The sequence below is a fragment of the Dermacentor andersoni genome, chromosome 7 (genome assembly GCF_023375885.2).
Source record: "Dermacentor andersoni chromosome 7, qqDerAnde1_hic_scaffold, whole genome shotgun sequence".
In the NCBI taxonomy this organism is placed as follows: domain Eukaryota; kingdom Metazoa; phylum Arthropoda; class Arachnida; order Ixodida; family Ixodidae; genus Dermacentor; species Dermacentor andersoni.
This window is the reverse complement of record NC_092820.1, coordinates 2,286,170-2,358,258: the sequence shown is the minus strand read 5'-3', so window position 1 is coordinate 2,358,258 and position 72,089 is coordinate 2,286,170. Positions and strand designations below refer to the sequence as shown.

The following is a 72,089-nucleotide window of genomic DNA, read 5'->3' as shown; positions in this document are numbered from 1 at the left end:
ATATGTCTCTTAATATAATAAAGTTATGGTATAGTTTATCTCGTTCTCTAATTCAATTGTAAAGATCTCTGTTAATCCGAGGTTTCCTGGATTTGCTGTGCCTTTTGTAGCATTGCAGTGGGGAGGCAGCATCATAGCAGTTCTTTACATGTTGTAGGAACAGATCATATGATACGTTAGGGTTTGGTCACTGTACACATCACTCCAGTCGATACTTTCAATACTAGCATGAAATGTCGACAAGGCATTGCCATTCAAGGAGCGATATGCAACAGGATCATGTAACGTTATATTATAAAGAATAAAGTACTTTTTTGTGCAGCAGGTGAACAGTTTTCCAGCTGAAGGTATAAAGCAAATTTACCCGCTTTGTTAGCGCATCAACAGCTAGGTTGGATAAACTAAGTGCGGATTAGTATGAATGCAGTCATTGCTCATATACACTATTGCCGAAAAAAAGTTTTCGACCTGCATATCGAAACTGTTCTACTATAGGTCAGTAGAGTTGTCGGTGTCAGTTGCATTCGATTTTCCACATATATATATATATATATATATATATATATATATATATATATATATATATATATATATATATATATATATATATATATATATTGTGACGCTCTTAGGTACATAGTGGGTTCACGAATGTGACGAGCTTAGGTGCATAGTGGGTTCACGCCTCAACAAACAGTATGTGGGGGCACCGAAGGGTAGTGAAGGAGGACGACGACGTGTGGCTGGCTGGCTGAGTCTCGACAGGCGCTCAGTTGACCAAGGCCATCGCTTCTAACTCTACCCGGCTTCAAAGTAACGCCTTTTGTGGGCGTAACAGAGTGGTGGAGGTGCTGGGTACGACAGAACGTACCACGGAGTCGCAACATCTAGAACTTCGCCGGAGCCGTCGTCTTGCCGGTCTCTTGCCAACGACCTTCCCTATGGCTCAGGACGGAGGTGGACAAATGCCAGCTATAGTTTCACCTTCTCAAAGGTCAGCGCCAGTTGGACCTTTGAGGCACTACATGGAACCACGCTCGTTCGCGGGAAAAGTGGGCGACGACGTCGACGAGTGGCTGATGCACTACGCAAGGGTGAGCCGCTACAACCGTTGGGATTCTGTCACTCAGCTTGAATATGTTGCACTCTTTCTGAGTGAGACAGCGCTGATGTGGTATGAAAACCACGAAGACTCCCTAACAACGTGGGAGCACTTTGTTGAGGAAATTAAGAAGTGTTTTGGCGACACCCACGCCAAACAGAAACGCGCCGAGAGAACACTTGCTCAAAGAGCTCAAGCTCCTGGAGAAACATGCACTATATACATAGAGGAAATCCTCAAGCTGTGCAAAATCGTAAATCCGCAGATGTCCGAGGAAGACCGAGTCGGACATCTCCTCAAAGGAATTGCAGAAGATGTGTACAATTTCCTCATAAGTCGGGAACACGTTGATTCCGTCTCAGATGTCGTGCGTCATTGCCGTACGTTTGAGACGTTGAAAACACGTCGCATTGTGCCAAAGTTTGGACGCCTGGCGAATGTGACAACCATTGCCAGCGTCGATGAGAGCCCGTCTGCCGATCTTTCGTCTACTATACGGCAGATCGTGCGTGAAGAACTGCTGCGGCACCAGGAACTTGCGCGCGACGTCATACGACAACCTGACGCTTATTACCCGCAACACATGGTGCCTGCCGCACCCTGCGCTTCCTGGCAACCGGCGGTATGTGTCACAGACGTCAACCACAGAGGTGCTCCATGGCCACGTGAGGACACATTTACGCCCGAACACCGACCAGCAGAACACCCTCGCCCCAGCAGGTTTGCACGCAGACCGACCGTTCCTCCTGTGCAGCAGGCTCAGCCGCTCCGCTCTGCTACACGACCCCCCACGGCTGAGCGCTTCGAAGGGCAGTTCATCGATCGTCGTTTACCTGTGTGCTATAGCTGTGGCGACTTGGGTCACATTGCCAGGTACTGCAATCGCCGCCAACCACCGAGGTTCGACCGATCGACGATGTCTAGGCGGTACCGCGCTCCTCTGGGCGAAACATATTCGCTCTCGCACACATATTTAGGAAGCTTGCCTCACCAGCACCCGGAGCCACTACGGAACCGTTCTCCAGCATCCGATCGCAGCTTGACGCCACCACCCGCTCCTCGTGTAAGCCGGTCGCCCTCTCCGCGGCGTCGATACCCGTCGCCACCACCGGAAAACTAGCCAGCGCGGCCGTTGGAGGTGAGGTCGCTGGACAATCTTCGATATCGACAGAGATACCTCCAACCATTTGTATGTTTAAGAATAAGGTGTTTGTATTAATTGACGGGGTTTCATCCATGGCCTTAGTGGACACGGGAGCAACCGTTTCAGTGATGAGTCTTGCGTTTAAAAGCCTCCTGGGACGAAAGGTGATGTTTCGCTGGGACCGTGCCGATACGTTTCGCGGAGTGAGTGGGGAGTTGTTGTATCCTGTGGGCGTGTGTAATGTAGACGTTACCTTGGGTGGTCAAATATTTAACGCGGAGTTCGCTGTTCTACCTCATTCTACGCATGACGTAATCTTGGGTCTTGACTTTTTGAAACTGTGTGGTGCCACCGTCGACTGCAAAACGGGTGAAATCAGTGTAGGTACGAGCTTTGCTGCGGCGTTTATGGAAGCCCCACCGTGTCGTGAAAGTGTGCTTTGTGTATCCCGGGATACAGTTGTGCCTCCGTTATCCGCAACGTGTGTTTCAGTCGCCTGTTTCCCCACCACCGACGGAACGTTTGACGCTACCGTGGAGCCCGTTCACCTGAGTTGCATCAAGAGGAATGTACTGATACCGTATTGCACGCTGTCAGTTGTTCAGGGACGCACCAACTTATGGGCCGTAAACTGTTCGGGTGAACCTGCAATACTACCACAGGGTCTGAAACTTGCCGCCTACCATGAAGATCACGTGCTATCACTCGCCATTCTTACAGAGGCCCTTGATTCTGCGGATGAGCGCCATTTCGCTAATGTCTGCCCTGCGGCGCACTCCTCATTTCTGACTATGGTAAACAAGTCGCTCAGCACTAAGCAGCGTCACGAAGTGGCGAATATTCTGCGAAAACATGCCCGACTGTTTGACTTCTTCCAGCAAGAGGGACCACCATTGTTTCCTCCTTCTCGTATACACCATCGCATCGATACGGGATCTGCCCAACCGCTGCGACAGAAACCATACAGAGTCTCACCGTCGGAACGCAAGGTGATCAATGACCAAGTCCACGAAATGCTAAATAAGAATGTAATCCAAGAATCCTGTAGTCCGTGGGCAGCGCCAGTGATCCTGGTTAGAAAGAAAGATGGTACATGGCGATTTTGTGTTGACTACCGCCGCCTCAACACCATCACTAAAAAGGACGTATATCCTCTTCCGCGTATTGATGATGCTATCGACTGCCTCTCATCAGCGTCTTACTTTTCGTCTGTTGACTTGAGGTCGGGGTACTGGCAGATTCCTATGCACGAGGCAGACAAGGAGAAAACGGCATTTGTAACACCAGATGGACTTTTTGAATTTAATGTGATGCCGTTCGGGCTCTGTAATGCACCTGCAACTTTCGAGCGCTTCATGGACAACATCCTGCGTGGTTTGAAGTGGGAAGTATGCATGTGCTATCTAGATGATGTAGTGATTTTCGGGCGCACGTTCAGTGAGCACAACGCACGTCTCGATCTTGTGCTAGACTGCTTGGACAAAGCGGGTTTGGTGCTCAACTCGAAGAAGTGTCATTTTGGAGAGCGCCAAACACTCGTTCTGGGACACCTAGTGGATAAGGACGGTATACGGCCTGATCCAGCGAAGACTGCTACGGTGGAAGCCTTCAAGCAACCTCGCCATGTAAAAGAGCTACGCAGTTTCCTAGGGCTTTGCTCGTACTTCCGCCGGTTTATTCGTGGATTTGCCAACATCGCGTATCCGCTGACATGCCTCCTCCAGAAGGGCGTTCCCTTTGAGTGGACTCCTGAATGTGAAGCTAGTTTTCGTGAGCTGAAGTCTCGTCTGACGTCTCATCCCATTCTCCGACACTTCGACCATGCGGCTCCCACAGAAGTTCATACGGACGCTAGCGGTATTGGCATCGGCGCCGTCCTTATTCAACACGTCGACACCAAAGAACACGTCGTCGCCTATGCGAGTCGTTCTTTAAGTAAGTCCGAGCGTAACTACACCGTTACAGAGCAAGAATGTCTTGCAGTTATTTTCGCAGTACAGCGCTTCCGGTCGTACCTGTACGGGCGCCCCTTCACTGTGGTGACAGACCATCATTCTCTCTGCTGGCTGGTTAATCTCCGTGATCCGTCGGGCCGGCTTGCGCGTTGGACACTCCGTTTACAGGAATATAACTTTACCGTTTCTTATAAAAGCGGCCGCCGACACGCCGACGCTGACTGCCTTTCGCGCATGCCGCTTCCAACGACGGACTGCGACGCGGACAACTTCGACTGCTATATCGCATCACTGGAGCCGGGATTTCCTGATATAAATACCTTCAAGGTCGAGCAACAAAAAGACAGAACTTTAGAACCACTGCTGATTGCTGCAAGGCAATCAGCACCATCCACTCGTTTCTGTGTTCGTGATGGGGTTCTTTACAAAAAGAACTATTCTACTACAGGCCCACGATATCTTCTGGTGGTCCCGGAGAGTCTCCGTGTCTCGGTCTTGCGCGCTATGCATGACGATCCAACATCTGGACATTTGGGTTCTGCGCGAACTCTCTACCGCCTCCAAGAAAGGTTCTACTGGCCTAAAATGCGCCAGACGACCGCCCAGTATGTGTCCAGCTGCAGCGAGTGTCAACGTTATAAGCGTCCGACGAGTGCTCCTCCTGGTCAACTCCATCCAGTGCCACCCCCCAGCTCTCCCTTTGAGCAAGTTGGCATCGACCTCCTCGGTCCTTTCCCGCGTTCATCCGATGGGAATCGCTGGATTATCGTGTGTGCCGATCACTTGACACGCTACTGTGAGACAGCTGCAATACCATCGGCTACTGCAACCGAAGTGTGTATTTTTCTGCTGCGTTTTGTCATTCTCCGACATGGACCTCCCAGAGTCATCATCAGCGATCGTGGGCGGCAGTTCACTGCAGACGTGGTCGAAGAGATGCTTCGTCTATGTGCTTCAAGGTTTCGACATTCCACCCCGTATCATCCCCAAACAAATGGCCTTACGGAACGCACGAACAGAACTCTTACTAACATGCTGTCCATGTATGTCGAGTCAGATCATAAGAACTGGGACAGCGTGCTACCTTTCATTACGTACGCATTTAACACCTCAAAGCATGAAGTTACGGGCTACAGTCCCTTCTTTCTTCTCTACGCTCGTCCGCCTCGTTATACACTAGACACTATCTTCCCGTTTTCCAGCCACGATAATCTTTGTATATCAGAGACAGTCTGTCTTGCTGAAGAAGCCCGACGACTTGCTTCGTTACGCACTCTTGTTTCACAAGACCGCTCGAAGGCACGCTGCGACCGCCGACGCCGACACGTGATATATGACCCTGGTGATTTAGTGTTGCTCTGGAAACCAACCAGGAAACGTGGACTATGTGAAAAACTGCTGGCCCACTATGTTGGACCCTATGTTATTACGGAGCGCATCAGCGAATTAACCTACCGCATAGCACGTCTCACATCAAATGGCCGACGGTCAGCAAAGACTGAACTTTCGCATGTCGCCCGTTTAAAGCCCTTTATTTCTCGACAGCCTGTTTGACTCGCCCGGCGGGCTTCGTCTGCGCGGAGGGAAATGTGACGCTCTTAGGTACATAGTGGGTTCACGAATGTGACGAGCTTAGGTGCATAGTGGGTTCACGCCTCAACAAACAGTATGTGGGGGCACCGAAGGGTAGTGAAGGAGGACGACGACGTGTGGCTGGCTGGCTGAGTCTCGACAGGCGCTCAGTTGACCAAGGCCATCGCTTCTAACTCTACCCGGCTTCAAAGTAACGCCTTTTGTGGGCGTAACAATATATATATATATGTATATATATATCTAATCATATCATAAGAAGCCAACAAACACTGACACCAAGGACGACATAGGGGAAATTACTTGTGCCTAATAAATGAAATACAGAACCGACAAATTAATGGAAATTTAAGTGGATGAAAAAACAACTTGCCGCAGGTGGGAACCGAACCCACAACCTTCGCATATATATATATATATATATATATATATATATATATATATTGACGCGTGTACTTATCTTTATCGGGCAACCACGTTTCGCCGCCTAACAAATGTAATCGCACAGCGTGGGACGCGGCTGCATGCATCCGAAGTTTCTGCAAAGTTATCGATGCTTCTATCCGGCTGTCTGTTGTCGCCGAACCTTGTGTTATCAGATTTCATCGCGTGACACCAATGGTGTAGAACTTTGTGGAAGGCACACGGGTCCGAACGATTAGTCTGCAACATTCGATGACTGTTCTTTAAAAGCCGACGCGCTTGACCTGCTGATCAGATTTTTCGACGATCGCCGACTGTGTTCGCCGCTCTCCTTGTGCTATAAGTGTAGCCTGTTTTGTGGGCACAGGTTCGCCCAATAAAATTTAGCTTTGCCTTTCACAGTATTGCTACTGTGTTCTTAACGTCACCACCACGTGACAATATAAACTGTTGCGAAGAACAGCATTATGCAGTAGAAATGTTTTTATTTGCGAAACCCAATGGACGTTTCAAATGTGTACAAACATAAAATAATAGACACACAAATTGAATGTTTTCAAATAGTTTTAGCATAATGAACCGCGTGACAGCATATATTCAAGCTCAAGAAACACAACCAACCAAGAAAGAAACACAACCACAATCATCACAATGTGTAGAATATTTGCCCGCAGTCTGGGATTGTTAGTACTGACAAACCAACGCTCTACGGTCCATGAAAGTAGAGGAAGAAGAAAGTAGATAAAAGGCTGCATGCCTAACACACCATAAACACATCAGAAACTAACAAACTGGCAACAAAACAATAACTAGAAAAAACAATTTCATTCAGAGGCAAGATTTGCAAAGACTGTAGTTGTCATGAATAAACAAGAGTTTATCTACCGTGAGTGGGTGCAAATTGGCTCTTCGAGATCAGAGGAACAGACCAGCCACCGAGAACACTCGCTAGCTCGGGGTGCTCGTGGCTGGGATGCATAGAATTTTTTTAGCCAGACATGAAAGCCATGGTAGCTCGTTCTGGGCCCTTTTGCAAATTTTTAACACGTCGTTCACTTGCGCGCAAGGTTTACTTAAAAGTGCGTGGCACTCCGCATTGATTTCATTCGTCCATTGCTGTGGCGCACTAGAATGGCGTCGTGCTAAGGACGTCAAAGCGTCGTTAGGGCGCGTGTCACATTCAGTCAGCTTTGCCACGTCGCATTCCTAGATATAGCAACGCACCTGCTTTGCTAGAAACTCAAGTTTGGATGTACCCATTTCTGTCACATACTCTTCAACAGCTTTTAGATTTTGAAATCTAGGATCGAGAAGCGATGCCGTGACCATGAGATCTGTCAGAGGAAACCTGTGTTCAAATCTCTTCAGCATCTCTTTTTTGATTTCTTGAACAACTACGCTGCTTCCGCACATGTCTTGCAGTGAGGCGAGAAGCTGGCTTCGAATAACGATGAGCACATTAAACGTGCTCCATTTTAACGCGACAGCGTTAAGGAGCTCGTGTCGCAGAAAAGCCGGCGTCGTTGGCGTCGCCGTCAGCGGCGTTGGCCGTGGGCGATAAATCCCAGAAGGCACTTCATAAATAAAAAACATCTTGCAAGATGGGCTGGTGGGAATCGAACCAGGGTCTCCGGAGTGTGAGACGGAGATGCTACCACTCAGCCACGAGTTCGTTCCTTCAAAACGGGACAAAATCGCCTCTAGTGAACGCGGTGTTGCCTTAGAAACGTGCCGTAGAAAGTTATACTGCGGTGTATATCGGTAATTATGACCATGTAACTTACAGAAGTCGCAGTTTCACGAGTAGCGAAGTACGTTTCCGCTAAATTTCTTCTGCGCTCTGCGCACACGCAGAGCCATCTTGCGGCAAACACAGAAGACCCCCTCCTCGCAATGTACGGCGCTGCCCCGACACGTGGCGCGCCACTCGCCCCATTACCGCGTCCGCCTTCATGGCGCGTCGGGGCCCGGCTATCTCTGCCGATCGCGACGTTTGGCTGGTGTAGCGCGTTTGAGTAGGCGGTGCGAACGGGGTGCGATAACGCTTTCGCGTTCCACTCTTGAAGGCGAAGCTTAAGCGTCCTCCAATTTTTTGCTGGGAGAGCAGCTCCACTGCGCATTTAAACTGGCTTAGGAATTGCACAATCTCTTCAATCAGGCACCAGTCTTCGACACGAGGGAACGGGCGCCCTATCCGAGCCAACAACTTCCTGAGCGCAGTCTTATTCGCGACGAGGCTCTCAAACATAGCTAATATGCTATGCCACCTGGTTTGTGTGTCCAGTTAAACTGTGACTGCTCCTCCCCGTGCTACTGGAGCGGCGTTGTATGCGTGGTCGCTGTTTTGACAGTCTTCATAAAGTACAGGATCATCTTCGTCATGTTCAAGCGCTTCGGCTGTGTTGACCAACGATTGCACTGCCGCATTCAGTTCCGAGTCCGCGATCTCCTCCAGGTCGAAGGCCTTGTAGTGCACAGTTTTCACAATGTCATGGCAGTTGAATAGCAAACTGTCGAGTTTTCGAACACTTCCAAATCCGTCCTTGATGACGAGGTTGTGTAGGCCGTGGCCAACACACAGGTAGTGTTCCGTGCGCGCGAGACGCTGCGCGCCTCTTGTTCGAGCCGGCGTCAGTGACTGCACACACTTCCTTTCCCACCATGTCGAATTCTTCCAGGTACTTTTGAAACTCATTCATGTGGCAGCGCCTGTATGTCTTTCGGTCATGTAGCTTGTGCTCAGAGTCAATGGCACGAGCTCGAAGTTCTCTGAAATAAAAACAGCAACCATTACAATCTGAAAAAACGTGGTACACCGCTTCCCTCACCAACAAAATACTTCTTCTTGGTGATTTATAGTAAAAAAAAAAGGAAAAGATGTGTGCCAGCCGCGGCATCTGTTATCGAACTATGAAGCACATGAGGTGCGGCCAGCTTAAATAAAGGATCAGGGAGTGGATAGGAAATAAAAAAGGGGAGCCATAGGGAGAGAAGACAGGGGTATAGGTATAGTTATAAAACACTGTACAAAGAACGCGACGCCCGCCCGCGATTGTCCGAGCACACAGATAGCTTAGCACTGCAGGCGGGCGTCCCCTGACTGCATAGCGCCCGCGCGCGCATGTCCGAGATTTCACGGCGCGCGGCCACAAACACACACACTGTTACGAGCGCGGGATCGGCAATACATGATATTCACGAGCCGCGCGAGCGGCGCACACGGAGTCCGCTTGCAGGTGGTGGGCGCCGAAGCACGCACGCGATGCCGTCAATCGGCGCGTCGCGCGCACGCATACGCAGCCACGCATCGCACAAAACAAGCCGCGCGGGCGGCATGTCCTATCTAGAAAAATAAGCAACGCGCGCGGTATACTATACTGTAACGGCTGCCCGATCCGCCGTGAATAGAGTGGCCGTTGCACTGTACGGCCACTGTACGACAGCCAGAGTGGGGGCACCCGGCTGTATGCAATCGTCCGAGGCAGCACGCGCAGAGCGTCCTGTCACTGCGTGCAACCAGCTGAAGAGGAACACAGAATTGAACACACTTCAAGTGTGTTCGCTACACTCGCCCAGTATTAATGCAATCATTTAATGCTTTCGTGATATAATAAATATATTTTTACACATAGAAGCAGAAACGAAGCTTTTTCCTTTGCCTGGTCTGAAAGCTCAGTTTAAGGTAAATGAAAACTTCAGAAAAGCACTTTGGAAGCACGCGCCGAAATTTAATGCATGGGTTGAGGCACGCGCTTATTGGTATCAGGAGTCCGAAAACATGCTGAACATACCATCAATATGATGACAAGTGAACGTGATGTAGGCTCGCCGCCTGTAACTGTCGGTCCACTGATCGTACGTGACGGCACAGAACCTTGACCCCTCAGTCACCATTTTCTTCACCTGTCCCTGCATGGCACGGTACACATGATCCAGCGCTGCCCTCAACAACGTTGTTCGGTCAGGGAGTTCTTGGAGCACTCTGATGACTTCATATTTTATGAAGAAGTCCTACAGAAAAGAAATAGTCACTATTCGTTCACACTTACTGTAATATTATAAAAGAAAAGCGTATAAACTGCGTTATAGCTGTCACCCACCTGTAATCCTTCGCCATTCACAATGTTAAACGGCAGCAGGTCTCTGGCGATCAAGAGGACCAAGTCTCTGGCGAGCAAGCTCTTCCTTGACGACGTTGTCGTCTTGCGCCTGGGAATCGTCTGGAAAAAATGCTTCACCGTCGCGGCAGCCCTAGCTGCCCCCTTCTTGCAGTCGTCTTATAGTTTGTGGGCGTCCATCAAGTGTCCTTGCAAGTTCGACGTGCTTACTGTGCTCGCGTAGCGTTTAATCTTGCAGCTGCGGAGGAAAGAGGAAAATATATAAATTCTCAGAATGAAATGATAAAACAGCTACGACCAAATTTAATAGTTTAGCTCCGTAATGAACCACAGGTGCTCTACTCACGATTCGAACGGCTTTGAGTTGTGTTCTTTTGATGATTTGGTCAAGCAGCTCTCGCAGTAGTAGGCACTTCCAACTGTCTTCTGCTTTCCCCCAGTGAGGTACGCCAAATGTCCAAAGTGTCTCCAAAGAAAACTTGACTTCACCTTCGAATGCAACGGAATAATTTGAAAACTTCCAACCGGCATCTTAAACATGTCGGGGCTACAAAACTCCATCTCGCTAGTTACACGTACTCTCGCGCTGATGCCGTCTTCGGACATGTCGCCGATTCCAGCCACAGCTGCAGAGCCCACGACCGTCAAGTCGTGATTCCCACGTTCCGAGACTACTCGTTGCGCCATGTTGCGTTTTGCAGAAGTTTCGGAATTGCACGTTGCGCTGCCGCGCGGAGAGCGGGTTTGCTTTTGTTTGTTTTGTTTTGCTTCATTGCTCAACTTCTTGACACGATTATCTGCCTCAGACAGAGAAAAGAATTAAAAAACGCAAAACAAAATTTGAAACGCAGGCAGGTTTGCGGGGAAAAATATATTTATTCTTATTTAGAGGGCGCGCCGATCACGCCGAGTGAAAACGTCGGCGGCGGCGCGCCGATATATGGTACCGATGCCTCGGCGCACACCTCTACACACGATAGTACCACAGAACACCTATACAAACTGGTACCACCTGCTTCCTGAAACGAATGTCATGGCGGCTTCCTGTTTGGCTTCTTTAGCTCGAAGCACAGAGGAAGGAAACTCAGGAGAGGTCCTGACGTCACTCGTTGTGAAGCTAAAGTGAAGCCGGAAGTTGGCGTTGCTCATGGCGTTTCTCCACCTATCGGGCCAGCTCTCCTCTCATGTTTACATTTCTCACGAAACCAGGCCGCGCTGCGCGCAACCGGGCTGCTCGGATGCGCGCGCTCCGCAGGAATACTAAACAATCGCGATGCCTCATTGCCGTTGACGAAGTCATGGTAAAAGAAGTTCATAATAAACTTCGCAAATTGGGCCATGAGGTTGAATAGGCTGCATTTACCGGATTTTATGAAAATAAACATGCCTTATAAGGCCAGCGAACTGAACTGTTCTTATCAGCCGCAGGTACCGGCCGCTGCCAAGTTCTAGCGTGTTTTTTTTAAAAAAAAAGGTCACCTATCGCTGCCTTCTACTTGCTTTTCTCTGCTTAGGCATCCTAGGGCACTCAGACGGACTTGCAAGCTAGACGTTCGGCGATACGAAAAAAATGTATGCATTCTCACTGCACTGCAAGAACGCACTGTACGACGTACCGACCCATTTGCGATCCACTTGGAGTGTATAAGCACAAACACATTCTCGCTTGAGGAATCATCGTGCTTTATTGAACAAAATTCGGGTGGCTGCGCATCACTATGACAGCGCGCCGGCGAGGAGGCAGAATTTCATTTCTGCTGACTCCGCGTTTAGATTCATTGACTGCGGCCTGAGGTGCCTTCTTACTACGGTAAGTGAAGCATCACGGAACCAAAGTTTTGCGATATCCGCCTCACGTTGCAATACAGTACGCGCGTAGAACCGGCCAACGTGCGATCATGGAACAGCCGTTTGATGTGTTCGCAGGCGTACGTTCTGTGTAGCATTGCCGACTCTTGCAGCGCATCCGCTAACCTTCACTTCCCTGCGCTTCTCGCGCGCACAGATAAGATACGCCTGCAGTAGGGAGTATTCGTTCCTTAAGTCAAAGCAGGCGCTTCTTTCCCATCTTCCATGACGAAGCGTCGGCTGGCAAGCGCACGGTGCCGAGGGCAGCAAAATGCACATATTCTGCGTAACTCTCTATCAGCGCGTGTATTGAGGTACACCTGTGCAGGTGTGCATGAACCTCGAACGCGCTCTGCTTAAAAGACTTCCTGCTGTCGCGAGTACTGCGAGGAACAAGCAACATGAGTTTTAATGTGCACAAAAGCAATTTGTTACTGAACACGAATTATGCATTCATAACGTACGTTCTACGTGCCGCAAACGCACCATATGCGCTGTCAAAAGCAGGAATCACTGACCTGCAAGGCGTTCATTGTACAGATTGTCATTGCAGGCTGAAACGCATCGGTTTCAGCCTGCAATGCACGTTAGCATGATTCTGCCAAAGAGGTCAAAATTTCCCACAGTTCCTCCTGTTCCACCTGGCCACAGCAACATCCAGGAGAGCACGGTCCAGATAACACAGTGCAACAGAACACGGAGACCAACGCAAACCTGCCCGCACAGCGCCTTTGCCACGGTACGAAGCCTGCGGAGCAACACGTGCGAACGCACGAAACCATAACACAGCCGCCACTGTGGCCCAAGAGGCGTAGCCGCTACAGCAAAGTAATAAAAAACAGCAAAAAATAACCTACAACGTCATTTCCTCCATACTTTTCTCCTAGCGCGCGGAGGGGGTAGGGCCTCTACCCAGTTTCCTTCCTCCATGGGTCGAAGCAACTCAAGTACCAAGCTTTCTTACGTTATATCTGCATGACACTGTGCTCATAAATATACGTCTGCGTTACAAGTACACTTAATACCATCTGGAAAATCAAGCATGGATACTTGCGACGCTTTGGGTATCCCTCCTAAAGGCAAGCAAATCGCCACTGCGTCCTTGCGCGAACTTGCCGCGGCATGCCTATTGAGGTGAATGTTTATTGCTTTTAACTTTACATGCTTTATTGAGCTGTATACAGCCACCGTTGTCCTTGCTTCTGGGCTTGATGAAGAAATTGAGACCGCTGCTAGGTATCGTAACCATGACCTGCGCCATTATTTCCTGCAGTTTTGGTTGGATATCGAAACAGTGCCGCATTTGTTGCTCTGCATTGTTAAATAACACAACACTTACCATATTGCATTTGCCTGGTTCGTTCAGAAAAAGAATATATTTTATAGTGCGCCATTGGAGAAGCCCGCGTTGGCCTGCATTTGTTTCGCTGTCCGTTAGCAACACAAGTTCCGGAGGAACTTCGCCGATGACGGCGCCAAGTGTTTTACTGACTAATGCGGAGCAGAGAAGTGCAATGTCGCTGCGAAACTTTAATCAAAACAGAAGGGTGGTACGCGTAAAATAGAACAGGTGCACAGGTTACGGGCACTGCGGATGTTGTGACATTAGTACGCGTGTGGTAACGTTCTTGCAGTTTCTACTGGTTTTGAATTCTGGTTACTACTTGCAAGATTTTGCGGGCTTGGTTGCTGTACGCTGCAGTCTGCCCAGTTGTCATACGTCCCAGTCATGTGGCAAATATGGGTAGGTTGCCTGTTGCAGTCAAGAAAAAGTCATCTTTCAGAGTCAAATAATATTTGCGGACATTCACCTCGTGCAAGGTCATTGCCACACAGTTTCAGAAAGCTGGCTCTGACATTCGTAACATTTCAGCAGAGAGATGCGAGGTACTAGCCGACACACTGTTAAAAGGGCTTTCAGGTATGACTGTGTCGAGCTCCATCAGCTTACACATCATGAGCTTACACATTATCCACTAAAATGAAAGAACTAAAGTGTGGCACACACCGGGGCAAACTTGCCCTCTGTGAAACAATCAACTGCCCTTAAAAGTGATGTCATGAGCACAAAGTATAACTGCAGTTATCCAGAACACAATTCATAAATTCTTTTGTTTTTTCCTTTCACCACTGCAGCTGTATAGAAAGCAAACCATGCTACCTTTTTGGATATTGCACTTTGCAAAACTGGAAGAATTTGGTCTTAAACAGTAACTCCTGTGTTACCATTTTATGCACTTGGGGACCCCTCTTCTTCCCATGTCATGTTCTGCTGGCGTACGTATGTAGACTTTTGATATTACGATTAAGCGGTCCTACTAAAATAAACATTTTGCATTCCTAGTGTTTTGAACAAGGTGAAAGCTTTCTGAACCACTCTTCTTTTCTAGTAAAACTGCCACATTTGCTGGTTCGTGGTAATACACCAGCCGCAATACAATTGTCCCAGTCTAACACCCCTGTTCAAAGTGATCAGTGTTGCACAATTTTTAATAATATCTTTGCTTCCTTTTTTCATGACGCTGCACCTATGCTTTTGCCGCCTCCAACGACAGTTTATGATACCCCTATGGATTCAATTCTTATAGACTGGGTGGGCATTAGAAAACTAATCGGTAATTTGAAAATATCTTCATCGGCGGGTTCAGATGAAATTAATTCAAAAATACTAAAGTGTACTGAACTGTATTCATCAATTATTCTTTCTAGGATATTCCAACAATCATTACACTGCTCATCACTACCAAGCGACTGGAAGGTGGGGAAGGTGGTTCCTGTTCACAAATCAGGTAACACACATTGTCCCGAAAACTACCGTCCCATATCACTAACCAGCATTCCCTGTAAGATTCTGGAGCACATAATATATTCCCACATAGTTGATTTTCTTGAGACGAACTCCTTTTTTAACAACAGTCAGCATGGCTTTAGGAAATCCTTCTCCTGCGAAACGCAACTAGCTTGCTTTACTAACGACCTCTTTTCTAACACCGACTTAGGATTTGACACCGATTGCATCTTTATCGATTTTGCTAAAGCCTTCGATACCGTATCCCATAACCTACTAATCTATAAACTTAGTCTTCTTAACATTGACCCGCTAGTACTGGACTGGATTAAAAACTTTCTTGCTGATAGAACACAATACGTAATCGCTAACAATTCGTCGTCTGCGCCCCTCGCGGTAACGTCAGGCGTGCCGCAAGGGTCGGTTCTCGGTCCTCTACTTTTTCTAATCTATATTAATGATCTTGCTTCCTGTGTGAAATTTTCTACTATTAGACTTTTTGCTGATGACTGCGTTATATATCATAAAATTACTGACCTCAATGATTCTCGTAAACTCCAAGACGACATTAATAACGTTCTGCTATGGTGTAATAAGTGGTCTATGAAGCTTAACTTAAGCAAATGTAAATGCATGCGGGTATCACAGCGTACTAATACTACTAATCTGCATACATATTTCCTGAATAATAGCCCTCTCTCAGTTGTCTCGTCGTACAAATACCTTGGACTAAACATCACCAGCAACCTTTCCTGGCACATGCATGTCGACATTATATGTAGCAATGCCAATCGCATGTTGGGCTATTTGCGCCGAAACTTCTCATTCGCACCATCGTCACTCAAACTAACTCTCTACAAAACATTAGTTCGCTCCAAACTAGAATACGCATGCGCCATTTGGGACCCGGCTAACATTACACTCATAAACAGCATAGAAGCCATTCAAAATCGTGCAGCGCGTTTCATCTTATCAAACTACTCCCGACATGCTAGCGTTACCTCAATGAAGACAACACTTAACTTGCCAGAACTTTCTTTCCGTCGTAGATGCTTCCGCCTTTCGCTATTCCATAAAATCTACCACCACAACCCTTTGTTGAAAGAACAGCTTATCACCCAACCGTCATACATATCATCTCGCTCTGACCATAGTTTCAAAGTTGGTGTGCCGTCTTCACGTACTAAACTTTGTAGTAATGCATTCATCCCTAGCACAAGCAAAGATTGGAACCACCTTCCCGCCACCGTTGCAGCCATCCTGGATACCGACACCTTCAAAACCAGCATTCATGAAACGCCACGTTGAATCTGTCTTTGTATATTGCACAAATGTTTTGTTATGTTCACCCACTCCTTTCTGTAATGCCTTCGGGCCCTGAAAGTATCTTAAATAAATAAATAAATAAATAAATAAATAAACATGATCATGCACAGAAAAAATGTGCATTCATAGCCTATCAAGGCAAGTGTCAAAAGAAATATATCCAGTCTATTGTTCCAAAACTGAAACAGGGGCTTGAATAGTTAGTCTCAGGAGAAGAAAATATGCAGTTTTAAGGAAATTACAATGTATACTGAATTCTTAACTTTAATGTGCAGTGAATTGGTGTTTGGTCAAAGTTCAACACATTGCACCTGTTCATGTGGCCTTGTTTCTAAACAGGTTGTCTAACCAAACCAAAGATAAACCATTATTTTCAGTTGAACCGAACCAAAATGTGTCTGAGGAACTGTTTCCAACTTGCTTGACCAACAGGGTCGGCCCAGGATCATTGTCGCAGAAATCATATTGCTGCATTATCTTTGTCGTGTCGAAAGCCTCCATTGACCCTCCCAACGAACCAGAACTTACTTGATGCTCATGTCGACGGTGTCCCTTTGACGGCGTTAATAGATACTGGAGCCCAGGCGTCCACAATGAGTTGTAACCTCCGTTGTCGACTGAGGAAGGTTCTCACGCCTCCTACTACTCGAGCCGCGCGCATGACTGATAGCAGCACTCTTGACGTCACCGGAATGTGTACTTCCCGTAGTATCGTCGACCGCCACGTTCCTGTTCTTTTTACAGTGCTGACCAATTGTCCCCATTGAAGAGGTAGTAATTGGAATCTGCTTAAAAGCCTCCTAAACGACAAACAGTCCCGGAAAGCGCAAAATCTCGCTGTCGATATGCTCATACATAAGCAGGTCACCTCGGGTCTCACAAACGATGTAATAGTCAGCGACCTGGCGCGAACTTACCTACCCGTCAAGGAAGGAGATTCGCAAGGCATAAGCGCGAAAGCGGTTTACACGGGGCTAGACAGGCCAGAATTAGACGAACCTTTTACGATTTCAGAAATCAGAGACGTACTTTTCAACCTAAATGGAAGATCGGCCCCGGGGCCAGACGGGGTCACCAACAAGCTCCTCCGGAACCTGGACGACAAGGCCATCGAAATCCTAACGGCAGAAATAAACGAGGTGTGGAGCACGGGGCAGGTCCCGTCGGAATGGCGCACCGCCAAGGTTGTGCTCATCCCCAAACCGGGGAAACTTCCGCACATAAATAACCTGCGTTCCATCTCTTTAACATCGTGCATTTGCAAAGTAGCAGAACATGCAGTACACAATCGAATCGTCGAACACATAGAAAACCACGAACTATTCAGGCAGAATATAATAGGATTTAGAAAGGGACTCTCCACACAGGACGCCTTGCTCCTCCTGAAAAGATCTATGTTCGATAACGAGACGCGGGATGTACGAGGTATCATTGCACTCGACCTCGCTAAGGCCTTTGATAAGGTGGCTCACGAACAGATCTTAAACAAAATTTCCAATCTCAACCTAGGGCGGAAATTCTTTAATTTCACTCTCTCGTACCTATGGAAAAGGAAAGCGTTCCTTCTACTGGGCACGATCTCGGGCGGTCCTTACGAACTGGGCAACTGCAGAACCCCTCAGGGCTCGGTCCTATCCCCGCTGCTATTTAATATCGCCATGCATAAACTCTCCGAAAGGCTGGCCGCACTCCCAAAAATAGGCTACGCAATCTATGCAGATGATATCACAATTTGGTCCCCGGGGGGATCTCTGGCCGATCTAGAGCAATCTCTCCAGGCGGCCATAGATGTAACGGAACAATTTCTTACATGCACGGGCCTCAAGCTGTCACCGACCAAATCCGAACTCCTCCTCTTCAGACAGTCGAGGCAGGGCGTTAGGCACTTCGAGCCTCTGGAAACGCTGCTAGTCGGAAATGCAACACGAGAAGGGCACCACATTCCGAGGGTGAACTGCATCAAAATCTAGGACTTTTAATCAACGCCAAAGGCTGTAATGCAGAAGCTCTAAACAAGCTGGGTGCGCAGGCGAAAAACCCCCATATTAAGACTCATAACTAGAATCGCAAGCAAAAGGGGGGGGGGGGGAGGGACTCAAGGAGGACAACCTACTCAGGGTCTTCCAAGCTTTCTTCGTCAGTCACATTACTTACACGGCACCGCACCTCAAATGGAGCAAAATAGAAAAGAACAAATTCGACACGCTCATCAAGTCCGGCATCAAAAGAATACTCGGTATTCCACAATCCGCTAGCACAGTAAAACTACTTGAACTCGGAATTCACAATACCACAGACGAATTAATTGCACAGTTTATTGCACAGATCTCCAGGCTTTCGTCAACTAAGCCGGGAATCAAAATTCTTGATGAAGCCGGTCAACTCCCTATACAGGCTCCGCTCGACAGACACTCCCTATCTAAATTAGCCCGTGAAGGTATAAAGGTTGAGCCCGTGCTCAGGAACATCCACCCAATATATAACGAAGGTCGCAGAAGAGCGCGGGCTAGAACCATCCTGGTTCTAGCCCGCGCAGTCTAGCCCAAACCTGTCTTCGCTGCCAAATCACGGTCGTTGACGCGCGCGGAACACTTATCAGCGCCGCATCAATTTAAGCTAAACACGCGAACGAGGAGGAAGAAACCGCGATAGCCTTGGCTGTTCAAGCCGCAAAAGGCCCGGCGACCATTTTCTCCGACTCGCGCACCGCGGTCAGGGCTTTCTCATCCGCTCTAGTTTGCAAACACGCAGCCTACATCGTCAACAGATCCTTTCGTATTACTACGCGAGAAGACACTGGAGGTCATACCATAGCGTGGTCCCCGGCGCACGTGAACGATGTAACTAACCAAGCGGGTTGCAACCCTAACGAGCGGGCCAACTGCCTGGCGCGTGAATTCACGAACCGCGCCCGAGCTAACGGTCCGGCTCTCCTGCAGGATTGCCCCTTCAAAGATAATCTTACAACCTTTTACGAAATTACGTCACATTACAGACACACCAAGAGGAAATTCCCTCCCCCCAGTCCGAAACTTAACAGGCCTCAGGCTGTTACTTTCAGGCTTTTACAGACGCGGTCCTACCTCACCCCGAGAGCGCTTAATTGGATAGACCTAAACTTCCCGCAATCGTGCTCCAAATGCGGTCACGCGTGCTGCTCTTTCGACCACATGCTCTGGCTGTGCCCGTACAACGCGGGCTCCGACTTTCATAACAAGTCCAAGTGGGACGCCTTGCTGAAGAGCTCGGATTTCACAAACCAACTGCAGGCCGTCCAGAGGGCCCGCGACGTCGCGGAGAGTCACCACCTCCCTGTCCCGTCGTGGGCGGAGCCACCAACTTCATCCGGGAGCCTTCGGTTCCCCCCAATCGAGTTCCTCAGGGCACTCTAATAAAGTTCTTGTCACTGTCACTGTCACCTAATCCTCGCACTCAACTTTCTTATGGCGCATTCAGCTTTTGTCGACTGTTATGCCGGTACCCTTTGCCTCGAACTTTCTCTACTCGCGCATATTTGTGCCGAACTGCCGAACAATTTTAGTACGACCGCCTTCGTCCGCCTGGCGCCTAAAGCCTTGGCTTTCGTCGATTTGGTATTATCTTTTCCTGTGCCCGATGGCGATTACGTAGCCACACCTGTTCCTGCTGTCCTTTTTATGCGCAATATCAGTGTGCCCCACTCCGTCGTCACCGTCGCTGATAACCGGACATGCCTCGTCATCGTCAATTTTGGCCTGACAAAGAAAGTTCTACCCAAATGCATATCGGTTGCAACGCTCCGTGCTATCGGAGATGACTACGTCACGACGTTTTCCATAGACGTCTTTTCCGATTCTTCACCATGTCCACATGACGCAACATTTCGGCCCATGATTGCTGCGGGCCTATTGCCTGAACAAGCAGCAGCTTTATGTCGCCTTTGGTTTCATACCACGACATCTTCGACCTCAGCAATCGCCAATTGGGCCAGACTTCAATTGTTAAGCATCACATAAATACTGGTGATGCCACTACTATTCGTCGCCGGCCATATCGAGTTTCTGCTTCAAAGCGTAAGGTTATTCAAAATGAAGTGAACAAGATGCTTGCCGAAGGCATTGTTTAACCTTCGTCGAGCCCTTGGGCGTCTTCCGTGGTGCTTGTTAAAAAGAAAGATGGCACATGGCGTTCCTGCGTAGATTATTGTTACCTAAACCGCATTACCAAGAAAGACGTCTACCCCTTGCCTCGCATTGACGACGCCGTCGATTGTCTCCACGGTGCCAACTACATTTGATCAGTCGACCTGCGGTCTGGTTATTGGCAGATTTCTGTGGATGGAAAAGACCAAGAGAAGACCGCGTTCGTCACTCCTGATGGTCTATATCAATTCAAATTTATGCCATTCGGTCTGTGCAACGCCCCAGCAACTTTCGAACGCATGATGGACTCTTTGCTTCAAGGGTTCAAATGGTCAACATGCCTCTGCTACCTAGACGACATTCTCGTATTTTCGCCTAGATTTGAGACACACCTTCAGCATCATTGTATTGCATTATAAGACGAAAGAAAATGTTACCTGTGCAGTTGTACTTAATGTTTAGAAAAAGGAAATCATTGACATTACTCTAAACAACGATGCGGGCGGTCAAAAGGTTTTGTTTTTGCTCGACTCTGCGCAGCCTGCACTTTCGTTTTTCAGTAGTGTTTTTATCGCATAGGGCTGCGCTGGTTTTACTGCATCGGGAAACTAGCACAAATGGCAAGTAGCAGAGAATTCCACTTTGACGCAGGATGCCCGAACGATCTGCGCCACTTGACGAAAAGCAGCTGCAGTGGCGAATCCACTGCTCTGCCTTGGTTCAGATTCTCAGATTTGAATTGCGATAAAGGCATTCGGACCCTTCATATGCAATTTTGTCATAAACTAAGTGGTTTCTTGGCACGAAACACGTATTGCAAGGTTTCGGGAATGGTATTTAAACAGTCCATGTCGATTTAGTATATGCCTTTAGTGACCCTCTAAGTATCACATAAATACTGGTGATGCTGGTCCCGTTCAACACCTGCCATATCGAGTTTATGCATTGGAGCGTAAGGTTATTCAAGATGAAGGGAACAAGATGCTTGCAAAAGGTGTTGTTGAACCTTCGCCGAGCTCTTGGGTGTCGGCCATTGTGCTCGTTAAAAAGAAAGAAGGCACGCGGTGCTTTTCCGTAGATTACTGTCATCGAAACCGAATAGCCAAAAAGGATGTCTACCCCTTGCGTTGCATTGATTACGCTCTCGATTGTATTCTCGATGCCAACCACTTTTCCTCAATAGACCTTCGGTCTGGTTATTGGCAGATCTCTGTGGATGAAAAAGGACAAAGAGAAGACAGCATTTGTCACCCCTGATGGCCTACATCAATTCAAAGTTATGCCGCTCAGTCTCTGCAACGCTCCAGCAACATCTGATTGTATGATGGACTCTTTGCTTCAAGGGTTCGAATGGTCGCCATGCCTGTGCTACCTAGATGAGATTCTTGTATTTTCTCTTATATTTGAGACACACCTCGAGTGTTTACTAGCTATTCAAGTCTTCCACAAGGCTGGGCTCCAACTAAATTCCTCGAAATGTCACTTGGGTCGTAGGCAGATTAGTGCTGGGTCACCTCGTCGACGCTTCCGGTATTCAACCAGACCCGGAGAAAATTCGTGCTGTCACGTCTTTTCCTGTAGCTCAGTTTGTCAAAGACGTCAGAAGTTTTCTAGGACTCTCCTCCTACTTCCGACGCTTCGTTAAAGACTTCGCAGCGCTTGCCCGACCTCTTACTGATCTTCTGAAGAAGGATGTGCCGTTTATGTGGAGCCCCGCTCATATTGCCGCGTTTGCCCACCTCACCAATATTCTCACCACGCCACCTGTACTAGCCCACTTTGACCAGTCCTCTTTACAGAAATGTGTACCGATGTCAGTGGTCATTGCATCGGAGCCGTCTTAGCCCAGCGCCAACAGGCTAAAGATTGCGTTATCACGTACGCTAGCCACCTCCTCACAGCAGCGGAGCGCAACTATTCCATTACAGATCGTGAATGCTTGGCTCTCGTCTGGGCGGTCTCCAAATTCCGCCCGCACTTGTATGGCACGCACTTCTCTGTAATCACGGACCACCACGCGCTCTGCTGGCTTTCCTGACACAAGGATCCTACCGGCCGTCTTGGTCGCTGGGCTCTGCAGCTGCAAGAATATTTCTATGCGGCAGTGCAAGTCGGGCCAATTACATCAAGACGCAGACTGTTTATCACGCTATCCAGTGAACGAACCACCCGCCGACCCTAACCCCTATACCGACGCTTGCGTTTTCTCCGTTTCTCAGCTGCTACACGTTGCCGACGAGCAACGCCATGATGCCACTTTGCGTACCATCATTGATGGCTTGGAATCTTCGCCTTCTGATTCCTCCCTTCACCTGTTTGTTCTCCCGGATGGTGTATTGTACCGCCACAATATACGCCCCGACGGTGCTGCCCTACTCCTTGTCATTCCGAAGCACCTCCGGTAAGCTGCTCACCAAGAACTTCATGATTTACCAACGGCAGGTCGCCTTGGCGCCTCCCGCGCGCACGACCGGATTCGCCGACGCTTATTTTCGCCCGGCCTTGCCCGCTCCGTCCGGAAATACGTTGCTGCGTGTGAAAAATGCCAGCGCCGAAAAACACCATCGATGCTCCCTGCTGGTTGCCTTCAAACGCTCGACATTCCTTCGGAGCCGTTCTTTCGCGTTGGCTTGGACTTCATCAGCATCATCATCATCATCATCTATTTGTTTTTCCAATTTTCGTCTGTAATATGCCCCTCCCCTCTGTAATGTGCAAACCCTGAGGGTAAAATAAATAAATAAATAAATCATCATCGTCGTCAGCCTGGGTACGCCCACTGCAGGGCAAAGGCCTCTCCCATACTTCTCCAACTACCCCGGCCATGTACTAATTGTGGCCATGTTGACCCTCCAAACTTCCTAATCTCATCTGCCCACTTAACTTTCTGTCGCCCCATGCTACGCTTCCCTTCCCTCGGAATCCAGTCCGTAACCCTTAATGACCATCGGTTATCTTCCCTCCTCATTACATGTCCTGCTCATGCCCATTTCTTTTTCTTGATTTCAACTAAGATGTCATTAACGCGCGTTTGTTCCCTCACCCAATCTGCTCTTTTCTTATCCCTTAACGTTACACCTATCATTCTTCTTTCCATAGCTCGTTGCGTCGTCCTCAATTTAAGTAGAACCCTTTTCGTAAGCCTCCAGGTTTCTGCCCCGTACGTTAGTACTGGTAAGACACAGCTGTTATACACTTTTCTCTTGAGGGATAATGGCAACCTGCTGTTCATGATCTGCGAACGCCGGCCAAACGCACCCCAGCCCATTCTTATTCTTCTGATTATTTCACTCTCATGATCCGGGTCAGCAGTCACTACCTGTCCTAAGTAGATGTATTCCCTTACCACTTCCAGTGCCTCGCTACCTATCGTAAACTGCGGTTCCCTTCCGAGACTGTTAAACATTACTTTAGTTTTCTGCAGATTAATTTTTAGTCCCACCCTTCCGCTCTGCCTCTCCAGCTCAGTGAGCATGCATTGCAGTTGGTCCCCTGAGTTACTAAGCAAGGCAATATCATCAGCGAAGCGCAAGTTACTAAGGTATTCTCCATTAACTCTTATCCCCAATTCTTCCCAATCCAGGTCTCTGAATACCTCCTGTAAACACGCGGTGAATAGCATTGGAGAGATCGTATCTCCCTGCCTGACGCCTTTCTTTATTAGGACATTGTTGCTTTCTTTTTGGAGGACTACAGTGGCTGTAGAGCCGCTATAGATATCTTTCAGTATCTTTACATACGGCTCGTCTACACCCTGATTCCGCAATGCCTCCATGACTGCTGAGGTTTCGACTGAATCAAACGCTTTCTCGTAATCAATGAAAGCTATACATAATGGTTGGTTATATTCCGCACATTTCTCAATCACCTGATTGATAGTGTGAATATGATCTATTGTTGAGTAGCCTTTACGGAATCCTGCCTGGTCCGTTGGCTGACGGAAGTCTAAGGTGTTCCTGATTCTATTTGCAATTACCTTAGTAAATACTTTGTAGGCAACGGACAGTAAGCTGATCGGTCTATAATTTTTCAAGTCATTGGCGTCCCCTTTCTTATGGATTAGGATTATGTTAGCGTTCTTCCAAGATTCCGGTACGCTCGAGGTCATGAGGCATTGTGTATACAGGGTGGCCAGTTTTTCTAGAACGATCTGCCCACCATCCTTCAACAAATCTGCTGTTACCTGATCCTCCCCAGCTGCCTTCCCCCTTTGCATAGCTCCCAAGGCTTTCCTCACTTCCTCCGGCGTTACTTGTGGGATTTCGAATTCCTCTAGACTATTCTCTCTTCCATTATCATCATGGGTGCCACTCGTACTGTATAAATCTCCATAGAACTCCTCAGGCACTTGAACTATCTCATCCATATTAGTAATGACATTGCCGGCTTTGTCTCTTAACGCATACATCTGATTCTTGCCAATTCCTAGTTTCTTCACTGTTTTTAGGCTTCCTCCGTTCCTGAGAGCTTGTTCAATTTTATCCATATTGTACTTCCTTATGTCAGCTGTCTTACGCTTGTTGATTAACTTCGAAAGGTATTCGTGGACTTACTTGGCCCTTTTCCTCTATCCACGTCTGGCAACAAGTGGGTCGCTGTGGCGACAGATTGCGCCACGCGCTACGCCATCACCAGAGCGCTTCCAACAAGCTGCGCCACAGACGTCGCCGATTTTCTTTTAGGCGATGTGATTCTGCAGCATGGTGCTCCACACCAACTGCTCACAGATTGTGGTCGGACATTTCTTTCTCAAGTCATCGTCGACATCCTGCAGTCCTGCTCCACCAAGCACAAGCTGACTACATCCTACCATCCACAGACCAATGGTCTCACTGAGCGTCTGAATCGTACCCTAACAGACATGCTTGCAAAGTACGTCTCGTCCGACCGTACTGATTGGGAGCTTGCCCTACCCTATGTCACTGTTGCTTATAATTCTTCGCGTCACCACGCTGCCGGTTATTCTCCGTTCTTTCTGCTGTTCGGCCGAAAACCCGCATTGCCATTGGACGCATCCCTTCCATCCGCCGCAACAGAGACCAGCGAGTATGCACTTGACCAGGGCCGCCCAAGCACGCGAAATTGCCTGCGCTCGCCTCCTGACCTCTCAAGAGAAGCAACGGCGCTTGTATGATCGCCAACACAGAGACATCAACTTTTCGCCTTGATCTCTGGTACTCCTGTGGTCCCCGACTCGTCACGTTGGCCTGTCAGAAAAACTGTCTCGGTACACAGGCCCATATCGAGTGCTGCGGGCCGTGATTCCAGTTACCTACGAAATCACCCCAGTCATTACCAAGGCCTCATCTGTCCCAAATTCTACTGACGTCAAGCATGTCGCACGCCTCAAGCCATATTACTCTCCGGTTATCACCGATATTTAGACGCCCCGGGATGGTGCTTCTGCCGCCGGGGGTATGATGCATGCACATTGCGTGTTTATTGTGGCCGATGCACGAGGTGCCCCGACGAAGACGGCGAACGCTCTCTGGCTCTCGAGCTGCCGGCTGAACTGTCCAGCGCTGCATTATGTTTTCTAAATATACTTTGTAAATAGTCTCCAGTCTTATTCCTTCGTTCGCGTAACAATAAGACTGCGCATGCTGCTAAGGTTATAGCAGAACATGCTTCTTGCATAAATCTAATGCAGTGCACGGAGTACTGCCTTGGAAACAAGTAGGTGGTTTGCCACAGTGATCTCATAGGCCCACTAAATCTCCAGTTTTCAGTTTGCCAAGTTCACACCGTTTGATCGCGTCTGTGGGTTGCTTTAGTTGATGTACGGTTTCATCACGGTTCTACATGCAGTCTTGCTGACTTCATTTGTTTACCTACGGTTTCGGCTGGAGTTTCATTACATTACGTCAAGCAACCCAAGTAGTGTACTGTGTGTTCCAGGGTGCACCACACAAAGAGAACATCCCTGCAGAAGGTTACGCATTTAGGCTGGTTGGTTCATGATTACGAGCAGAAAACAGCGATAAACGACAAGACGAAGAGATGGACACAGACCACCGCGGCAACTACCAACCAAGTGTCTTTATTCTTTTAGTCAGCAAATATATATTCTACTACTATCGCAAAAAAAAAGGGAACAGAAATTCAGCATGCGCAGGGGCAATGAAAATTGTTACCAATGCAATATAAATGTTATCTCCTTCGGAAGGGTAAAATGGAGTGGAGGCTTACAATTGCGTCGCCACTATTATGGATGTAAAAGGCCCCAGAAATAAGACGCATAATCTCAAAAAGGTTGTCAGCAAGGCAGGCGTTAGGTTGTTGTTCACCTGACGAAATAAGTTAGGCAGTGTCTGCCAACAAGCCAGTCGAGTGACCAAGAACAAGCAAAGTTATAAAAGGCAGCATAGGCAGAGGTTTGTTGTTGACTGTTGTGCTGTGTAGTGTACAAGATTCCTCTTTCATACAAGCGTGTCTACATCGGTCAAACGGGGCGGTGGATCAATGACTGCATGCAGAAACACTCAAATAATGTTCAAAAACAAGCTAGAGATAGCCAATTGCCACTGCATTGCAATGAACGCGGCTGCAAGCCGTCTTTTAAAGATGTGACCTTGTCAAAATACCTCGATGAACGGGCATCCCTTATTTCTGAACCCTTTCACATCCATAACAGCGGTGATGCATATGTTAGCCTCCCCTCCATTTTGCTCCTTCCGAAGAAGATAGCTTTCCTATCTCATTGATTACAATTTATTGCCTCTGTGCATGCTTAATTTCTATTCCTTTTGTGTTTTTCTGTGTTTTTTTTTCGCAGCAGTGGTAGAGTATATATATGCTGACTGAAAGAATAAAGACACTTCGTTGTTAGCGCTGTGGTCTGTGTTCTTCTCTTCGCCCTGTGGTTTAGCGTTGTTTTTTGCTAGTAATCCACGCAACCTGCAGTTCTGGGCACTTCTCTCCACGCATTAACAAATTCAATGCTCCAGATTGCATTTTACCCGATTTTCTTTTGAATTGTGAGGTGTACCTGCACTAGACCTACCAAAAGCAATTAAAGTGGCATAGTAGTAAAGCAACTGGAAAATTTGCGAACAGTAAGTAAGCAAAAATGTCAGGGCATCTCAGCTGTTATTTGGCATGTCTCGTCAACGGTTTTAGTTTTGACATTATTGCAAGTTTGCTGCGCAGCTGAGAGTTGTTCATTTCCAGTTACTTCTTAGGGCATCACAGTAGGCATGTCTTTGCCTGTCTGTATGCACGGTCGATGCCTATTGTCTGGACTTCGTTGCAGTCGCAGTATCGTTGTGGAGGAAGCTAGTTGTGATCGAGACATCAGCTGCGTTCAGGCACAGTAGCATATTGGTTTGGCTGTTTGATACATGTGTTGTTTGTACAGTACCATCAGTGACTGCTGGCGTCTCAGTGCGATTGAGGATTCATGTAAATTCTCCCTAGCAAGCACAAACTGTCACGACAAATAAAGTCATTCAGATAGACAAATAGGCTTTATTTTGCTGTTATAGGCTATAAATAGCCAATATTGGGAATTTATATGCAACTGTATAGGCTCTCTCTTTAGCTTTTGGGTGCTATTCTTTTTTGATTGTGCAGCAGCTTACGTGTGCACTTAAGAGAAAGCCAGGCTGCTACTTGTATTGACTAAAAAATGCCAAAAAGGTTGCGTTTGCCCGATGTCCACATTTAGCCGTCTAAATATGTCACACAGTGTCAACCGACTTCTACTCAACATCTGTCAGTCACCGCACTTACCCGATTGATTTTAGTTGGAATTGGAAACTGTAAATTAGTTGTTTAAAGTTATTGTCAATTCTTTGCCTTTTTTCCACTGCTATGTGTTTCAGTTAAAATGCTACATATTTGTTCAGTGCTTTCACCATGTCAGTTGTTTCCCGAGGGAACAAATAATGTAGTGAAAGCCTTTTTGGGTGCAGTGCTGCATGGCTATTAAATAATTGATGCTTGTCAGCCACTCAGCAGTCCCCTACAGTTACCATCATTCCACCATTCCGCATGAGCTCTACATGATTTTCTGTAATGCGTATGCTTTTACACGTTAGTGGTACCACACACTTATTTTAAAATGTCTTACAGGCTCCATGCAGAGCATCGAGTAAGGGTGGCATCAAAGAGAGAGAAAAAATGCAACTTAGAGACGCACAACATTGAGTATAAGTATATGAAGAAGTACATCGCGACACGAGAACCAATAAAATGAGTAGGAAACATGATAACAAAACAGGCTTACAAAAAAGAAAAGAAAAGGTAATAAGAATGAAGCGGTATGAGCCTTCGAATAGAATTATGAAGAAGCGCGGGAACCGTGGGGACAGAGAAAGAGAAGAGAGAAGTGAGAAATAAATGTAGACGAGATGGACGCCAGTTCCACAGCAATGCTTTACGTCTACTGTGTCCTTTAACTAGGAACGCTACAGTATTTTGGCGCAGTCGACAAGTGACTCCAACATGTGGGTGACATTTTTCCTCGAGGAGACCTCCGCAGAGAAAATCATCTTTTCGAGATACCAAGCTCAAGACGAACCAGCGGTGGAACTACCTCGCGAACTCAACTCGGCAGAACTCGTGAACGTGGTTTTAGAGAAGGCTTCCATAGACATTGCTGAACTACGCCGGAAGGGTGCGGTGAAAGTGAACTTGAGTCTGGCGATCTTCGACGAATTAGTTCTTCAACCGATGCGTCGAAAGGACTCTGGATCACGGTCTTCGACAGAAGAGGTGAGCCTCGTTTTGAAAGCTCTTCAGCTACAACAAGAACAGATGGCGCAACAAAACCAACTGGTGACGTCACTTATAAGCTCTCTAAGCGCTGAGAAGCCGGCGACTAATTTTGTAGAACCCGATGCGTTCGACGGCATGTCTTCAAGCCCAGAAAATTGGCTTGAATTCTATGAATATGCCGCTGGGAAGAACAAATGGCACTCTAATAAGGACAAGATTACCAACATACGTAGTTATTTAAGAGGTGTTGCATGGAAGTGGTACGATCTGCACATTATTGAAGATGTTGGCAACTCTTGGAACCAGTGGAAGGAAAAATTCTTGACGACATTCCGAAGCAACCCAGTGCAAAGATGGGACGGCGCGCTTAATTTCAAATTCAAGCAGGGCTACCCCGTCGAGTATTTCTTTGAAAAACGCCGTCTTTTAAAGCTGGCCGAGCCTATGCTTCCTCCTTCTGCCATAGTAGCTCTAATAATGCACGGATTGCCCGCGGAAGTCCTGAAGCTAGTGCAAGCACGATCACCTAAAGCTATAGACGGGCTCCTGGAGTGCCGTCACGACATACCATCTACTTCAGAAGAAAATATAACCACTGGCTTAAGCAGTCGCTTCAGACGGACCGGCGCGGATTGGTCAAGCCGTAATCCGCATGAACCGAGCCGCCTTGAAGGCAGTACAGAGAACTTGGGTTGGCGTGCTCCCAGAGGTCGAGTGAATAACGTCGACAACGACCCTGTCCCCCTACTTTCAGAAGCTCAAGGGTCTCCGACGGCAAAAAACTAATAAACAAGGGCGATCAGTCCGACCCGATGACCACAACTGAGACTGTTTATTTAACTTGCTCTAGCCTACTTCACATTCCTGTCAAAGTGAGAAATAGACATATGATGGCTTTGGTTGAGAGCGGTGCTTGTGTGTCCATAATAAATGCCAAGCTGGTAGATTCAAGTCACCTGCATAGTGGAAGAGTACTACGGGTGCAAGGGTACGATGGAAAAGTGACAATGCACAATCAGTGGGCCTCAGTAAACATCGAGTTCCAAGGTCATGAAATAGAGAGTGAAGTACTGGTGATAACGGGGGTGACGTACGACTTTCTGCTATCCAGACCAGATATAAAGAAACTAAAAATCAACGTATACTGGGACGATGCAGTTTTAGTGGAAGGACTATCAAAGGAAGAGACACAGCAAGATAGAAAAGATAACCTGCGAATTGTCAAGTGTGCGGAGGATATTAGCGACCTACCCTGAACTGGTATGCATAGGAAGCTATTCACAAGCGATGAAGTCGCACAAGGTGCCTTTCGAACTAACTGACAAGACCGTCATCCGAAAATCACCTTATAACATGTCAAGAGAATGCAAAATATCGTTGAAGAAAGAATTGCAGGAGATGCTAGACGCCGATAGAATCCGGCCTTCGGTGTCACCCTTCGCTTCTCCCATAACTATTGCGCCGAAGGAAGATGGAACTTTCAGACTGTGCACAGATTACAGAGTTCTCAATCGCCAGACATAACTTATACCATTTCCCATGCCGAAGATAGACACGATTATAGATGAGACAGGTGGTTGCCGGAGTTTTTCACGCATTGACTTGTTCAAGGGTTTCTGGCAGATCCCGCTAACCGAAGAAAGAAAAATGTACACTGCTTTTATCACGCCCTTCGATCTGTACGAGTATAACCGGCTTCCTTTCGGCTGGAAAAACTCGCCAGCATGGTTCCAGAAGATTATGAACGAAGTCCTGAAGCCTTTCCTAGGTGTCTTTTGTAATGTGTACATAGACGATATTATCGTCTTCTCCAAAACAGAGGCTGAACATCAGGAACACCTTTCTCAGGTAATAAATGCCTTGAGCTTGGCACAACTCAAGGTTAATTTTAAGAAAAGTGCATTCTTTCAAAGAAAAGTTGTGTTTCTTGGATGAGTATTTGATGGGACTACCAAAAGCACCAAACAAGAGTCCGTAAAGAGAATATCCCAACTGGTGAAACCATATGACGTCCACTCATTGCGTGTGTTTTTGGGATTAGCAGGACATTGCAGACCTCTCATAAAAGATTTTGCTATAAAAACAAGATGCCTCACGCGCCTAACGCAGAAAGAAGTTCCATTTGAGTGGGATGAGGAATGTGAGAGAGTCTACCGTGATCTGGTGCACAGAATCTCTGCTGACCCTATTCTACGCATACCAGATTTCACTTTACCCTTTGAACTGAATACCGACGCCTCACATTATGGAACAGGTGCAGTCTTGTACCAGAAATGTCCAGAAGCATCCGGCCGAGAAAAGCGACATGTACTAGGCTACTACAGCTACACCCTCAAGCCACCTGAAGTCAACTACACCACTACTGAAAAGGAAACTCTTGCTGTCCTTAAAGCAATTCAGTACTTCCGTACGTACCTAGAAGGCGCGAAGTTTACTTTGTTCACGGATCACCAGGCACTCACTCATCTCTTTAATATGACCCAACCTAAGGGACGTATCGCCAGATGGGTGAACTACTTGCAGCAGTTTGATTTCACCATCTTCCACAGACCTGGACCCCTTTTGACTGGTGCAGATGCATTGTCTAGACTGATGATACAGGCCAACAAAGAACAATCGGAAGAAATCAATGAAGTAAAATTGTGGGAAGGCACTGAACAATTAATTTTTATGGCAGGTAGCTATCAAGTCCCGCCAACGCTGGTTCCCAGGGTGCTTTATTTGTACCACGATAGCCCAGAATCTGGAGGACACGACGGATTTTGGCGCACCTACAACAAACTAGTCAAGCGATTTACGTGGCCTCACATGAAAGAAGACGTCAATCAATACGTTCGTTCATGCCACATTTGTCAAGCCAACAAAGTGAAATATAAGCAGCCTACGGACGCCATGATAATACCTTGCCACTCGAACGTGTCTTTTGAAGTTATACACCTGGATTTTGCCGAGCTAAATAAGAAACGAGGAGTCCGAAAAACGCAAGCTTTTCTTCTGGCCATAGATGAGTGCACCAGAATGGTCGCGGCACGGGCAGCAAAAGAAGATGCGAATAGTGTCATCACCCTCCTCCAACGGGATATGTTTAGGACAACCAGGAAGATCGTATGTGACAACGGTCCAGCGTTCAAGAGTAAAAACTAGCAAGATGGGCTCGAGACCACAATATATCAATCAAATTCTGTGCGCCATACCATCCCGCGGTGAATGGGCTTGCAGAGCGTGCTACACGAAATGTGAAACAATACATCAGGATGTACGATAGTTTGCGTGGTGGATAGAAATGCTCGTTAGAAGCAGCTGTAAGACATCACAATCGCTCCTACACCAGTGGCTTGGGATGCAGCCCGCAGTTCGCTTCTTCAGGAGAGACCCATATTCTTCAAGCGGACCGTGAACTGGGGCTGTTAGAAAATCTCAAGATCGTCCGTCGAGGAGAGGAAACAAAAATCACAGGAGGAGAGGTACCGTAAACGAATGAAAAAAAAAATTTGACAAGAGACATTGCTCAGATATCCCAGACATTCAAGTCACCGACCTCATTCTAGTTAGGAAAGGAGTAAGAGAATCCAGTGCCAAATTTTATGGTCCTTACTGTGTGACAAAGACAGCTACTCAGAAAGGAATATTGAAGACTGTGTGGTACATTGGTGAACGGGGCTCAGTTGAATGTGCTTCGATTGGAAACGTTTTCAAGTAGTACCCCAGGAGAGGTTAGCAAAAGAAACCTGGAAGGGTGAAGCGGTATAAGCCTTCGAATAGAAGATGAAGAAGCGCGGGAACCGTGGAGACAGAGGAAGAGAAGAGAGAAGTGACGAGATGGACGCCAGTTCCACAGCAATGCTTTACGTCTACTGTGTCCTTTAACTAGGAACGCTACAAAGAATACTGAATAAAAAACTAACAGGTCAGGGTAACGTATAAAACAGATAATTTTAGCACACACACATATCACTCGCACGCATAATCAGACATCATAGAGAAAGTGTAGTTTAAAAGCATGGAAAAAAATAAGCACTAACAGAATAGTACAATCTTAAGACCAAACATGCAGGGCCAGGAGTTCTCTAAATTTATCTTTGCTTGCATGTCCCTGCTGTCAGGAAGAGAATTGAACAAGTGAGTGGCTTGTGGTGACATCGAGAAATAAAACGCATCTGTGTTTCCAAAAATATGAGTAAACCTTAATTATTGAGTCTCGATGTGCAACATGCATGTTCCGGCAGCAAGGTTTCGACTTCATTTAATGAACATAATTATGGGGCAAGGACTTGAGTGCCATGTCAACATGACTGCTTAATGTAGGAAGCGAAAGGTAAAGATTGAGTTATGCTGGACTAAGGATTGAAGTTGCAGGAAATTGACTGACTAGCTAGATTCTGTATGGCTTCCAACACGCAGATTAAGTACTCATGATGACGAGACCATATCGTGGGTGCAATCTCGAGGTGCGGACGGACAAATGTTAGGAATGCTAATTTGCGCAGTTACGTAAGTTGCGATGAATGGAATCATGTGATTTTGAAGCATTCGCCCATATGGTTGGGATGTAAGATGCCCATATTGTATCAGGCATTTCAAAACAGTGATGGCATGCTGTGGGAACACAGTATGCCGTACATTTATTGCGTGCGAAAACAGCAGACCTAGTAGTGTCACAGGACTCACTGCTAATCTTTGATATTGGTGTGTGAGTAGACACGAGAATTTATCACCAATTATGAAAATTCTGGGTCTTTTTTTCTCATCTTCTGAATCTTATTTGTTTTCTTCACTTTACAGTTGTGCATTTGGTGCATCCCTGTGACACTGCACAATCTTGCTTTTACCTCTACAGCACCACAGTTGCTTGGCAAATTTGCTTACCCATTTTCTTATCAATTTGATGCGACATTTTGTGATGTACAGGGTCGTCCTTTTTGAAAGGGAACACGCGAGCGCGTGGCCTGTGCTCTGCGGCGGCTGCCTAGAGCGCCGGTCAGTGGCAGCAAGAGGAAGCACGTCCGCTTTTGGCGTCATCTATTGACGGTCAGAATGACTAGGCATGGCCGATTGGAAGCGCCTACTGGACTCCCGTCCCCGTATTACTGATGCGCAAGCAGCGGGGCCTGCAGCGCGAGCGCGATTTGCTAGCAGCAGACGCTGCGCTGCAGGCCCCGCTCCTTGCGCATCAGTAGAGTTTTAGAATAGGGGCCCCAATATTTTGGGGCCCCAAAGAGCTTTGCGGGTGTTAGCGTTGGGGCACGCAGGAGTGAAGAGTTTTAGAATAGGGCTTTGCGTTTGCAGATAGCGTCTTGCGCTGACAGCGCCACTACGGCGTCTAAGAAAAACGATTAAAAACAATTAAATAAAATATACCATCTTATGATATGAATAGTAATTTTGACTTGCATGTATTCGCGTTTAATTACAATTTAGAGGTTATTCTTCAAGCAGCAAACAATTAGTTGTGCTTAGTTTGGAGCAACAAAACCAACTTTACGTGCCTTCACCAGCCAAGCTTACCCGTGTTAGGCCTACGAGCCATAAAATCCACACTCGAATTCGGAATCAGCGGCGTCTAATGAATCAATCTTCACAACGCACGCTAGTTGAGAGAAAGCGATAACTGCAGTCACTTCTCCTAGCTTGCGAACTTCACGCATTACTGCGAATCGAACCCAGTTTGGTGCTAGATTAGAGCCGTCGCTTCGATGGGTGCCGCCATGTTTGTTGACGCAAAGCTTTTGGGAACGCTATTTGAGCTCCCGCTAAATCAGTGAAATAGCGTTCCCAACGCAAAACCCAAACGCAGTTTGCGTCTCGCGCATGCGCAGTGGCTTCGACGCTATTTCTTTGGGGCCCCAAAACGTTTGGGGCCCCTATTCTAAAACTCTCTAGTGGAAGGGAGTCCAGTAGGCGCTTCCAATCGGCCATGCCTACTCATTCTGACCGTCAATAGATGACGCCAAAAGCGGACGTGCTTCCTCTTGCTGCCACTGACCGGCGCTCTAGGCAGCCGCCGCAGAGCACAGGCCACGCGCTCGCGTGTTCCCTTTCAAAAAGGACGACCCTGTACATTTGTGTTTATGCCTATGTCTGCACCTTGGCTGAATGCTGCAAACGTTTTGAGGCCACTCCTCTCTGAACAAGTCTGTGCCAGTTTGTGTGTGTGACTCTCTTTACACGAAAGCATCTGTTTCTGCTGACACAGTGCTTTTTCAACTTGTGGATGTAGTGCACGGATATTTAACAGCTCATGGTGCAGGAAGAATCCTAACTTATCTTGCTTCCAGTTGTGCACATCAAAAAGGTCTTTTGACATGCTCACCGTTCCATTCTTAAAGCAGTCCTTTGCTTACATGTTCATTGCCTCCAAAATGTCAGATAAAATTGCTAATAAAAGTTACTATGCAGAAATGTTGTCTTGTCTTATTTGAACACCACATGTGGACCTTAGCATGTCACATGTCGTGACATGTTAAAATAGTTACTGAGCCAGCATATCTTTTGAAAGGAATAAAAGCTATATACCAGGCGATAGCAGGGATATTTCAGTCGAGAATGAAAATAATCATTCTAAGTGTTTTACATTATTTTAACACTGCATTCAAGGACGTTGATTATGGAAATCTCCTGCATCGATTATTGACTAGTTTTAAGTTTGAGAACGGCAGAATGCTCGTATCACAGAGTGCAAGTTGATGTTAGGCAGGCGTTCACAACAGCAGCTTCTAGCAGGTTTTCAACGATGTGTGGCTGCTAGTTAGTCTGTCTTTTAGTGGCAAAGCCCGTACATAGCAGCTCAGCAGGTTTTTATGAAGAAATAGGTATGGATACACTGAGGTTGACAGCCACAGATGTTCCGAGCCAGCCACTCTTGGATGTGCAGGCCCTGTTGGAGCAAGCAAATGAATTACTTAAGAGTTGTGCATAATGAGATTGGGCACAAAAAACTTGGCTGTTAATTCGGCAACTTGAAGCTCCTCGGCTACCCACCAGAGAAACTCAAGTGGCTGAATGGCGTCTTGACATCTATCGGTGTTCTTTTCTGTGACTCAATTGATAATTCGCCATTAGTGTCTGTCTCATGAAAAAAAAAAAAGAAAGGCTCAGGATATATTAAATTAAGTGGCAATCTCCAAGTCACTGTGGCTTACATGTAAGGCAACTAAGACAGCATATGGCTGTATCTCCAGTGTCGAAACGAGAAGCTGATATTTTGAAGTGTGCTAGATAGGTGACAGGAGTTAGTGTTGATGAAGTTAGCTGCCTAGACAGATGGAATGAGGATGTTGATGTCTATGAAGCTTTGAAGCTGTATTCTCCAATACCTCGCGAATGCGGTGTACTGTACTCGCTATACTATGACAACCTACACGTCACTTTTCCAGATCCTCAGACCATTGTGACATACTGGCAACAGGACAGGCCGTGTGCAGCTGTAAAGGTAGCCAGCCTCTGGTCTAGCCAGGTTGTATTAATGTTGATTTCACGTGAAAGCCTTAGAGCAGCGCTGCTGGTCATTTCCGAATCTTTTCAGGTCCTCTTCATGCCTTATTCTGAAGAATGTGGAAAGTTGCCTGACACTGCTCTGATGTTTGGGGTCATTTGGCTTAGCAGAGTAGTGCAGACTAAATGGCAATGTAAGGCAGATATGAAAAATAGTAAGAGATGTAGTAGGATTACAGGATAAACAGTGTTACTCCCGAAAATCCGCCCCTCAAATTGCTAATGCCTTCAATGATTATTTCTCAAAAATTGGTGACAATAGATCTAAGCAGTCTGTACTTTCAATTCCCGCAACCAAGATCCAGAGAAGCGTCGACAGTGATTTTTCGTTTGGTGAAATAACTCTTGAGGAAATAAAAATTATCGTACGCAGATTATCGGTTAATAAGGCATCCGGACTTGACGGCATTCAAGTTAAGATATTGAAAAACAATATTGATGTCTTATGTGTGGCCCTAGGTCACGTGTTTAACCATGCGATAAGTGGTAATGTTTACCCAAATATACTGAAAGTGTCAAAGGTTATCCCTGTGTACAAAACTGGTGATCTGAACCATCCGAGTAGTTATAGACCTATTTCAATTCTTAGTGTAGTCAACACACTATTCGAAAAGCTCATTGTGCTGCAGTTAAATGCATTTCTTGTAAGCAATAACGTTATCTGTCCACAGCAGCATGGCTTTGTTGCAGGTAGATCTACATCAACCGCAGTTTTAACACTTTCGCAATCGCTTAACTCTGCTCTTGACAAGAATAGCATTGCTGTGTCAATCTTTCTTGATATAAGAAAGGCGTTCGATACGATCTGTCACTCCATACTGTTAGTAAAACTGGAATCTTATGGTATCGTTGGAAACGCGCTTCAATTCATCCACAGCTATTTTAAGGCACGAAGCCAGCAAGTGGTAATTAACCAACATCATTCTGCTTTCACCGATATCGTATGCGATGGCTCGGTTTTAGGCCCTATTCTGTTTTCATTACACATAAATGATTTACCGGGCGCACTTAACCTGTCAAAAGTTTTGATGTACGCTGACGATACCGCCTCAGTTTACTCAGGGAACTCCCTCTCTTCATTACAAGACACTATATCTGGTGAACTGCTAAAAGTAGCTAACTGGTTTTCAGAAAATCGACTAGCCCTAAATACTGATAAAACTAAGTATATCATATTTCACTCTAACAGGAAAATACTAGACTACAGTGAGTTCACTTTGACTCTAGCGAGCCGAACTCTGGATCGTCTCGATTCATTTAAATGTTTAGGTGTTACTTTAGACAGCCACTTGCACTGAAGAGAACAAATTAGCGTTGTCTGTAAAAAACTCGCTTTCAACTGTTAGACTCTGGCCCGTGCCCGGCAATATTTTCCTCTTCCTTTGCTTTGTTGCATACACTTTTCTTTGTTTCATACCCACATGAGCTATGGTTGTGAAATATGGGGCCTAACATATAAAACTTATTTAACACCTATAGTGCAGTTGCAAAAACGGGCCCTAAGAATAATAACATTTTCCTCTGTTCATCACCCAAGTAGCGTTCTGTTTACTGACCTTCGTATTCTTTCTTTCACGACGTTAAGAAATTATAAGATCACTTGTTTAGTTCACAAAATACTTAACACCAACTTTCCCTTACCCAACACCATATTTAACTTCCCACGTGCAAACACCAGGCAAGCATTTAACTTTAACTTAAACCTTCCTTATTGCAGCAATGTATACGGTGAACGATTAATAGAGCTCTTTGGCGCTATAACTTGGAACACTGTGCCTGTGGAAATAAAGTAACCAGAAATTTTGATCTTGTATGTAAACGCTTCTTTTTGTCTAGCCAAACGTAATAGCTCTTCCTTAAAAAATGCACTTGTTCATGTAAAAAATGCTGTTGCTCATTGAGCAGATATTTGGTTGACCTGTATATGTACTTTTGTGTATTGGACCAGCTACTAGCCACATAGGCTATTGGTCCAACTATTTTTGTACGCATTACTTGACTTGTTTAAATAAAGCTCACTTTTTGATCGATCGATCGATTGATTGATTGATTGATTGAGCACTTCTTTCAACTGCAGGCAAAAGGAAAATGATTTAATTATACATACTGATTTAAAGCTTTCGTCTTCACTACATTTAACAAAATTAGGATGGTTTTCCAAAGGGATGAAAGTGCTGCCATGTGCGTGAACGTTGCAGTGGCTCTAAATTGACAAGCGACGTGCAAAAAACACTTCTGCCTGAAGATATGCTTAAGCCATATGAAGCACCACACCAAGCCAAACCTTTTCATGTTTCCACTCCTGCTTGGGCGGTGATGGGACTGCGGAATGTTCAGATAAAAAATAATTCAATAAAACTGCTTGTTCTGTATACTAAGCTTATGACATAACTCTGAGAACCACAAGAGACCTTGTTGGACAAGTTGGTATCTATTCTTTATAACTATTTTAAGGCGCCACATAATATGCAGCACACAAGAGAGGACAATGAGGAGGCGCTCTGTCCCGTTGTCTTCTCTGCTGTGCTGTTTGTTATTTGGTGCCTTAAAATAGTTACCTGGGGGCCACATGAGCGGTGCTGCCATCAGTAATCCGATAGAGAAACCGTTACAATTATTATACAAATATCCAAGATCGAACATTACTGTGACGTGATAGCCATTTTGCTGTAAGGATATCCCATACACTTGACGCGTGTTATACTCCAGGCACATCATCAACGGTGTTGAGCGTGCTGAGAAGTACAGCCTATGCAATACAGTCGAACACTTTCCTAGAGAAACAAAATATTAGTGCAATGAATTTTCACCTCAAGCACCTTTTCTTTCTTTAATAACCTGCAGGGGCAAAATGAAAGATCTAACGTTTTTTTGCATAAGAGTGGCTGTTTTTCTATTCACTCTTCCGTAGTAATCCAGAGTTAAAGAAGTACAATATTATGCTACACGCCAAGTTGCATTGGGTAGAGTGGGATCATGTTGACTTGCGGTGCTCGCACATTTGTTGGTGCACAAAGACTGGCCTGATTGTGTAATCGGGAGGGACTAAAATGCTGCAGGCACATGCCAACTTCACTGCTTTAGCCTTCATGTAATGAAAATTTGCCATGTAAGGCATAGTTTCATAATGCATGAGGAAGCAACTGCAATCCCATTATTCTTTTCGCAAGCACTGTCTGTGACGTGCTCAGTGTCTGCGCTAAGTTAGATCACCAATTGTTCTGAGACTTCCCAGTATGTGGGACTATTTAGCCATTTTTTATTTACAGGAGCTGTGTCCACCAGAGCATATATGCATAACGTCACCAGATTCCCTGAACGCCAAAGCAGGACAGAGGAAGGGGGGGGGGGGCGAGGGAGGTACGTCGGAGATAGAAACAAGATTCTCCATTTATTCAAAATTTTGTTTGTGTGAATGGAAACTCTTTTCGAAGCTATTTGACAAATTTTCAGAGCATTATATCATGTGCTTCCAACACCACGTGTGGGAAGCAAGACTGCATGAAGCACTTTGGCTTCTACCGCTTGTTAGCCGGCACATCGAGAAGTTTATCGTAGCACTATGGTAGTGCCTTCTAGGAGGGGTGAATTCTTAACATATCAGAAGGATTGCCCCCCCCCCCCCCTTGTGTCTGCCGTGTGGCTGCAATTTTGCATGAGAGCTCTGCCTGTTGTGCTGAATGCTAGTCAAAATGTTGCCTGCACATCACTATTTTTAAACGCACGCTTTTTTCTTAAAAATAGCTTACTTTTTAATAAAGAGATGTTAAAAACTGCATGAAGTGTAACAAAAGGAAAGTCTTGTTAAAGCCTGCTTAGCAACATAGTGCTGCATTCAGCAGCATGTTTAGCAGGGATAGGCGGGCTAGTTGGCGCGCCTGTCCTGTGTGTTTCCTTCTTTCTCCTTTGTTGTTGGCGCGGTTACATGATGCATTCCGATTCAGCAATAGTCGGAGACAATTTTTTATCAGTTGCACAATGCAAGAATACCATGGACATATTGACTTCAGTGCCACATGTATGTTAAAGTTTAAATTCTCAGGTTTTATGTGCCAAAACCACAATCTGATTATGAAGCACGCCATAACGGGGGGCTCCAGATAATCTCTGACCACCTGGGGTTTTTAACATGCACCCACTGCACGGCGCATAGGCAAAAAGCGGCCGCCGCAGCCAGGATTCGATCCTGCGCTCTCAGGCTTAGTAGCACAACACCATAGCGACTATGCCACCACAGCGAGTCACAAGTATCTTGTCTTAAAAAGAAGATGCATCCTCAGTTTATGATATTCACCAGTGAAACAAAAAGCACTTTGGTGAATATTGACAAAAATTTCCAGACAACAATGCAAGCAAGGTAAGAACAGCATACATAAAAAGCTGGAAATTTAATTTAAAATTAAAGTTATTTTCAAGTTTTTTATTTTATTACGGTAAAATATATGTGCCAGATCAGATGACACGAACGTAGATCTCAGCTGCTCTGCCAATGCTACAGCGCAATATACTGCACATGGAAGGCATGCTTGCATCTATTATTGGCTAATCCCATGTTCTGTCATGTTTGCACATATGTACAGCAGCAGCAGAAGGGTGAAGTTGTGAAACTTGCAAGGCACTATTTGGCATTCGAGTGAGATGAAAGACTGTGGCACTGCAGGGCTTGATGTGAAATGTTGGAGTACTCGCACTCGGTAGCAGTTGTAGGCAGCAAAACTGAGTGTGGATGCGGAGGGATCAGTCATGTTGATTGACCTATGGAGAGGTTGGTGTAGCCTCGAGAAGTGGTCTCAAGCACTCAAGGCAAAGCGATCTGCACAGTGCCACCAGTGGCAAGGGCTGTGGCATTGGGCACTATAGGAAATATACTGTACGGCTGGCATCTTGTGTTTTACAAAGCTGCAGAAAGATTAAGAAAATGGTAAAAGAAAATGGTAAAAATGGTAATAGCCAGATAGCCTTTTAATTCCGAAGGCGGCGGCGGCGGCGGCGGCGGCGGCAGCGGCGGCGGCAGCGGCAGCAGCGGCGGCGGCGGCGGCGGCGGCGGCTGCAGCGGCAGCGGCGGCTGCAGCGGCTGCAGCGGCGGCGGCGGCGGCGGCGGCGGCGGCGGCGGCGGCAGCAGCAGCAGCAGCAGCAGCAGCAGCAGCAGCAGCAGCAGCAGCAGGTTAAATGCATGAAACTTGCAGGATGATTGCCCACAGGGTGTCTAAAGGCCAGTGCTAAAAGAGCACAGAGGTGACGCAAATGTTTGTTGGCAGCATCTGCCACAGCACACAGTGCTTTAAGAGCTGCACCATAATGTCATTGAAGTAAACTACTGATAAAACAAATGTGGACACCAGTGGATCTGAAAAATAAAATTTTCTTGATTTTTCACATCGAACCTAAAACTTCAGTTGAAACTTGGCAGTGCAACCATTGCAGTGCATTCATGAATTTACTACTACGAGTCGGAGTTGTCAAGAAATTCCTTTTGCCGTAGAACACTTTGCCTGATTTCGATCGCAGGTGTACATTACAACTTCTAAGCTGTTCCAACAGGCCGTCAACAGTGCTAGGACAAAAACATGCAAGATGAGAGCTGAAATATGGTCGAGCAAGCACTAGAAAAACGTGGCTGCTGGGAGAGCATCTCCTGAGTACTTGTAGCAGTCAAAGTTGTTTCGGCGCGGCACTTCGGCGCGGCAACGAAACGTGCGCCTGAGCAAGCGGAACGAACCAAAGAACTCGGTGTGTCGGAGGGGGAAACGATGTACGCAAGCCAAACGTCGTGATCGGCACGGGCAGAGAGATAGACAGATAGTGATCTAAAGAAAAGAAGGACGCTTGATTCTGCAACCCGTGGGGGAGCATGGCGAAGCGTCGTCAGGGGAGGGGAGTCCGGGCCGCGACGCGCCTCGCACCAGTCCCCGCACAGCCCCAATGTGCGCGTGGCGCGCCACCTGTCGTGGCAGCGCTGTACATTGAGAGGAGGGGGTCTTCTGTGTTTGCCGCAAGATGGCTCTGCGTGTGCAGAAAGCGCAGAAGAAATGTAGGGGAAACGTACTTCGCTACTCGTGAAACTGCGACTTCTGCAAGTTACATGGTCATAATTATTGATATACACCGCAGTATAACTTTCTACGGCACGTTTCTAAGGCAACACCGCATTCACTAGAGGCGATTTTGTCCCGTTTTGAAGGAACGAACTCGTGGCCGAGTGATAGCGTCTCAGTCTCACACTCCGCAAACCTTGGTTTGATTCCCACCAGCACATCTTGCAAGATGGTTTTTATTTATGAAGTGCCTTCTGGGATTTATCGCTCACGGCCAACGCCGCTGACACCAACGCCGACACCGACGCCGACGACACCGGCTTTTCTGCGACACGAGCTCCTTAACGCTGTCGCGTTAAAAAGCATGGTGCGCTGGCAGAAGAGGGGAGACGTAGAGGAGACGCCGGGAGAGTTCCAGGAAGCGACGCCAGGAGGAGGTCAACCACCGGACCGGGAGTTGAAGACGGGCCGTCGGGTTCCGGACCCGAGCCACCAGGACTTCACCCGACCGGGGCCTCCTGCCAGCCCGTTCCTGTGCGTCGTCTGTCTACCCGAGCGTGCGGAAAGCTCCTCAAGGCCGGTGAGCTTCTGCGCCCGTGGGCAGGACGAGAACAGTCGGGCAACGGGCCCGAGTTCTACACCCAGCTGCCCGGCCAGAACGCCACCGCCGTCTGCTCGTGCCGCCAAGCCGCCTGGTTTACCTCTCCAAGCCAGAGCTGGTGCGCTCCGGTCGCCCGGTCAGTCAACTTACACCACGACCTTTGGTGAGACCGGCGCAACTCCTTTCGCCAACTTGTCATCGCGTCTCCGCATCGAGCCCGGACTCGCGCACTAGTTAGCTTCACACTAGCCCCAAATGTGTCTTACCGCCGTGATGTCTATTTGAGTGTTTATTTTATTCTTTCTATTTCTTTCTATCATTTATTTTAAGCCTTTTTCATTTTCATTAAAAGTTTGTGTGTGTGTTCGAAACCAACGGCTTTGTCCTCAATTGGGTTCTCGGAGGCTCCGCCTAGGAGAACCGTTAAAACCTTTGAGTACACGAACCGTTGTCCCCATATTTGGGCATCACAAGCAGATTTGTTGAAGGATGGTGGGCAGATTGTTCTAGAGAAACTGGTCACCCTGTATACGCAATGCCTCATGACCTCGAGCGTACCGGAATCTTGGACGAAACCTAACATAATTTTAATCCATAAGAAAGGGGATGCCAAAGACTTCAAAAATTATAGACCGATCAATTTACTGTCCGTTGCCTACAAAGTATTTACTAAGGTAATCGCAAATAGAATCTGGAATACCTTAGACTTCTGTCAACCAAAGGACCAGGCAGGAATCCGTAAAGGCTACTCAACAATAGACCATATTCACGCTATCAATCAGGTGATATAGAAATGTGCGGAATATAACCAACCCTCATATATAGCTTTCATTGATCACGAGAAAGCGTTTGAGTCGAAACCTCAGCAGTCATGGAGGCATTACGGAATCATGGTGTAGACGAGCTGTATGTAAAAATACTGAAACATATCTATAGTGGCTCCACAGCCATCGTAGTGCTCCATAAAAAAAGCAACAAAATCCCAATAAAGAAAGGCGTCAGACAGGGAGATACGATCTCCCCAAGGCTATTCACAGCGTGTTTACAGGAGGTATTCAGAGACCTGGATCGGGAAGAATTTGGGACAAGAGTTAAGAGGAAGCTTTAGCTCGGGCCCAACTCCGACGCGGCCTATTCAAATACATGTAAAAACGCAAAAAGTTTTTCTGAGATAACCCCTGGAACGATTTTAATGAAATTTGTTGCATTTGAGAGAGAAAGTTAAATTCTAGTGACTGTTGGAAGCGGAATTTCGATTTAGGGCTTGAATTTTCTTAAAAGGATTTTCAAAAATTCAGACGTTTGAAAAAAATAGAAGCACGAAGTTTACAAATTCATAGCTCTGCATCATGAACAGATATCGCGATTCTGTAAACGGCATGCATTAGACCATTCAAAGCGGACAAATTTGGTATGTCAGTTTACATCTTACGTGAATTTGTTACGTTGTTTACGAAGGTTCTGCAAAAGTTGTAATTACACATTACTCCATTTTTTGAGGTTCATGTGTAACATATCAATTTTGTCCGCTTTAGATGTGCTATTAGGTACAATTAACAGAATTGCGATATCATTTTTTCTTGCTGAGTTACGGAGTTGTAAACTTGATAGTTTCGTTTTCTGAAAATTTGCGATTTTTGCCAAGTTTTTATAAAAATTTGACGACCTAAATCGAAAATTCGAAACCAACAGTCACTAGATTGTAAGCTTTTCTTTTAAATGCAGCAAACCCCGTCAAATTTGGTGCAGTGGTTGCCGAGAAAAACGAATTCTCCTTTTACATGTATTTAGATAGGAGCACCCGAGCTAAAGCTTCCTCTTAATGGAGGATACCTTAATAACTTGCGATTCGCTGATGATATTGGCTTGCTTAGTAACTCAGGGGACCAATAGCAATGCATGCTCACTGACCTGGAGAAGCAAAGCAGAAGGGTGGGTCTAAAAATTAATCTGCAGAAAACTAAGGTCATGTTGAACAGTCTCGGAAGACAGCAGCAGTTTACGATAGGTAGCGAGGCACTGGAAAAGCTAAGGAAATACATCTACTTAGGGCAGGTAGTGACGGCGGATCCGGATCATGAGACGGAAATAATCAGAATAAGAATGGGCTGGGGTGCGTTTGGCAGGCATTCTCAGATCATGAACAGCAGGTTGCCATTATCCCTCAAGAGAAAAGTATATAACAGCTGTGTCTTACCTCTACTCACGTACGGGGGAGAAACCTGGAGGCTTACGAAAAGGGCTCTACTCAAGTTGAGGACGACGCAACGAGCTATGGAAAGAAGAATGATAGGTGCAACATTAAGGGATAAGAAAAGAGCAGATTGGGTGAGCGAACAAACGCGAGTTAATGATGATGATGATCATCATCATCAGCCTGGGTACGCCCACTGCAGGGCAAATGCCTCTCCCATACTTCTCCAACTACCCCGGTCATGTACTAATTGTGGCCATGTCGTCCCTGCAAACTTCTTAATCTCATCAGCCCACGTAACCATTCAGTAGTCTGGTTCAGGGGAGGACGCGCGAAAGAACGAGGACGTAAGAAAGCACTGACATGACGAGCTGTTCCGTCAGATGGTGTTACATCGCGCTTTTTTTCTAAGACAATCTTGCTCGAGCGAGAGGATCTTAGAACAGCATTATTACTGCTTTTTACAGCTTTGCTGCGGCTCATTTAATCATCACCTGCATTCTTTTAATAATACAAATGGCATTGCTGCGCGGAAGAGCGTCTCTTGAAGTTTCCAAACAAGAGCCAATGCCACCGTGCCTGCTGCATACACGCTTACCTTTCCTAACGCTGTTAAGACGCGGCACCAGCTCTGCTACTGCGTGATGCAGGGTGACTATAATAGGGAAATTAAAAAGAACAAACGAAATTAATGCAGAAAATGTCAAACGTTGCCAAGCGTGATAAACGGCCTGCCTCGCTAGATGAGTTGAATAAATTGGCGTCCTGAAGTCAGCTTCGCCGCAGTAGACTAGTGTTACGCGCTGAAGCATGTCAGAACTGAAGAGTGTCCGCTTTCACCGACATATATAATATGTGTTCCTTAATGATGTACGCGTGCACCTGCCGTTTCCTGTTACATTACGCGCGCCGAGGCGCCTAATAAGTGTACTGGCCGACCTTCAGCGTTATTTCGGAGGTGGCTGATTTGCTTTGAACCGTTGGTTTGTCGACCTCGTAAGCAAGTTAATGTTTACAAGGTCATTTTTTTCTGAACCGTTGATTTCTTCCATACTACCTACGCAATTTCGTAGTTTCCTGTCCAACTGCTTTGGTCATATGCGAGTCGAGGTGTTCATTTTAGCCGAGTGCAGTTTTCGAAAGCGAAACGACGCTTTTGCATCAGCATATAGTACCGTCGCCCATTCACAACACAGTCAATCAATGTCATTTTATGTGTCACTGGTAAACCACCGAACGCGGGGAACTGCATAACTGGCAATGGGATTAGCGTGCCTCTTGGAAAGCTGCTTTGCATCAAAGGCCAGGTACCCTTGCTACGCTTCACCGCAAAATATTTTGTATGTCTAACCGCTTAACATATTTGTATTGCGCTGAAGCTAACCTTACGGAACCGAATTTCGCAACGCTTTTTAGACTCCTGCATCTCTACCAGCCACTACCAAACGCTTGTCGGTACGTCTCTTGGCAAAGGTCCAGCGAAATCTCCCCTGTTGGGAGTGGGGGACACTCAGGTATATAAAAACTGCCAAGGAAAGCAGTTGCCCTGATGAAGGCACGCTCCCCTGTCGAAACATTTGCACCAGCATGTTCGACCACCGTTATCACCGCAACATATTTGTGTGTTGCGGTGAAGCATGCCAATATTGGGAAAGATTTACGTGAATCTGAAATGTATGGTTTCAGTCAGAGACGTACCTAATGTTCTACTCTCAACAAAGCAGATTTTCGTGGCAGGATGCATGATGTCTTGAGAACTTTTGTTGGCTAAAGCCATACGTGCCAGGTTAGCTATTGTCACAATAATATGCTTTACCCCAATACGCAAGAAGCCTCGCTGCAGGACACGCCCGCCGTAGTTAGCCAAAACCTTACGTGACCGTTCACTGCAAAGCACATCCTGTATTGCGGTAAATTGTAATAAAGCACATTTGTCGGGTTAGAATGTAAAGACCCTTGCCCTTCGCTTTTGTGATATTATGACTCAGTTTAATGAGAACATGTATTCACTGCTAAAAACATCCACATTGAAATGGAGATATGAACACTGATGGCAGCCTGTGTGATGTTTTATCCCTTTACTTTTTTGTGTACCTGTCACGCTGCCATTATTAAATTTTCCTGTACTTTGTAAGGTGCTGACGTACATAACATTACATCACAAGGAGCCACTGTGTAATTAGTGTTCAAGGACCAGTGTGATGGCTTTTCTCAAGAAAGGTTTGGGTTATTTTGTTGTGAAGGTTTTTTTTACAGTGGTAGCTTTCTGAGAAGAAATGAGATGTCAGGAAATAGACCTCAGTGGCACAGTAATCTTGGCTGCCTTTTGCTCAAACGTGCTCTAGACATAATTGAGTGATTTGCTCTTGCAACTGGACAGCAGCCTTAGCTTGGGAGACCAGTGATATGGCATATTTTATCAAACTAGGCTAATATTTATCAAACACGCTAAGCTCTATTGAGCTTAGCGTGTGGCACTGGGAATTCCCTTCTGTTCATGTAGTAATGCCTCGTGATTTCATTGTATGTTAGTAATTGGTCCCTGTTCTCCTCCTGTATACTATTAAGGTCCTGGTCGCGTAGTGCACGGATAGTAAGTCCTCGTATAGCTGCGTTAGCCATCTCGTTTAAATTCTTCCGAGATGGATCGACAGACCCCATGTGCGTAGGAAACCAGCGGATTTCGATCTCTTGGCTGTCCAACTCACCGATCAGCTTGGCAGCCCTTTTGGTTACAAAGCCATTGGTAAAGTGTCTAATAGCCATCTTAAAGTCACTGTAAATCTTCGTCCACTTATTATTCCTTAAAGCCAATGCTATCGCTACTTGTTCCGCAACTGTCGTGTCTTTAGTCATGATTGTAATAGCATCCCGAGTGAGACTCTCTGCATCTACTACTACTGCCGTAAAGGCTTTCTTTCCTCTGACCCACGCAGCATCTACAAATGCCGCATATTCTCTGTCGTGTTCTATCTCTTGCAGGAGAGCTTTGGCCCTTGCCTTTCGTCTTTCCAGGTTGTGCACCGGGTGCATATTTCTGGGAAAAGGAGTCGTCTTGATTACCTCTTTTATGCTATCTTTTAGTTCTACTGCGCCTTCACCTGAAATTTCGGATTCGGTTGGGCACCATCCTACCTCTTCTAGTATTGCCTGGCCTTGTTCCAGAGAGCCTCTCTCTGTGGGCAATTTGCTGAGCTTCAATTATCTCGGCTATTGTGTTGTGGAGCCCCAGTTTCATTAACTTGTTATCCGGAGTGTTAATCGGTAACCCCACTGTTGTTTTGACTAGCCTTTTAATTAATCTGTTCAACTTGTTTATCTCTGTCTGTGTCCAAGTGAACATCCCAGCTACTTATGAGAAGTGACACAAGGCGAAAGCGTGGACCAGTCTCATGGCGCTCTCCTCTCCCAGCCCTCTGTGTCTGTTATTGATTCTCCTTAGCAGTCTTATTACTTCCACAGTCTTGCTTGTGATGTGTCGTATTGTTCTTCCATTTGCCCCGTTTGCCTCCAGGAATAACCCTAAGACTCTAATGGATTCTACTTGCATAATAGATTCGCCTGCCTTCGTGGTTAGTACTAACCTGGGTTCTTCCTCGGGAACGTATCCCCTCGGTTTTCTACCCCTTCTTCTGTTCTTGAGTACAAGGAGTTCAGACTTATTAGCAGAGAATTTGAGTCCCATATCTTCTAAAATAGACTCTACCTGATAAATGCTCTTCTGAAGTCTGCTTTACGCATGTCCCATACTTCCTTCAGCGGTCCATATTGTCACATCGTCTGCATAAATGGTAAAGTGAATGCCCTCTATCCCTTTTAGTCCTTTTGCAACTTTTGACATGGCCATGTTGAAAAGCATAGGTGACAAGACCGACCCTTGTGGCGTCCCTCTGTCACCGAGATCCATCTTCTTTGATTCAATATTCCCGAATCTAAGGTGAGCTGAGCGATTGCCAAGAAAGGTTTTGACCACTTCATAGAGTTTTCTCCCCAATCCCAGTTCGGAAATCACTTCAAGTATTGCTCTATGCTTAATTCTGTCAAAAACTTTTTCGACATCCAACCCCAAGAGAGCTCGAGTGTTTTTTGGTTTAGCTAATAGCAGTTGATGTTTGATTAACAACATGGCATCTTGTGTGGACAAGCCTGATCTGAAACCAATCAGATTGTACGGTAGGATGTCATTGTCCTCCACATATTTCGTTAACCTGTTCAATATGACATGCTCAATTGTCTTCCCTAGACATGATGTTAACAAAATTGGCCTCAGATTATCCAAGTTGAGTTGCTTGCCCGGCTTTGGTATTAAGATAGTACTGGCCATCCTCCATTCTTCTGGATATACCCCATCTTTGCATAGGTCATTAATGTGTGTGGTCGGATATTTTATTGAATCGTCGTCCAAATTCTTAGGCAATCTGTTAGAGATGCCATCCGGGCCAGCTGCTGACCTACTATTCAGGTCATACAGTGCCGTGCGTACCTCAGTTTCGGTGAATTCCTGATCCATATATTTGCATTCTACCCCTAAGTAATCGGGGTAACTCACATCCTGATCTCCTTTCCTGAGAGGCAAGTATTTAGTAGCCAATCGCTCCATTATGCTCTCTGCGCTTGCAGTCTGACTTTCCTGGTGTACCAGTTTCGCCACTGCCGTGCCTCTATTCGATTTAGTGCCTTTTTCGTTGAGCAGATGCCTGAGCAGACTCCAATTGCCTCCACCTTTTATCCTTCCGTCTGCACATTTACACACCTCATCCCATTTTTTGTTTCTGCAAATATCGTGCGTGTTCCTCTATATTCTTATTGAGCTGAGCAATTCGTTTTCTAAGTATCCTGTTTAAGCGTAGTGATTTCCATCTTTGTAAAATCGATTGCTTGGCTTCGATCAAATGCGCCAATCTACTACCAATTTGTTCGACCTCTTCCTCTGTCTCTATAGCCTTAGTTGCTGCATTCAAGTCGTCCCTAAGCTGAGCCACCCACTCTTGTAGTGTGATGCGCCCCTTTCTATCTGTGTCTGCTCTGTCTTTTCTGATTTTTCTAAAGTGATCCCAGTCTATGTAAGTGAAATGCTTTACCTCCCTCCCTGTCGTTTCCACCATTATGTGTAGTATATAATGGTCGCTTCCGAGGTCCGTACCAGAGTTGATCCAGTCTGCCCTGGGTAAGTTATAAGTGAAGGATAAGTCCGGGGTAGTGTCCCTACACGTGGAACTGCCACACCTGGTAGGAAAGGTTGGGTCCGTGATAAGAGAAAGGCCTAAATCCGTGGCGAAATGCCAGATTCCTTACCCTTTTTTACTACTCCAGCGGTAACCCCAAGATTGGTGTGGGGCGTTGAAGTCCCCTCCTATTATGAGTGGCGCAGTTTTGGCTACCCTCATGGCCTTATTAAAAATTGCTCTGAAGCTCTGTCTCATCTCTCTGGGACTGCTATATATGTTGAGGCAGAACAAGCTTTGCGCTTTACCTCTGTGCCTTTTTAGGACCATTTCTATCAATATGTATTCAATTTTACTCGCCCCTAATTTTAGATCGTGCTCTATGTCGGGAATTTTCTTGTCAATTAGGGTGGCAATTCCTCTGCCTGGTTATTTGCCTTTGCAGACCGAGTTGAAGCCGGACAGCCCGATCTCCTCCGCTAGAGTTTCCTGCATGACATAAAAATTGTTACAGCGCAATCACATGCAACCACAAGTAAGAAGGACGGGACACAAGCGCTGACTGTCAACTAAATTTTATTGATGGAAAACGGATACCTTATATAAGGGGAAAGGCAGAAGTGAAGGGGGAAGGGAGTGATACAATCGGGGAAAAATGACAATGCGCATCGATGAACGAACGTGCCAGCAGTCAACGAAATCAGGCGCCGAAAAAACAAGAAAACGAAAAAAACTAGAAAAACACTATCAAAAGGCGAGGGATACTAACATACATTGAAATCAGTAAGCAGTCGCTTCCAAAAAATGAAGCTCTGCAGCAAAAAGCGATACAGAAGGGGTGCTTACGCACTTGCTGCCATATTTGTGTATGTGGAACGCGTCGAAAGAGACGCGCGCCGTCGCGTCGGCACTCTTGCCGAGAATCTTTGTCTCTCCCAAACGAGCCTCGCATCCTGTGCATTCAATTACGTGCGCGACCAAATGTGCGTACTTGTCCTTTAAGTTGCTTAAATTTCGGGCATGTTCCCCCAAGCGTTCATTGATGCAGCGGCCGGTTTGGCCGACATCCCTTACAAAATTTTTTATAGAAAGTCCATAGACAGTCTATAGACATTTGTCTATGGAGTCTATAGACTGTCTATAGACATTTCTTTAGACTAGTCTATAGACAGTCTATGGACTTATGGCCATACACTTTTTATAGACTAGTCTATAAAAAGTCTGAGTCTATAGACAGTCTATACACTGTCTATAGACAGTCTATAGACTTATAGCCATACTTTTTATAGACTAGTCTATAAAAAGTCTGAGTGTATAGATTGTCTATAGACTGTCTATAGACTTATGGCCATACACTTCTTATAGACTAGTCTATAAGTGTGAGTCTATAGACTGTCTATAGACGGTCTATAGACTTATGGCCATACACTTTTTATAGACTAGTCTATAAAAAGTCTGAGTCTATAGACTGCCTATAGACCGCTTATAGACTTATGGCCATACACTTTTTATAGAATAGTCTATAAAAAGTCTGAGTCTATAGGCTGTCTATACACTACATATAGACAGTCTAAAGACTTATGGCCATACTTTTTACAGACTAGTCCATAAAAAGTCTGAGTCTTTAGACTATCTACAGACTTATGGCCATACACATTTTATAGACTAGTCTATAAGAAGTCTGAGCCTATAGACTGTCAATAGACTTATGGCCATACACTTTTTATGGACTAGTCTATAAAAAGTCTGAGTCTATAGAGTGCCTATGGATTAATTAAAATTCATGTTTGTAGACAGTTGTCTGCAGAATGTCGATGGACAAGTGTATAGGCTTACAGTTCTACTTTTGTAAACTGAAGTCTATAGAATGTCTATAGATGTCATTTGTCTGTATACATTTTATACACTTCAGTCTACAAAAGTAGAACTATATATACACTTCTACTTTTGCAGACTGAAGTCTATGGAATGTCTATAGACAAATGTATATAGATAGTCTATAGACATTCTATAGACTTCAGTCTACAAAAACAGAACTTTATAATCCGATACACTTTCTTCTATGACATTCTGCAGACATTTGTCAACAAACATGCATTTTCATTAATCTACAGACACTCTATAGACACAGACATTTTATAGACAAGTCTACAAAGAGTGTATAAGGCCATAACTCCATAGCGGCTACCTACTAGTTTTTTTTTTTACAAGTTAGTTTACATTTTTCTTTACATGCGGTAGCAAAACGTTTTGAATGTATTTATGCATGTGCACCTGTTCCTTTTCATCTGCACTTATGCATTACCGTTAGCAGATTAATAATGCTCCTGAACCAGCTGTACTTTCATATATGTTGCATAAACAGAAAGAATTTATATAGTGTTGAATCATGCAGTGCAAAAAAAATAAAACAAATGCACCGGCAATGCATTAACCGTTTTTATTGCTCGATATAATATATGAATTCCTTAAATTCATGTCTTATGCTAATTATGGAAACAGATTACATATTTACACTACTCCTTGGCAAGCATGGTCGCCAGGCTGGCCTTGACCTTTGTGTCATTAGTCCCAAAGGTGCTGCAGGTGTATGCTGCAAATAAGTAGATGCAGCAATATGAGGCAAAAATAACAAGTGTGTATTCTTTGTATGTTCATTAAGCAGCTTAATATATTTGCTCAAACCATCTAAGTCAATACTTAATGCGGTTTAACTATGACTAAGGGCTGCTTGTCAATACAAATCAGTACCTTTATACAATGTTTTATTGCATGGTATGGTGAACAATTAAACAGTCACAACTGCTGCTCGTGCCAGCAACAGTATGTTCCCTTTTATGACAAGTTCATATATGATGCATTAATGTACTTATCCCAAATGGTCTCTATATTTATTGCTGAAACGTTACCCAGTTGTGCTGTCTGTACAATTTTTTGGCTGGTAGTTAAGTATGCCCGTGCAGAGGGATATTTTCAGAAGACGTGACTGGAATATTCACAGTATCATGCCTAAGATTGTAATTTATTTTGCTTAATACACATTTAAATGTCTTTCTCATACTTTTAAATGAATGGTCATTGGCCATAACTTCAACAGAAGGCAGATGGGTTGATTGTATTGATATGGTCACTTAATTTCTTACAGGTAATGAGGCCTCTTGGGCATGCTAACAGGTTTCCAAGTTAGGTATACCACATGAGCACCCGAAATACCACACGAGCACTTTGTGTCATGGCACGACAGATATGCACCTCCTAGGAAACAGAACTGATAAGATAGTTCGAATGAATTCTATCACAGTAAATTATTTAAGGTGCTTTGAAAGATGAAATTTTTTTCTAGGCTATCGAGGTTCAGGACGTTAACGCAAAAAAAACATATTGAGTAAGAAATGCCTTGTCAGTATGCTTGACTTTCATTTTTTTTTTCAATAAATAGGACCAATTTCCCTCAATTTTTATGAAGTGAAAGGTTTTAAAAATATATTTAACACAGAGATTCTCTGGTAACGTTGTATGACATATGACAAGACAGCATACCTATGTGGCCATTTTAAGATTTCCCGATCTTTTTCCAAGCCTTCCCTGGCTGTTTTCATGAAAATTTTCTGGCAATCTATGACGCCTGCAGCTTAAGTGCAATAAAAAAAATATTGTGGTTTAATGCTTGCCAAGTAATGCCAGTCCATAATATTTAGATAAAACGAATAACACGTCGGTCACTTGATATGTAGTATTAGATGCAACTGACTTGAATCCCTTGTTTAATAAAGCTGACAAGGGCTTCGGCAAGTTCCTAATTGATGGCCACACGAGTACAGCACGGAAGACACAGAGACACACGTAAAACAAATGCAACAATGTGAGCGAAAACTATACAATGAGATATTTTTACGGTTCAATAGTAGTTTTTTATATAATTTGCTCTCATCACTTATGCCTCTAGTTTAACTTTGTTTCTCTGACTAAAGACTACATGGCAATATTAATCAGTACCATTATGATGTTTCGTTATATTACAGTGTGATAAGCAGTTAGACAACCGTAATGGTCGCCGGTGCCAGCAACGGTACGTTTCGTTTCAAGACAGGTTCATGTGACACACAGTGTACTTATAAAAATAAAATAAATGCGAGAATCCCAAACGATTCCTATAATAATAATTGTTGAAACAAAGATACCCGGCTGGACTGTGCACATTTTTCAGGTGTTAATGCAATATGCCCGTGCCGAACGAACATGCTCAGCATACTGACTGCACTTTTGAACAATCACGTTAACATTTGCAATTTATTTCCGTTTAGAACAGTCTGCAATGTCTCTTTTCTCATACTTCGAGATGAATACATTTGCCACACTTTCAGTAGAATGCACATGAATGGGGGCGTACTGATCAGGTTACTTACCAACTAAAACATGTTACAATCTCTTAGGCGTGGTGATAAGGGTAGAACAAATGCAATGTCCACTGAATTATTTGAATAATCTGTGCGTTATCTACTAAGAAAAGACCACCAAATTGATAATCTGGCTCTTTTTTCTTTTGTACAGCGCATATAGTATGCAGTCTGTCCAAGACGACGGCACTACATGCAACAGTAATGAAAACCGGAACACTTATTACACACGACAAGGGCTTCATACCATGCACGACTGGCACAATGCGAATCTGCGCCAGCAGCTGCCTAGTGATTAAGAGCACGTAAACTGCATAACGCCGAAGCATCGAAAGGCGCTTAACGCTTTTCATATAGCTCGAAAGATAACTTCTGCTGCTAAACTGTTTAAAAAAAGAGACAAAAAAAAATCTTCCAACTACCGTCAAACGCAATGCCTTCAGTTTGAAACGTGTAAAGGTGCTTCCCGGAACGACTAATTTAGTGTTCTCCAATTTTTTCGGCTAAGTTGCGAAGCTGCAAGTGACTGAGCTTATCGCAGGTTTGATGCTCCAAAGCGTTTGTGGTTGCATATAAATAGATTGGGTGAATTAGAGATTTTTGCTTGATATTTCTTCAAGTCTCGTGTTTTGCTTGCGGTAACTTCCCAAAATTAACTTGCGGTAAGTTCCCAAACGATGCGAAAACGGCAGCGCACACACTGCTGATGCATGCCCCGCAAACACGGCCTTTCATTCGAGTACGTTAGCAGTTATTCAACTATACGTGTCTGTCTGAACATTCTTGATGCTAACACAATTTCGAGATATATACGTAAAGCGTGTCACGAGAATTTCACTAGACATGCGGCGCAGCATTCATCGCGGCCGGATCAAGCGCCACGAAATTAGATCTACCGCACTGGCTGCCCAACATACACAATGCACAACATACACAACATACACAACATACAGTATCAAGTTAAAACATGGTGTACGTCCTTCTTTACGCACGTAAACTATAATGCTAAAATCAACAAGCCCGAGCGATCGCTCGCCGTAAAACATTCCGTACAGTAGAAGCGAGAACAAGAGCGCGTTATCAAACCATGTCAACGACAAACCGACACTATACCCGAGTCGCCTGCGCTACATGCAGCCGCTTCGCGCTAAGAGATGCGCTCACATAATCATGAGCTATTGACGCAAAACGTCTTTGCTAAAGCTTACCGTTCAGTGTAGTTGACGTGTGATGCCACAAAGATGACACGCATACACAGACACCGACGTTCAGGCATACACCGCACACCGGTATAACCGTTTACGTGCCTGGCGCAGTCGTTGAGACGGCGCACCGCCGCGCATGCGCAAGAGCTCCGAGCATGCGCAGGAGCTCCGCGCGCGAGGGCGTGCGCGCTCGGAGGAGTGTGAGCGCCTTTTCCTCCTTCATTTTTTTTTTTTTGTCTCTTTCTCTCTCTCTCTCTCTCTCTCTCTGCGCGCCATGCGCGCCGGAACGGGTGGCTTATTCATCTTTAACACCACTATTCATCTTTTTTCATGGACGAAGGAAATGCGCTGGTAGGTTGTATGACAAACGCTGTGGGCTATCGTATGAGACTGGAACGCTAACATGAATGCGCTGTTTGTAAAAGCCGTTACAGGGCCCTTCAGACGTTTCAGACGCATTATTGCCAGCGTCGATTAGTAATACAGCGTACTTGTAGCATATCTTCCAGCGTACCGCCAAATGTGATGCCCGCACGTATGTTAGTGCTAATTTTCTGTTCCGATGATAGGTCAAAGCAATCAGTACAGCATTGAGGTACTCATATGCGTGGCTGCGCAGGCATACCGCCGGCGAAATACTGGGTGGGCTCAGAGAATTTGGCACCTATTTTAAGTGAATGAGAAACTTTGATAGGTTTATAGCGCAGGATATCAGTCAACAAAAAACCGCCCGATGTTAGTGACGCAGCCGAGATATGAAGACAATGTGAAATGTATCCGAGAATCGGACGACACACAACGCGAAGACCACATGCGCGACATCGGTTCATCGCACATTCACAAAGTCCGCGTTGTCAGCTACAAAGATTACGAGTGTATTTGCTGTTAGCTTGATGCCTGTTTGGAATCCACTTGTAGCTGAAGCTGGCGTTCATAACATCTATTATAACAATTGGATCGGCGTTTTGCTTACTTTATTCTACTGCCGCAAAAGTGATGCGACAACTGTGAAGACTGTCTTGGGATTGCCGAGAGCGGCTACGTAGATGATATCATGTGGTCAACAAATGCGGAGGTATACACTATGTGTATACTAATGTCTACAAATAGGCTCTACAGCAATCTCAGCAGTATACAACTTCAGTGGCTTATATCAAACGCAGCTACGTATTATCCACCGGTACCTGCGCTTGGTTACAGCGTACACGGGTTGGGCCCAGATTAACGATGTTTGTCTATTGTTAATCTATAGACATGCAAGACCACGACAACTCAGAGGAAGACCAGGTGGTGAATTCACCACCTGGTCTGCCGGGTTTCGCCACTTATTCACCACCTTTGCCACATCATCACCATCTGACCTTCACCACCTGGTCTTCGCGAAGTGTACGTCCGGGAAGCAGCCAGGTTTAGGGCCTTCGGGTGCCTGGAAGACCTTGGTGACTCGGACGGTGCCTGCTCCGCCGCGATCCTCGTTCGGGGCAGCTGCACCGAACGCAGACTAGCAGTCTGCACGGTTTGCCCGCCGCGCCGGAGTTGCGGTGCCGTCGTGCATGAACCAGTGCCATATCATCGCGTTCGCAGAGGGCGGGGGGTATGGGAACTCGGAATTACAAATTATCGACTTTCTTCTATACATATTCAATACACCGGGAGTAGAGAAAAAGAAATAGAAACCTTGTCGACTATATTGTCCATAATATAGAGAGTCTATAGACAAAGTATGGACAAAAATAAATAGAAACTGTATCTGCTTTCGTCTACAGGTAGTCCATATAGAGGGGAAATAGACAAAGAAGAAACAAACACCTTATAGAATTTTTTCTATAGACTGCAAGTAGATAAAAAGAAATTGAAATCTTATCGACTTTCGTCTATAGAAAGTCTATATACAAAGTATATGGACAAAAATAGATAGACACTGTATCGACTTTGGTCTAAAAGTAGCCCATAGAGGGGAAATAGACAAAAAGAAACAAACACCTTATCGATTTTTTCTATAGACCGCCTATAGACAGCGAGTAGACAAAAAGAAATCGAAACCTTATCGACTTTCGTCTAAGAAAGTCTATAAACAAAGTATGGACAAAAATAGATAGAGACTGTATCCACTTTCGTCTATAGGTAGTCCATAGAGGGGAAGTAGGCAAAAAAGAAACAAACACGTTATCGACTTTTTCCTATAGACCGTCTATAGACTGCGAGTAGACAAAAACAAATAGAAACCTTATCGACTTTCGTCTATAGAAAGTCTATAGACAAAGTATGGACAAAATGGATAGAAACTGTATCGACTTTCGCCTATAGGTAGTCCATAGAGGGGAAGTAGGCAAAAGAAACAAACACCTTATCGACTTTTTTCTATAGACCGTCTATAGACTGTGAGTAGACAAAAAGAAATAGAAACCTTATCGACTTTCGTCTATAGAAAGTCTATAGACAAAGTATGGACAAAATGGATAGAAACAGTATCGACTTTCGTCTATAGGTAGTCCATAGAGGGGAAGTAGACAGAAAGGAAACAAACACCTGACGATGACGAAGACTGGCCGTCACATCTTGCGCGAACTGGGGTACTTTCCACCGAACACCCAGGATCCCCCGGAGCTTACGCCGGTTCCCCGCGAGCTCCGCGACCTGATCACAATCGCACCCATTCCGCGAAACGTCCATCCGGAACACAATCGAGGCAGGCGCCTAGCCCGGGCCACCGCGTTCCTCAAACGAATAAACGAGAAAGCCGACGACGTCGCTTTCGTGGACGCCGCCGCCTACCGGTGCAACCGAGCCTACGCCGCGGTAGCCGTCTCGTCCTCGCAACGGACTTTAAACGCCGCAACGGTACGCACACGTGATCCCGAGGTGGCGGAGCAAGTGGCCATAGCCCTGGCAATGCTCGACGATAAGCGAACAACAATATTCAGCGACTCGAGACCGGCCATCAAAGCGTTCGAGAGAGGAGTCGTCTCCGTCAAGGCGTTACGCATTCTCCGCGGCGCTGATCCAAGCACCCTCAAACACCACACCGTCGTCTGGTTTCCCGCCCACCTGGGTCGGATCCCGGGCGCCCCGCCCAACCTCAACGAGACAGCCCACGACGCTGCGCGCGCGCTTACCGACCGCGCCGTCACCCCCGGGCAACCACGTCTCGATGAGTTGGAGGCGAACAGGGACGCCCCAGTAACCTACAATGAAATAACCAAACACTTTTACTTGGGACGACGTCTCTTTCCGCCCCCGCACCCCAAACTAAACAGGCCACAGGCGCTTACGCTACGCTTATTACAGACAGATACCTATCCGAACCCCGCCACCTTACACATCATCTACCCGGACGTCTACCCAGACAATGCGTGCCCCTCGTGCGGGGTCACGGCGACACTCGCACACGTGCTCTGGGAGTGCAGAAACGCTCCGCCCGACTCTACCTCCGACAAGTGGGAGAGGACGATACGAAGTCCGCTCCTAGAAGATCAGCAATGGGCCGTCCAGCAGGCTCGCGCAGCGGCCGCCAGGTACTCCCTGTCGGTCCCTGCGTGGGAGACGCCCACTGCGCGCTGACGTGCGTCCTGCAGGACTTCTATTAAAGTTTTTCCAATCCAATCCAATAGATAGAGACTGTGTCGACTTTCGTCTGTAGGTATTCTATAGAGGGGAAGTAGACAAAAAGGAAACAAACACCTTATCAACTTTTTTCTATAGACCGTCTATAGACTGCGAGTAAACAAAAAGAAATAGAAACCCTATCGACTTTCGTCTATAGAAAGTCTATAGACAAAGTATGGAAAAAAAATAGATAGAGGCTGTGTCGACTTTCGTCTGTAGGTATTCTATAGAGGGGAAGTAGACAAAAAGGAAACAAACACCTTATCAACTTTTTTCTATAGACCGTCTATAGACTGCGAATAGACAAAAAGAAATAGAAACTTTATCGACTTTCGTCTACAGACAGTCTATAGACTTTGTATCAACAAAAGTCCAAATCTATAGAAAGGAAAGGTCGTCTATGAAAAGTCTATAGACTTTCTATAGACAGTCTAAAGTCATTTTTGTAAGGGATAAGCCTTTCCACACTTCAAGGGAATGGCGTAGACCACTCCTGTGGAACACTTGATGAACGGCTTCTCATGTTTTAGGTGACAACCTCTTTTTTTAGAGTTGCAGATGCGTGGGCATAACTGTGCCAGCGTGGGCATAACTGTGTGGTTGTGCCGTACCTGCACAAGACTTCCCACAGTCTCAAGAAGGTAGCCAACAGGCATGGGGTTTCCGTTGTTTTTTCGGCACCCAACCACCTACCGCTCCTGGGGGTGTTCTAGCGCTTTCGGCTTCCAAGGGCATATATTCTTCATCCTCTCCTTGGGCCTCTAGCTTTTTCAACCTTTTCTCGGCTATTAACTTCCACTTCCATGTTTTATCCACCTTAAGGTTAACGCTGTCTACCGTGTCCTTTAGGTTCCTAATCGTATTCCTAATCTCTTCCAGAACCGAGCACATCGATTCTACCTCCGGAACTACAGCTCTCTTTTTGGGCGCCGGTGTGTCTTCTTCTTGGCTGTTACTTCTACACACCGGCTTAGCTATTGCCACACTGCCGCTTTCTGTCCTCAACCATTTTTTCATTTCCTGAATCTGCTGCTTAAGTTCTTCATTTGCTTTCTTTAGTGATAAAACCTCTCTGATCAGCTGTTCTACTCTGGCATCAGTGCTTTGTTCCTGCGAGGCTAGCGCACCTGTGACGTTCACAGTACCTTTGACTTTCTCGGCCCAGGTCGCTCCTGGCTCCTTTTTCTTGTTTGTCTTCAGCTCCTGCTCCTCGAAGCGCACCTGCGCCTCCCGAGACCTGGAACGGTTTCTTCCCCTCGATGTTGAGCGATGTCTTGATCTTGATGTGCTTCTCGAGCGTGAGCGCCTTCCGGCGCCTGGAGGGGTTTCCTTTGTCGGTTGGGCCGATTCCATCTCAGTCTCCACTTTGGAGCGTTGTCTTCTTATTCTGACTACATATGGTATTTGGTACCGCTGCTTGCAAGCCCTGTCACCTGTGGGGTGATCTTCACCGCAGAACTTGCATTTGGGAGAGCAGATATGAGCCTCCCCTGGGTCTTGCATACCACATCCCCTGCACTGCACAACCTCAGGTGTTGGACAAACGTCTGATCTGTGTCCGATTCTTCCACATGCATAACATACGTCAAATTGCTTCCTGTACAGATAGCACCTCACGAGGGTTGACCCATATTTGGTGAAGTTGGGCACCCTGAATCCGTCGTAAAGCACAATAACCGATCCCGTAGCTTTGACACGTTGTGCAGCCAATGCCGTTGGGTTGTATTCATCCACAATCTTTTTCGTGATCACACTGTGACTGTCATTGAGGTTCACTCTTCTAATAACCCCCTTGCACGTAGAGTGGGGGGCTGTTTCATAAGCGCTCACTTCATATTCTGCCTCCATGATCGTAATGGACTTGATTCTCACATACCTTTCAGCATGAGAAGAGCCCGGTGTACTAACCACCACAATATTCTGTGTGAAGTTGGGGCAGACGATGTCTTCCTCCGCTTGGTCTGCTGTAAGTCCGGCTGCCTCGACGATCGCTTCTCCAATAGCTGTGCTGACCTTGTTCAGGTTGAGGCCTCCCCGAGGCCTAACGATTATTTTCCTGTGCTCCTCCGGCAGTTTCGGCATTCTTGACGCCTTCACAATCCGGCGCTTGAGCTTGTCGGCCCCGGCAGCACCTTTGTTGGCTATCTCCTTTCCTTGTGATTCTTGGATCAAATTGGCGGCTCCACCAGCTCCCCAGGTCTTTTTCGCAGATCGCGATCTTCGGTTGGTGACCACCTGCCAACCCATTCTTTCCTCGCCATCTTCCGTCTCCGAGGAGAGTTCGTCATCCATGCGTATATCGGCCATGCCGGCTTGGCGGGCTCGCTAGACCTACGTGGCGTTAGGCCCAGCCTGGCGCCCACGTGCGATGCACAGAAAAGAGGCTATAGAAGTCCAAAAAATGCTGACCCACCTTGTCCAAAGGTATCCACAGATTCGGGTTAACCTCACGAATCCGATCATGAGCTTCAATGCGTGGTCCTGCCAAAAGTGCCTGCAGAATCATTCAAAAAGACGGAGCCGATGCGGGGCACGTCCGCTTTCTTCAGCTTCTTCTTCTGCTCCAACCAGGTTTGTGCATGAAAAGTTTTCCTGAGGGTGTGTGCCTTGAAGCCCGTAGTGGTAATCACAGGAAACGGGGGTGGATCCAGAGTAGCACCAAAGGGCAAGCCTTCATCGAAACAAATATGGAGGGAAGTGACTGCATGCTCAAACTTGTCAACTCACAAGTTTGCCAAGACCAAGTGATGTCAGAAGTTTATGAAGCCTACATGGTTAATGTATATCCGCTTAGGCCAAAATTATTTAGATACTTTTTATAAGGACTACATATTTACTGGAAATCTCAAAATAATTATGTTAGTGCAGAATACCTTCCACTAGTTGTGACGTCCTTGAAAGAACGAAAATGTTTGCGTTGTATTTGTGTGGTGCATGAAGTTACCTTTTAAAAAAAACTCAGCAATGGAAACAAAATGCAAAGAGTAGTGCTCGAAATATATTGCCACCTCTTTAGGGCTAGATAAATTCAAATAATAATAATAAGCTAATGAAGATCGGGCATAAAATATAGATGTTTCTGCTCCCACATGAAAGCCTTGTTCACAAAGATTGTGAACTGCAGTTGAACCAGCTCTTATTTTTCCTTTTTACGGGTGGCATCTAATTTTAAACTACTTACCGTGCCTCTTTTGACCAAACCAGACAGGCTGCCGTCAAACTCTTCACTACTTACCGAAGTACTATAGCGCCAAACAGACGACACAACAAAAGACGCGGACGAGCTCTTACTAACAGCTGATGCTTTATTTGATGCTTTATTGACGGAAACACACAATATATATACGCAAATTTGCCGGCGCAACTCGCGCATTGTCAAAAATCACATGGTAACCAGGTAAAAGGCGATAGAACGATTGTGAAGGTGACGTTCGTGAAGATGACACGTGGTGTACAGGGCCAAATGACTATAAATGATAATGGTTATGCGATACACAAACACCGCCGTAAGGGAGTACCCCATAAAAACTAAACGATTAAGAATTTTCACCAAGCGCAGGCGGCGCAACAACATACTCAGTTCTAACTAAGGGCTTCTAAAAAGGACATCTCACTTTTAAACAGAATTTTTGATGGTTCGCTCACGCATTCAAGGCCCTTCCTTTTAATGTGGAAGGCTTCCTTCAGCTCACGGGCAACGCTGTCTCGACTTCTGTCCTAAGTTCTGTAGTAGAGTGCCTGCTCCAGAAAATAAAAGGGAAAGCAACAAAAAATACGCAACAACAAACCAGGACACTAAGACCTGTAGTCGTACCGTACTCTCACCGCGTAGCTCTCAACCTGAAAAAGGTCGCGAGTAAATTCAAAGTCCCGGTTGTTTTCTCAGCCCCTTCAAAACTTGCTACATTGTGCGCCCGCATTAACAACCAAAAAACAGAACACGCGACCTGCGGAACCCAGGATACCGATCCGCTTGTCAGTTGCAGGGAAGGGGTAGTTTATCAAATTCCGCTCTCATGCAAAAAGGTTTACATTGGACAAACGGGGCGATGTTTAAATGAAAGGCTAAAAGAACACGAACGGTCACAAGAAAAAGGAACTGGTTCCAATATGGCCGTCCATTGCAAAGAGTGCGGGTGCAAGCCTCGATACCATCGTTCTGGACAGAAGTCGAGAAAGCGTTGCCCGTGAGCTGAAGGAAGCCTTCCACATTAAAAGGAAGGGCCTTGAATGCGTGAGCGAACCATCAAAAATTCTGTATAAAAGTGAGATGTCCTTTTTAGAAGCCCTTAGTTAGAACTGTGCATGTTGCTGCGCCGCCTGCGCTTGGTGGAAATTCCTAATCGTTTAGTTTTTATGGGGCACTCCTTTACGGCGGTGTTTCTGTATCGCATAACCATTATCATTTATAATCATTTGGCCCTGTACACCACGTGTCATCTTCACGAACGTCACCTTCACAATAGTTCTATAAAAAAATATGGGGTTTTACGCGCCAAAACCACTTTCTGATTATGAGGCACGCCGTAGTGGGGGACTCCGAAAATTTCGACCACCTGGGGTTCTTTACGTGCACCTAAATCTAAACACACGGGTGTTTTCGCATTTCGCCCCCATCGAAATGCGGCCGCCGTAGCCGGGATTCGATCCCGCGACCTCGTGCTCAGCAGCCTAACGCCATAGCCACTGAGCAACCACGGCGGGTCACAATCGTTCTATCGCCTTTTGCCAGGTTACCATGTGATTTTTGACAATGCGCGAGTTGCGCGGCCAAATTTGCGTATATATATATATTGTGTTAAAAAATTACATTATGGGGTTTTACGTGCCAAAGCCACCTTCTGATTATGAGGCACGCCGTAGTGGAGGACTCCGGAAATTTTGACCACCTGGGGTTCTTTAACGTGCACCTAAATCTAAACACACGGGTGTTTTCGCATTTCGCCCCCATCGAAATGCGGCCGCCGTAGCCGGGATTCGATCCCGCGACCTCGTGCTCAGCAGCCTAACGCCATAGCCACTGAGCAACCACGGCGGGTCACAATCGTTCTATCGCCTTTTGCCAGGTTACCATGTGATTTTTGACAATGCGCGAGTTGCGCGGCCAAATTTGCGTATATATATATATATTGTGTTACAAAAATTACATTATGGGGTTTTACGTGCCAAAGCCACCTTCTGATTATGAGGCACGCCGTAGTGGAGGACTCCGGAAATTTCGACCACCTGGGGTTCTTTAACGTGCACCTAAATCTAAACACACGGGTGTTTTCGCATTTCGCCCCCATCGAAATGCGGCCGCCGTAGCCGGGATTCGATCCCGCGACCTCGTGCTCAGCAGCCTAACGCCATAGCCACTGAGCAACCACGGCGGTTCACAATCGTTCTATCGCCTTTTGCCAGGTTACCATGTGATTTTTGACAATGCGCGAGTTGCGCGGCCAAATTTGCGTATATATATATATTGTGTTAAAAAAATTACATTATGGGGTTTTACGTGCCAAAGCCACCTTCTGATTATGAGGCACGCCGTAGTGGAGGACTCCGGAAATTTCGACCACCTGGGGTTCTTTAACGTGCACCTAAATCTAAACACACGGGTGTTTTCGCATTTCGCCCCCATCGAAATGCGGCCGCCGTAGCCGGGATTCGATCCCGCGACCTCGTGCTCAGCAGCCTAACGCCATAGCCACTGAGCAACCACGGCGGGTCACAATCGTTCTATCGCCTTTTGCCAGGTTACCATGTGATTTTTGACAATGCGCGAGTTGCGCGGCCAAATTTGCGTATATATATATATTGTGTTAAAAAAATTACATTATGGGGTTTTACGTGCCAAAGCCACCTTCTGATTATGAGGCACGCCGTAGTGGAGGACTCCGGAAATTTCGACCACCTGGGGTTCTTTAACGTGCACCTAAATCTAAGTACACGGGTGTTTTCTATATATTGTGTGTTTCCGTCAATAAAGCATCAGTTGTTAGTAAGCGCTCGTCCGTGTCTCTTCTTGTGTCGTCTGTTTGGCGCTATAGTACTTCAGTAACATGCACCAACTAGCCCAACAAAAAGTTCTGCCTGAATATCTTCACTACTTCAATGCAAATAATTGGAGGTTAGCAAATACATTTTTTTCTAATAGGAATAGTAGGTATCGAATAGTCAAACACTAATGCATACAGTTACAGCAGGCATATTTATCTTGGAATTAAGCACCGCCATGCTTTTATTGTCTAGTAAAAAAAACAGCTATCAAGAAAGATTAGGATCATTTTTAAACAAAAGTAATTATACCTCATATACTTGTAGCAGATGTAGTGCTTCTCAAGAATCCCGTCCAAAGTGCACACACTAAAACATTAAGCTGGGATATTCAAAAAGACAAGTACATGTTTTGCTCGCGAAATGACTTTTAGTGGGCTCAATTATGTAAAGTGTGATATTATATGATTGATGTAATTTGCTAATGTAAAGAAAGAACAAGCCAGGATCTCTTGCTTCCTATATATGCGCTGAATCAAGAAGGTAATTAAGGAAGAAGAACACCAGAAATAAACACAAATATTTGTGTGCTTTCTGGCATAAAATAATTCTCATGTAAGCCACATAACATGCTTTCCAAAGCATCCCCTACCTTAACTTACAGCTGCATCACATGAAGGCACTTTCTGAGAACACACATGCTTCATGATCATTCACAGTATTAGTGACTCCCACTGAAGTAGACTGAGAACATATCTGGGCATTGCATTCAATAGCTGATGTGAAGTGAAAAGACTGCTGCTTGTAGGTATGAATGAACCAAGTGAATAAGAAATATAGGTTCTCAAACTTCAAGTAGTAAGTGTGGCAGCACTTAAGAAAAACATGTTGCAACTAAAAATTGCAACACATGATGAAATAACTGAAATGGCTATGGAGAGTTTAATAGACCAATAAACAGGAAACTGCAAGTTCGCAACATTTCTGAATACTTTTCTTCACATGTACTCCCCTCATAAGTATGACTTCTCTTAATATAATAATAATAATAATAATAATAATAATAATAATAATAACCTTTATTTTTTTCCATCAACGTGATGGGGGAGGCAAGGGAAAAAAAGCTGAGACAGCTTGACTAGTTCCCGCCCCCCCCCCGCCCTCAGAGAAAAAGATATATTCCATAAAGGCAGACAGTTCAGCTACCGACAAGAAATAAAACATATTTTTTTATTGTACAAAAATAATACCTACTACTACAAGCATCTTTGTGGCGTATAAATATGCACATTCCCAAACGTGTGGACATGTAACTGTAGTAATGACATTACGTTTACAGGACACTGCTGGAAGACATATGTAAACACCATACACACAACAACGGCTTATTAACATCTGCATAATGGTATATCACGAACATTCATCACCTAATTTCACAATGAAGAGTTCAGGAAGCACGTCAGAAGACAAACAGAAATTTGATATGCATACCAATTTATACAAACGAGAACAATGTTCAGGGAAATACAACTGAAGGAGAAAAGAACAATTTTAATTGCTGTTTTGATGTATGTTCTAGCTCTATAGCGTGTCTGTGACAAAAATTCAATAATTCTGGCAGTTTTCTTTTCATCATTTGCTGTCCATAGGTAGTTCTACACGTCTCTACGTTCCAAATTTCCCTACTACGTGTATCGTATAAAGGAGCTTTCTTTGACAGAGAAGCTAAAGCTGAGAGAAAGTTTGTTTTCTTTCACATCCTTTTTATATGTTAAACACAGACGGTATGGATACATGTGAGTAATTTTCATAATTTCCAACTTTTCAAACAAAGGCAGAGATGGGTCATCTCGAGGAACACCGAGAACATGTCGCAACATTCTTTCTTGCATTGTAAGAATTTTACGTAAATTTGTAACAGCCGCAGTTCCCCAAACTAAATGTGCATAATTAATATGAGAGTGAAATAATGTATTCTAAAGAATAACCTTGACCTGCACAGGCAATATCTCTTTATTAATGTACGTAGCTCCTACGACACTTGAAATCTTAGAAACAACATGTTCCCCTTGGTCTTCCCACGTTAAGTTCTCGTTGAACACGACGCCAAGAGTTTTGAATGCGCGGAGTATTTCTATTTTTGAATCGCCTAACAAAAGATCTGTATTTATGAAAACGCTCTTATTCCTCGGACGGAAAAGTATGGCTTTCGTCTTGGCCGTGTTTATTTTTAATGCATTAGCACTTGACCACTCATTCAAACGCGATAGTGAGCTATTTGCTTCAGAAATTAAGTCATTCGGACATGCAGCTGAGAAAAGCATAGTCGTGTCATCGGCATAAATGATATGTTTAACGTTCGGATTAATACATATAATGTCATTCAGATAGATATTAAATAAAAGTGGTCCAAGGATACTTCCCTGAGGTACTCCTGCTTGAACCTATGCTTTAATTTCATAATTCCGCGTTCTCGCTGCTTTGCTCATGCTGATTGACATCTAGCACAAAGGTTGGCAAAAGTAGCTGAGCATGTGCATGTGTTGTGAGGCAAGCTGCCCACATCTGGTAGCCACATGCCAATTTCTCACAGTAGATCAAAGGGAAGCCTTGATGGTAAACCATAGAGAAGACAGATACACTGGTTCAATGATAACTGAAAACGCCAACATGGAAAAATTGTACAGCCCACAGAATCAGCAGAATTGACATAGTTTGGAAAAACTGAAAAGATGCATTATGATATTTATGTTACACAGGTTCCAGTCAAGTTGAAGATTTTCACTGTCTAATAAACTTATAAGACAATACATTACAAGCAATAATGTATGCAACCTAAACAATTTTAATAAAGTCACCTAGAAGTCAGGATGGAGAAGTGACTGAATTGAGGATGCTAAAATGGATGAGGTGGAGGCAGATTGTGAAGACAGGTCTTAAAAACTTAACATTCAACACACACTTAAGTTGGCAAAGATTGGACTCAATGTTCAAGAAGAAATTGACTAAGATAATTTATTGGTAAACATACATGAGAGAGCAGCAACAATACAGCAGAGATAACTGTCATGCAAGAGGAAAGGACGTCAGTCTAAAAATTAACATTTGGTCAGAAGAATGGTTATGCATGGGCTCAGGGTCATGTACAATTCTGTATGGTACGCATGATGTCAGAGCTGCACCGCATAAGGAACTGTGGCCTTACATGCCTCGATTATGAAATGATGCGGGCCAAGAGTGGAACAAGGATAGCATCAATAGGGGGCCTACTCCAAAAGGAGAATGGGAGGGAAACGGGGCGAGAGAGATTTTCTACGTAACAGATACACAGTCATATGAGTCATAGTCATATGAGTCATAGTCATAGAAACCACGACCCAAGGAGCTGCACAACAAGGAATATAAATTCAAATCTCTATACAGTTAAACCTCAGTATAACGAAATTCTGGATATAACGAAGTATTTACCTTTTCATAACTTCTTCTCTATCGAACACCATGCATTTAGAGCCTCAATATAACGGAGTGTGTTTGTGTGCAATTATAATATAACGAAATTTCGCTTCTGCCGCAGAAGAGTGCGAAGACAATCAATGGTAACTTCCGCGGACGCAGATAGTCAAATGATTGAATTACAAGCGGCTGCTTGCAAACGCACCTCTCAAACTGCGTGCAGCGCGACAAGAACAACAGCTTGGAGCCGCATCATGTTCCGTATGAATTAAGTCCAAGTGCGATCAGATCCTACCGCGCCCCGCGCACTTGTGCTTTAGGTGCGAGTGAAAGTGTGCGAGGGTGAGACAAGAAAGATGGTGGCTTCATAAGTGGCGCCTTCCCACGCGAGCAATGGCAAAGTGGGGAAGGAAAGCGAGCTCACGGTAACGCGATCAAGCGAGCGCGAGGGGTGTGGAGTGGGGGGGTAAGTTGGCGCGCGTCTTGGCCATGACTGCGGGTCGCTGTAAGCGCGGCTGAGCACATACGCAGCCGCGCACCCGCACTAGAGGTACCAGCCGCACTAGAGGTAATATGCTGCGTGTGGAAAGAGCGGGCATGTCAAGACAGCGTGGCATCATATAAGTTGTTTTCCCGCGCGTTTAGTATTGAAGGTTGCGCAATCTCGAGTTTTGATGATCCGTTGGAACGAGAAGCAGACGAAGCATTCGCTTCCAGCTGCCGGCGATGTTGATGATAGCGTCGTCGCAGTGCGACCGGGCGACGCTTTGCGGGCGGAGTGCACGCAAAAGCATGGCGTCACTTAATTCGTACCGCTGATGTGAAGATATCAACGTGGCATGAAACCGTATCATTCATCGCTGACTCCTTCATTCGTCAAAATAAATTGTTTTCTCACTCAAACTTGCTTTTTTTTTTATTGCCCAATAATTCGGAAAATTGCACGGCCCATTTCCGTGCGACAAAAATCGATCGGCGACTGTACTCTTTTGCATAACAGATCGAATTTCAATACAACGAAATTTCTATATAAAGAAGCGAATTGCCGATTTTACCTACTTTGTTATGTCAAGGTTTAAGTGTATAACGAAATTTCCTTTCTCTACACGGGGGTGGCAATGTGGGTTTGTTCGTTGATCATCATAGAACGGCATGTAGTGTAGCGCAGCAAAAACAAGAACACAAGAAGAAATGAAACACAGACACAAGCGCCTAATTATGTCTGTGTTTTGTTTCTTCATGTGTCTTTGTTTTCGTTGCATTACACTACATGTCATTCAATACTTTCACTGTCACATTCATGAGCACTGAAAACCTAGAATCAACTAATATCTTGCCTGATTTGCCATAACTAAAAAGAAAAATGTGGGTATAGTAGGTCTAATTGAGTTCTGGTGATGTTGGTATCACTGACATATAGCTTTTAAGAATGTTTAATCGTTTCTTCCGTTAAGGCAGAGTACATGCTCAACTGCTACAATAAGTGTGAACGTAGGCAAAAACGACATTTTTGGCTCTTGCATCAATTTTATGGCATGTTGCGTGATCTAATCAAGTGGTTTCAATTTGACGAAGTTCTCGATTTAACAAAATAAAACCTCACATTCCAATAAAATTTATTAACTAGACTTACTGTACTTTATAACCAAAGTACTGTATAAATATAAGCAGCTACAGCCTCCGCGAGTGGCGAGCAGAATTGAAATGGAATTGCTTGAATCGAAAAACGCCGAGTGCTGCTGCTAAAGTACGCGCCAGATGCATTGGGCAAGAAAAAATCTGCGGTAACCGCGGTACCACACGCAGTTATTCAAAGCAGCACATAAGGGTGCCGCGGACTCAAATTGGTTAGTAAATGCATTCGGAACCAGTCTTTCGATTACTCAATTAATATATCAGCCACACACTCGCATAGCACCGCCACGTGGCAAACGCGGCCGTGCGGACGCTTCACTATGCGCGGATCGGCTGGTTGCAATATTGGGGCACTCTATGGGTGCATGTTTAAAGCACAGGGTTTTTTGCCTGTCGCGTGATCGTTGCGGGTGCTCCATGGCAGAGTGTATTGCATGGTACAGAATTGGCCCCAGTACCAAAAGTACACAGGTAGGGCAGTCCGTGCAGACGAAGCGTGAACGCGAGCTCAACATAACCACATCGTCATTATTCTGTAGCGATTATTTATGCGAAAGCGTCAAATGGCTCATTGAGCAAAAAAGTCGGCGTCTGTCGTCTCAGCGAAACAGCACCTCAAATCCCATTGGCTGCGACCACGTCACGAGCGCGCCTCGACGAAACAGAGCGGGTGAAAGGGCACACCTGCTGTCGCTATAGCGCACCAGGTGTTGCGTGAGGGGAGAGGGCGTCGCCGCGACGCCACGTGATCCTTGCTCTCGCAAGCCGCCGCCCGGTCCGTATCTCCCCCCTCCACTGGGCTTAGCTGCTGCGCGTGCCTGCCGGCCTTGGTGGCCACTGCTGTTTCCTGGTCTCTGGTCGTGCAGCACGTCGGTGGCATGCGGTGTTGGCACCGCAGGCGGCTGCTGCTTGCTATCTCGGGCCCAATGTAGCTCTAGGGTACATCACTTGCAGCATAAAACTCGAAGCACTGCTCAACGGCATTCAGTTGGGCATAAATGCTTTCGCAATCACAACTCTGATAAGACATGCTTAGCTGTCCTCATATGTTTTTCTTTAGTTGCCAAGTGGATGCATCATTGTTCACCATTCGCAGTCTTCAATCTGTCGTCATCATTGCAAAGTCATGTCAAATTAGTTGTAATATCACGCCGTCAGATGCTGCCGCCTTCACGCTGTGTAGTAGATACGCAGT

The 72,089-nt window shown here is 45.8% G+C and overlaps 1 long non-coding RNA gene across 1 annotated transcript; it reads right to left on the bottom strand.

Annotated features, from left to right (window-relative positions):
- Positions 1-53,040: 53,040 nt before the first annotated feature.
- LOC129386038 (uncharacterized) lies at positions 53,041-57,964 on the bottom strand. The gene is made up of 2 exons (XR_008613525.2): positions 56,225-57,964; positions 53,041-53,212 (listed from the first exon to the last, which is right to left on the bottom strand). It is a non-coding gene; the product is annotated as an uncharacterized lncRNA (long non-coding RNA).
- Positions 57,965-72,089: the final 14,125 nt, after the last annotated feature.